The following is a 66,358-nucleotide window of genomic DNA, read 5'->3' on the forward strand; positions in this document are numbered from 1 at the left end:
CAGGATGGTCTCGAGGTCAGTACGGGAGTCCTCAGGGGAGTACAGGCGGGACAGGGCATCCGGCTTAACGTTCTGGGAGCCGGGACGATAAGTGAGGGTGAAGTTGAATCTACCGAAGTACAGTGCCCACCTGGCCTGGCGGGAGTTAAGTCTCCTTGCTGACTGGATGTAAGCTAAGTTGCGGTGGTCGGTCCAGACAATAAACGGATGCTCCGCGCCCTCCAACCAATGCCTCCACTCCTCTAGAGCAAGTTTGACGGCTAAGAGTTCGCGGTTACCGACGTCATAATTCCGCTCAGGCGGAGAAAGCCTTCGGGAAAAGAAGGCACAGGGGTGAAGCTTGTGGTCGGAGGCTGAACGCTGGGAGAGCACCGCGCCCACACCGGTGTCCGAGGCGTCGACCTCCACCACAAACTGAAGAGAGGGGTCTAGTTGGATGAGAATGGGGGCGGAAATGAAGCGCCGTTTGAGGCTCTGGAAGGCGGTCTCGGCCTCCGGCGTCCACGCGAAGGTGGTCTTGGTGGAAGTCAGAGCCGTGAGGGGTACCGCAACCTGACTGTAGCCACGAATAAAGCGACGGTAAAAATTAGCGAACCCGAGGAACTGCGGTAGTCTCTTCCGTGTTGAGGGAGAGGGCCACTCGGCCACCGCAGAGACCTTGGAGGGGTCCATCTCTACCTGGTCCTGGCTAATAATGTAACCCAAAAAGGAGACGGTTGAGGCGTGAAACTCGCACTTCTCCGCCTTAACATATAATCTGTTTTCCAGCAGTCTCTGCAGAACCTGTCTGACGTGAACTCTGTGCTCCTCCACGGACTTCGAAAAAATTAGTATATCGTCAATGTAAACAAAGACGGTGTGATTCAACATGTCCCGAAGGACGTCATTCACCAGAGACTGGAAGACAGCGGGGGCGTTGGTGAGACCGAATGAGATGACTAGGTACTCGTAGTGGCCTAGTGGTGTGTTGAACGCGGTCTTCCACTCGTCTGCCTCCCGGATACGGACCAAGTGGTACGCGTTGCGCAGATCTAATTTAGTGAAGACAGAGGCACCGTGGAGGGGGACGAAGGCGGAACTGATGAGGGGCAAGGGGTACCTGTTCTTCACCGTAATGTCATTCAGGCCACGGTAGTCGATACAGGGACGTAGGGAGCCATCCCTCTTGCCGACGAAGAAGAAACCCGCCCCAACAGGAGAGGAGGATGGACGGATAATCCCAGCGGCGAGAGATTCCCCGATGTACTTCTCCATAGACTCCCGTTCAGGACGAGAGAGGTTAAACAAACGGCTGCCAGGGAGGGGAGCTCCGGGAAGAAGGTCTATAGCGCAATCATAAGGACGGTGGGGGGGCAAGGACAAGGCGTGGAGCTTACTAAACACAGCCCCAAGATCGTGGTATTCCTCCGGGACGGAGGACAGGTCAGGTGGTGCGGCAGCGGGCTCGAGTTCTGGCGAGCGAGGGGACTGAGCGGACCGCAAGCACTGGGAAAGGCAGTGTGTACTCCACGACGTGACTCGACCCGTTCTCCAATCGACCTGAGGGTTGTGCGTTTGGAACCAGGGGTAACCCAGGACTACAGGGGAGAAGGGACTGGTAATCACCAGAAGTGATATTGACTCGTGGTGATTTCCCGAAACGAGCAGGTTAACCGGAACGGTACGGTGCTCCACCCGTGTGAGCGTCCTCCCGTCCAGCGCCTGAGTCTCAATAGGAAAGTCAAGTGGAACGGTTTCGATCCCCCACCGATGAACCAACTCCCGATCAATAAAACTCTCATCCGCTCCGGAGTCCAGGAGAATTGAGAGCGGGAGGGTTTGATCCTTCCACAAGAGGACCGCCTCCAGGAGAGGACGAGAGACCGAGGGATTATGGGAGCGGCTCGCCAGGATCCCTCGGGTTACTGGCAAGCCCGTTCTTTTCCCGAGAGGGAGGGACATCCAGACCGGAGATGGCCCGATAGCCCACAGTAGAGGCAGGCTCCGGAACGCATACGGCGTTCCCTCTCCTCGGGAGAGAGGTGTGCGCGACCAATCTGCATGGGCTCGGGGGAGCGTGTCCGTTCGTTGCGGAGTGGCACGGGAAACGAAAGAGAACGGGAGGCTGCAGGCGCCTCGACAGAGGAAGTAGAGGCTGAGTGTTGACCCCTCTCTCTACGGCGTTCGCGTAAGCGATTGTCCACCCGTATAGCGAGAGAGATCAAATCGTCCAAATCCGAGGCCTCCTCCCGAGAGGTCAACTGGTCCTTAATGTCTCCGCTCAGAGCGTTCAGGAAAACGCCCTGCAGAGCCTCCTCATTCCACCCGCTCTCAGCCGCGAGGGTCCGGAACTCGACCGCAAAGGAGGCGACACTTCGGGAACCCTGGCGGAGATGCAGGAGACGTTGGGAGGCCTCCCTGCCCCGGACCGGGTGGTCGAAGACCCTTCGCATCTCCTCGGTGAAGGCGGAGTAGTCGGAGCAGACAGCGGAACCGCGTTCCCATACGGCCGCCGCCCAAGCGAGAGCCTCCCCTCGCAAAGACCCGATCAGGTAGGCGATCCGAGATTTCTCCGTTGGGTAGGTCTGGGGCTGCAAATCGAATACCAGGGAACACTGGAGCAGGAATGACCGACAGGATCCAAGGTCCCCCTCGTAGCGCTCGGGGGCTGGGTCCATGCTGGCCAGTTCGTACTGTTAGGGTTGTACAGAACGTTGGGACCCAAGCGCAGGCAGAGACAAAGACGGGGTAAAGGGAAACGGGGTTTATTGGAAGGCAGGCGGGTAGTCAGGCAGGCGGGGATCCGGCAACGGGCAGGCAATCGGGTAGACAGGGGCTCGGCGGTAGGCGGGTAGTCAGGCAGGCGGGGATCCGGCAACGGGCAGGCAATCAGGTAGACAGGGGCTCGGCGGTAGGCGGGAAGTCAGGCAGGCAGAAGCTCGGCAACAGGAGGTCAGGGTAACGAACGGAGAACTACAGACGGGGGGCAAAGGGTTACTAGAGGACAGAGGCAAAGGGCTAAGCAAGAGAGAATGCTGGTAGGTCTGATACTAACTGTATAGTGGTAAACAACGAACTGGCGCCGGCAGACTGGAGATCCCCGGCTTAAATAGAGGAAGTAGATCGAAGATCGCGAACAGCTGTGCAGAGGAGGTGAGACCCAGTGGCACCGGGCGGCCACTAGATGGGGGTGTTGGACCGAGTGACAGGCCGTGGCGTGACAGAGGAGCGTGTCACGTTAAAATTGTACCGGGGGCGAAAATTGTACCGGCCTACGTCATCGTTTGTTTACATCCTGACAACCTGCCCGGCAACAGACGACGCGATGCAGAAAACATGTTTCCAAACGATGAAATAACATAATACAGATAGCGGATCGCTATCTGTATTATGATAGATAGCGATAACACTTGTTTTTACTTTATATTTGTATTGTATTTGATTGTTTAATCGAAACAATAAAAAAAATTGCCCGCGAAACGGGCGATCGCGTCAAATGACAAATGTTTTGCCCGCGAAAAGGGCGATCGCGTCAAATGACGTAGGAGGGTTCTTGAAACATAATACAGATAACGGATCGCTAGATAACACTTGTTTTTACTTTATATTTGTATTGTATTGAATTGTTTAATCGAATTTAGCTAGTAAACTGAGTGTTTTAAGCAGGTTTCATAGTCTAGAATGCTCAAGAACCTTCCTACGTGATTTGACGCGTCATTTGACGCGATCGCCCGTATTGCGGGCAAATTTTTTGATTTTTTTCGAATAAACAATTAAATACAATACAAATATAAAGTAAAAACAAGTGTTATCGCTATCTATCATAATACAGATAGCGATCCGCTATCTGTATAATAATACAGATAGCGATCCGCTATCTGTATTATGTTATTTCGTCGTTTGGAAACATGTTTTCTGCATCGCGTCGTCTGTTGCCGGGCAGGTTGTCAGGATGTAAACAAACGATGACGTAGGCCGGTACAATTTTCGCCCCCGGTACAATTTTAACGTGACAGAGCGCTTTGAAGTAAAGCCACACTGGTCTGGATTCATTAATTTATTAAAAGCTAATTCTGTTCAGCCAGGGCCTTGGAAATTAATTTCTAATATGCGTTTAACAATGAAATTGGCCGATATGAAGAGCATTTCAATGGATCTCTAAATTACAGTAATTATGGCTGTGTAGAATGATTCAGGGAGTGTTTGGATCTTAGAAGCCAAGTTGATGACATCCATGAGTTGTCGGAGGAGTAAATCCTTAAATTCCCTGGAAAATTCTGGAGGAAACCCATCTTCTCCTGGAGATTTATTTGCTTGTAATGAACCAAGAGCTTTTTCAATTTATTTTTGTGTAAAGGGCAGATCAAGACTATTTTGATCTTCTTGGCCAAGTTTGGGCAGTTAAATCATGGACAAAAATTCATCAATGTTACTCAGATTTTCTGGTGGTTCGGATGTGTACAAATGTGTTCAAAACTGTTTGAATGCATCATTAATTACTGTAGGGTTATATGATGCAGAACCTGTTTCAGTTTGGATTGAATTAATCAGCTTTCTTATTTTCTCAGTTGCCAAGACAGAATTTTGTGCGCCTTCTCCCCCAATCCATGGTACATTTGCTTGCTTCTCAGAATGTTTTTCTCTATTTTATAAGTATGCAAAATATTGTATCTAAGCTTTTTATTTACCAATGTAAATACTGGTGTATACATACAAATAAATAAAGGTAATTAATAAATAAGCTTTTTGAAAGTAATAAATAAATACAGGTGTACTTCTCTAGACCTTGATTGTTGAAACTCCTTTTCCAATTTCAAAATGTCTGCTTTCAATGCTTCTATTTCTGCCATGTATTTATTTTTGATACCTTTGGTATAAGAGATTATGTGTCCCCTTAAAAAAGCTTTTAGTGTGTCCCATAATATAAAACTATTGGGAGAAGAGGCACAGTTCGTCTCACAGAATAGCCCAATCTGATCTCTTATGAATTTGCAGAAACCTGGCTTTTGAAGTAGAGTAGGGTTCAGACGCAACCTATACATATTAGTCGCTTTTTCGGGCCTATAAATGGACAGGGTCAGAGCCGAGTGATCTGATAGTGTTCTAGATAAGCACTCAGATTCTACTACTCTGTGAATCAGCTGTGTTGACAACAGGAAAAGGTCAATCCGAGTAAAAGAGTTGTGGCGTCCAGAATAGAAAGAATAATCTTGGGTTTGAGGGTGCATTTGTCCCCACACATCAGCTAAGTTTAATTCCCTCATGATTCTATGGTTATTTTGGCTGCTCTAGATTTGAATACTGATAGAGCTGACATATCTAGAACAGGATCCAGGCAGAAATTAAATTCACCCCCTATAAGAATGTTTTGCCATCCTCCTGACACCTTCAAGAATATGTCTTGAACAAATGACTCATGGTCATAATTGGGTGCATTACAATTTAAGAGAATCCAGGGTTCTAAGTAAATCTGACAATTCACTAAAACATACATCCCCAATGTATCAACAACGGTTTCTCCAATTGTTAAAGGGGTGTTCTTATTTATCAAAATGGCCACTCCCCTGGCTTTAGAGTTAAAGGATGATGATATTACATGCCCTATCCAATCCTTTTTCAATTGTCTATGTTCCAGGGGTATCAGATGGGTTTCCTGTATAAAGGGAATGTCTATTTTCAGTTTTTTCAAATGTGTTAAGACTCTCTTTCGTTTAACAGGTCCATTTAACGATTCACATTAAAGCTCACAAATTTCACGACTGTGTTCATCAATAGCAAATCATTTCATAGAAATATTGCCCCTTCCATAAGACAAATGTGTCGCTTACAACCAAGTCGTGTAAAGTAAAGCACTGACCACATGAAAAAACAACGACAAAACAACGAGACAAAACAAAAACAAAAAAGAGCAATAACATCCCCCCCTTCCCACCCCGCCTTATGCCTCCTCGAACCTGGCACATAGAATCCCGTATTTATCTCGTAAGGAGCTACTGGGAAAATAACTAGAATATGTTCCCACTAGCCCCCTCTCCGCTACATTATAGTAACAAGAACTATATGGAACCGCGATATAAAGCAATTAAAGCAGTGGAAATATGAACAGTATCAACGCCTCAGGCTGTGTGAACATGAATCAGTGTCACACTTGAAATATAACATTTAGTATTAAATATGGACATTGGACTGTGCTTGTTTACGTTCTGGTCTTTCCTCAGTGGAATGGTAAAGGAGGTCTGAAACAAACCCGGAGTCCTGGTGTGGATTTACAGTATATTGGGTGTGACTGTGGTCCTGCTGGTCAGCTGTCAATCCAACGGGCCGTGGCAGCCTGCCTGTGAGATTCCCACTGCAGAGCATCCAAGCTGTTGGTACAGAGGGGGGTCACAAACACACACGTGTTTGTGTGTGTGTCTGTGTTTGTAAGTGTTTGTGCATGTTTGTGACCGTGTGCACGTGTGTGTGCAAGGGAGGAGAATGGATTCACACAAAAGAGAAGAACAACTATCATTTTCTTAACTATACTAATGGTCTCCTGATATACATAAATATATATATATATATATATATATATATATATATATATATATACATATACACATATATATATAGGATGAGTTCTGTTCGGTATAAATTTGTCACCATCAACCACGGCAGTTGGCTGTACAGAGGCAAGCGTGTCTCGTCTCCACACGTTGACTTATTGAGTATCACACGGGACATTCTCTCCCGCTCCATCCCTCTATCAACTCTCTCTCTCTCTCACTCATCTCTATCCCTCCATCTCCCTCTGTCCATCCCTCCATCTCCAAACACTCCTCTATCTTCTTTGTGTATTTATGCCTCTCTCAACCCCCCCTCAAACACACACGGACGCACGCACGCACACACACACACACACACACACACACACACACACACACACACACACACACACACACACACACACACACACACACACACACACACACACACACACACACACACACACACACACACACACACACACACAAAAATAATAATTTCCTCCTTTGAATGTAGGGAATGAAGATAAACAGTTCCACCAAATATCTTGCTAAACACATAAACGGTATGAAGGATGGGCACTTATTCCTGACAAACTATTTAGCAAACTAAACTATTTAGCATTATTTGTCAAATATGTATTGAAATGTAGCAAAAACATGCATTATGTGGAGTAATTCATCAATGATATAGCAAATCATAAAATATAGGCTATCAATTATACTAGTATCATAGGTCAGGATTACTTATAAAGTCCCACAGAATCCATGCCCACCTACACTCACGGGGCAGCACAGTGTTTGGGAACCTCTCCTTCATTAGGGAACTGCTATCGGTGGTCTGCCGACCCTTACCCATCGTGACGTCAGCACAGACCAGTGGCGGAGGGAGAGTCGGGAGAATTCCTGGTGGGCCGTTAACGTTTTGAGGCCGGCCGCCGCACTGATTAGTGCCTCTCACTCACTGTCTCCCTCATACAAACACATGCAAGCAGTCACAAACTGTTAACGTCGCAACCAACTCCAAGTTTTCAGAGGGGAGTAAATTAGCAAGTTGTAATATTGCAGGAAATTACTGGGCAAATGTTATGATTACAACATTTAGAGAAATTTAGGAAAAGATATGCTATAATATGAAGACCTCAGAGACCTCTTTGGATTTTATTTAAGTTATTTTTTCTTTAGTTGATTTTTCAATTGTTTTTGATGTTTTGGAGGCAATACAGCTGTGTCAAGTACAGGGTTTCATTGTTCACGGGGAAAAAGCCCCCAGACCCGCTCCCCCCAATTGGGTTGGGCCTGTATCATGTAACTCCCGGTCTAAAAGTGCGTCCCACTCCGGCCCTGGCACAGACAGACCCACTGGAGCCCTGAAAGCGTCCCTCAGGGGCAGTTTTGGCCTTGTGTATTCTAGATGGGCGGAGGCTGTTCAGTTTCTTAGTAAGGTTGAGCAGTTGAAGAACAGCTTGTCGGCATGTTGAAGCCGCAGCAGAGGGTGTCTTTTTAAAACTTCCAGTGAAATCTCTCACACTTCTCATCCAGAATCAACAGCCCAACACTGTGATGATGTAACACTGCAATGCAAAATCCAAAGGGCGGCCGAGTGAACCAACAGTGAAAGCGTCCAAAATAACTCGTCAACAGAACCAAGATAAGTTTCTGTTTTGTACTGTTTACTGTCTGATGCACACCATCTGGATCCTCGGTTGTAGCCTGTTCTGTATTCTGTCACTGAAATGAAGACACGATCCACAGCCACACCTGATGGCCATGTACAGCTGACAACACAGCTCAAACTCTGCTATCAGTTGACACACTCTACTTACTACACACCCAGGAGCAGACACAGAGATGTATCTACCAGTCAGCAATAGGAAAGCATGTTTCCTTGATTTCAAACAAAAGTTAATAAATATTCCCCTTATTTATATTGCACAATAGGCCAAGTGTTTATTTTCATACTGTCAAACTTGTTCCTCCTAGTGCCGATGGGCTTCTGACAACCTCCCCAGCCGCCGCTGGCTTGTGACTGAGTAGGAATAGGTGAACGGGAGACCTTCACTCTAAAGTGCTTTGAGTGGCCGCTGAGGCTAGAAAAGCAATATATATGTAATCCAAATTCCATTATAGCCAGATATGTTAGATATGCATACTGCTGACTCACAGTCAGTGAAGGAAAAATCATAATAAATTCCCAACACAATTCAACAAGAACGTTTTTTTCCTTTAAGAAATCTTTGGCGCATATGTGCATTTTGCCTCTGAATGCTTCTGGGATAATACATGGTTTGCTAATAAATTAATCCTTTTCGAAGACACAGTGCCAACGCCTTACATGCACATGTATTTTTATAGTAGCTATACCCATACATTACTACCTGAAGAGCATTCACAATATGCCATTTGAATATACTACTTGCTACTGCATATGAGCCGTAATGTCACATTGATCTATGAGTTTGCCTTACGTTTTCATAAATACTATTCATTACAAAGTATTCACTCCATACATTGATATTCAACATGGTATCCGAAGGGGAAGAACGTGGATGAAGGACCTAGGCGCCATCACTTGGATAATACCAACTGGATTGGTATCCTTCATGGTGGCAACAAACAAAAAGCTACATTGACCCCAGGGATCTCAACACAGCATTAATGCGTCTCTGACACCCTATGCGTACTGTCGTGACTCGTGGGGGTTGCATCTCAAATGTCCAATGCAACTGTGTTTTCAGTTTTAGACACCAAGAGCTCTTCCTGGCAGATTTCCTTGGACAGTTAGTCATCACTGCTAACAACTTTCAGCACACCCTTTGGCCGTTAGATACCTCATAATGCCATTTGGAGTAACTGCAGCCAGCGAGGTGTTCAAGTACTCAATGGAGCAGATATTGTTCATGTGATTGTCGTCTGAGGCCGCGATGCAGAATAGCACGACGTAAACCTGATGGTTTGGTGCTTGACCGCTAAATTGAGTTAGTTAGCACTGCCAGCCCCTGAGGATGTCAAAGCACTCCAGTACTTCCTTGGCATGGTCAATTATCTTGGGAAGATAATTTATAATTTCAGTGAACTTTGAGCTTTGCTTAAATGCCAAGAAACAGTGTGAAGCCATGCTGAAGTTACACCAGGACGATGACACCTTGAAAAAACACTCATCAAGCCCACCTGTCTTGTCATTCTACAACGCCCATCGCCCGTCACATTCACCTGCGATGCTTCGCAACACAGACATGGTGCAGCATGCTTGCAAGAAGACCAAATGCCTACTCATCACGAACGCTGACACAGACTGCAGAACAAGAGCACAACTAGAGAGAGAACTCCTTGAGTTTTTGTGTTCAAAATTGAACGACTATTTGTACCGAAAGCCTGACTGAAGAAACTGATCACCAACCCTGAGTCACAGTCATCAGAAGGCGAGCTCCGCAGAAACAGCACGACGCCAACATCTGATGCTACAGTTGCAGAGACAACAACGACCTGATCTAGAAGAAAGAGATACATGTACCTGGCCGACACACCTGTCACAAGTGAGAAAAAACTATTTTGACAAGATGGAGGTCCGCCACATAACATCCCCCTGCCTGGAGGAACACGGCACATGATGCAATGCTGCAGAATTTCACCTCCCGTATCAAATATGGTTGGCCTACCAGTCCTTTCCATCAGCCATCAGTTCTTTCTTCCCCTTCCGAGATGAGCTAATTATTGAGTGAAGGAATCATCATGAAAGGTCACCAAACAGATATCCCCCTGTTGCTACAGAGTGTGCATACACTATGCAGATATTATGCACAGAGGTCACCCAGTTGCAGGGTCGACCAAACGCAGAGCCGAGGCATAGAGTTCAAACCCACCATGAGCAAAGTCATTGATAATGCAGCAATCAGTGTGCTCTGTGTGTGACAGCACAAAACCATGTCAACAGAAAGAACCTCTCCAGCTATACCCTGTTCCAGACCTACCTTTTTCTACAGTGGCAATCCTGGAATGGAACGGTAAACACTATTGTTCATTGTTCCATTCAGGTTGTTCAGGTTGGTATGAGATGGACCAACTAATGGGCATCACAACAACATCATCAACGGGGGGGCGCTAGTGCGCATGCGAAGGATGTAGACGTGTTTAGTCAGTGCTCCTCTCTGCTACTTACAAAATCATCTTATGCCGCTTTCTTTTTGCCCATTAACCGCAAGTGTGTGTGTGTGTATATGCCTCCCTAAGAAACCTATCAAACTGAAAATCCAAAATGCCGAAGCCAAACGTCTCCAGCAAAGCCAAATCCACCAACAGCCAAGCTACCGGAGCTGGAGTTAGTACCATCGATAGCTGCATCCCTGCTAGCGATTCTCCCACCAGGTCGAACATGCCTCCAGATAAAACTTACGATATGTGTAAGGAACTGTGCAAAGAGGTGTCAGAGTCAGTCCTGCCTCTGTGTGTGTGGGTTAATAAAAAAATAATACTAATCTTGAAAATAGTCCCAGAAGTTGCCTTTGAGGCCAAGTTTCAATCACTCGCAGCTTTGCAGGCCGAACTGCAAGCACGTGTGGCTAACCAGGAGCTAGCTACTAGCGATCTTGACGCCCGCATGATAGCGCTTGAAGCTAAATGCACTGAGCTGGTGGGACGCAACAGTTAGCTTCATACCAAGGTGCTTGACCTGGAGGCCCGCTCCCGGAGGCACAACATCAAAATTAGTTGGGTTACAAGAGGGTGAGGAGGAAGGTAAACCCACTGAATTAATCTCCAGATTAATCCCCAAACTGCTCGGTGACGAACACTTTCCGCATCCAGTCAAAATTGACCGGGCGCACCGCTCTCCAGCTGAGGCCAGCCGCCTGCGCCAGACCGCATACCATCCTGGCGCGCATCCATCACTTTCAGGAGAAGGAGTTGATTCTTCGCCTCTGCAGACAACAGTCCATGGAGTACAAGGGAGGCAAGGTCCTTATCTTCCCGGATTACACCAGCGAGGTCATGGCTCAGAGCCGTGCCTTCAGAGAAGTGCAACAGGCCCTGCGCGATGAAGGAATAAAACACTCACTGCGATACCCGGCCAGGCTCTATGTTTACCCCCGAGACGGCAGAACGCCCAAGATCTTCGCGGACCCGAAGGTGGTGGCGAAGTCCCTGGAAAGGAATATGTACCATATACTGACATGCTTCATTTAATTCACGGTTGCGCCGAGGTGAGGCAACTATTTGTTCAAAGCAACTAACTAGCTGCTCGCATCACGGGGGCCACTCTGCATTCTGTTCTATATACACTATATTACAATGGCCCACTTTGAACTGCTCATGGATAATTAATGTATTGGGATCAGTGATTGAGTTTGCTTCGATAAATTATCAATCGGTACGGTAGTACTACTTGTTGGTTAGTTTCGCTCTCTATACAAAATCATCTGAATTTTATTATAGAAATACATATATTCTTTCAATTATTAATAATGCTTTCTCAGCTTGCTCTTTTTCTTAGACAGGGATCTCTGATGAGCAAAGCATAACTGCTAATTATTACACACATGGCCTGGACTGGACAGTCAACGCTACCAGAGAATAGCTGCAATTTGCCATACAGCATAGGTGAATCGAGGAAATAACGCCAGGAGGCCTCTAGTCATATAGTAAGCACAACAGCCTCTTTGTGTCTAGATTGGGTATTATGAGGTGTGATCTGTCTGCCCATCCTGAGACCAGATTGATTGTCACAAGTACTGTAGCAGCATTCAAATGATTCTACTTCTAACATTTAACACGGCAAGATGGATAGAAAAAAGAGAAAAAATGGTGGAGCAGAGAGGGAGAGATCACAGAGTAGAATAGCCCTGGCTACTTGCGCAGCTAAATATGGAACAATAAGCTACATGTTCTCCAGCAAAGCACCAGTTCGGACAATCGTGATCAAGACTTTAAACACTAAACTCAAACACAGAGCATGGCTGACAGCAGATTACTTTTATCAACTACGGTCAGCTAGTATGCCATGTTTGCATGTCCTGAAAAAAAATACAGAATATCTGAAGAGAATGTTTATGTATGTTGTAATGTCAGTCATTGCTTTCGTCTATATTAAAAGAAACATATGGTCAAAAGGCCACCTATACCGTCTTAAAATAGAAACGGCCTCTGCGGGATGTTTTCCTGTACATCTGTAGGTTCCAAGCTTGGGCAAGGTTACGAACACAAAACACAGGTAACACGGAACCGTGGACAACTGCTACAGGAGCATATGGACAAAGCAGGTTGTGACGAGATGAGACCCAACAGCCTATGACATCTCTGGAACTCCACCTGTGAAGGGGTCAGCCAATAGGAACAGGGACATCTGTGGACACAACGAAAAGCCAAGAGTCAGCTTATATCTCTTGGTCCCATACTGACTGGGCTCTTGATTCCAACGTTTAATGTAGTGACTTATAATTGTGGTTGCTATTACAGCAGGCTGTGCCAAGTCCAAATGAGGAAAGACGATATTAGATGGTGAATGTCGTAATCATTTGAAAATATCAAAAGGTTATTTCGAAAATGACACATTCAGCCTACAGCTGGGTTACGCTGTCCTCAAAATCTGCACACATTGAAATGAGCTGAGTCAGAGTGTGTGAGCATGCGGCGGGGACCAGCTATTGGCGGTTCATTGGATCCCTTCCTTGAGCAAGATGCCAGAAAGCCGACACCTGCTCCTGATGACCCATATCGTTACTCATTGTCAGTTTAATACAAGCCTCCCCTTGAATAGTCACATGTTTAGGGCTTCAGGAGATGGGTTCAATCATCCTCTATCTTTCCCTTGCTGGGTAGTTGCTTCCCATGAAATGCTGGCGGGTAAACCCGGGCCTCTCCAGAAATTGAAAGGTTCGTTAATGTTTAGGATTCTATACCTGCAAATCCTCCCACGCAGTCTCACTGAGAGGGTTTCTTATCTGACATGTATTCTGCTACGACCCTGCGGGGAGATTCTGAACTGGTAGAAGTCCTCAAGGGTCGTGATTGATTCATATTTTGAATGAAGTCCTGTTTCCATGACTTACTCTTGAATTTTGTTTAGCACCGATAGCAGCTCCATTGTTTTACTAGTACATTCGGAAATGTTACTAACTGTAATATTGGTGATTTTTTTTTTTATTTAGCCTTGACATTATGACTAATGACACATAGAGGTCCTTAGGCTGGACGAGATTAGGAACAATGATCAGGATCAATATGAGCTAGGGAAACAGATAATGCAGTGGTCAGACACACCAGAAGCAACAACACAGGAACCAATACATTCCCTTAAAGATTCACTCCAGTGTACATTTGAGCATCTGTGATGGATCATGGGGTGTTTCGTGTGTGTGTGTGTGTGTGTGTGTGTGTGTGTGTGTGTGTGTGTGTGTGTGTGTGTGTGTGTGTGTGTGTGTGTGTGTGTGTGTGTGTGTGTGTGTGTGTGTGTGTGTGTCTGTGCGTGTGTGCTTATGTGTCAGTGTGTGTGTGTGTGTGTGTGTGTGTGTGTGTGTGTGTGTGTGTGTGTGTGTGTGTGTGTGTGTGTGTGTGTGTGTGTGTGTGTGTGTGTGTGTGTGTGTGTGTGTGTGTGTGTGTGTGTGCGTGCATACCCGGTGCGTGCGTGTGTGTGTGTGTGTGTGTGTGTGTGTGTGGGTGGGTGGGTGAAGGGAAGAAAGGAAGCAATTTGAGGCGATGACTCATCCCTTGATTGCCAACCACTGTGCAAAAAGAGAAAATATTTCCATGCAGGGCAGTGGGTTCAGAAGTACAGATTGGATTTGTTGGGTTGGGATAAAGTTAAAGCTGCACTATGGAACCTTTTCTATAGCAGCCATCGTCACTTTTGTGTGATTGACAAACGGCCATGCATCGCAATTTCCTACCATGGTGCTCAACACACAGGTTGAATCTCAAGGTTGATTATTGTGTGAATAGGTTTTATCCTCCAGATATTCTCCTGACATGATGAAGGCTGCTGTCAAGTACAGCAGTACGTACAAAGTACAAAATACAGAAACAAAGTTACAATGGAAAAGGGATTTTAAAAATAAAAGCTATAATAATAATGTGGAAAGAACCCTTCAATAATAAAAATGTGCATAAGGAATAAATAAATATGATAATAATTACCCAAAGAAAAATCTTCAACAAAGGAAAGGAAAATGTTCTTCTTCCTGTGACGATGGTTGAAGCAGTCCCGGCGCCACAAGAGGGCCAAAGGGTGGCAAAAGGGAGGGGATTTTGCCACATCTGTCACGGTCACCTGATTGGTTTTGTCTGAGTGCTTCATTAAGGCAACTCTATTGCAAGCATTAAAAGACATTAGGCATATTACCAGCTGGAAGAATATATATTATTGGTCTTCCCATTAGAATGGCTGGTTAAATTTACCTTGTAGGTTTAATTTCAAAGTTATGTACCACGACAACAAAGAAAATTCACTGAGCAGCTGAATGCCATTTCTGAATCACTTATTATTAATTATTTGGTATCTGTGTAAGGAGAGGCAGCCTGGTTGGGCTTGTATTATTTGGTAGCTTTTTGGAAATGCGTGGGAATCATAAGCGTAGATATTATTTATCATTGGTATTGCTGCCAAGAAGGGGATGTGATGTTAATGTTGTTTTTTATGGTAGAATAGTTTCTTGCTTTGCATTACATTGATGGGGCAGCAATCGTATCCCAAGTCCCATCCCAAAATAGACAATTATTACAGTGTGTATTACAGCACTCTTGTGGCAAGACAGCTTGGTAGTGGATTGTCCATGTTTTTAAGGTGCAGTAGCCTGTATTATTGCAGCAAGACAACTGTGAGTGGCTGCAAATACATTGTGTGTAATTGTACTATAGATGATTATCCCTCCTGAGTCCTGTGTTTTCAGCAATTGAAAAATAGTTTTGCCCCCTCATTCAATTCTGATGCCCTCTTGCCCGGTTAATCCAGCTACTGGGTCTGGGAGAAGTTGGGGAAGGGGGATTTGTGTTGATGACTCAACTGATCTGTGGTATCACCAGCCCTTTGAAAGAATCCCACTATCCATTAAGATCCCACTAAGATCCATTCTGAAGGAAACAAACCTACGAAAACCTCAGTGATCTGATCCCGGGTCAGGCAGCACACTACAACACCCTGAAGCTGGAATACGTTTATACATTCATGCATTTATATTAAGATTAATGTACTGTCGCGGAGCGCCCTGAACATATAAATATGGATAAGCCTAGCAGTGGCAGTTAAGTTTGTAAAACATTAAATTGTACAATGAAAAATAATATTGTGTTTTGGCAGTCACACAATCCAGTGTGTGTGTGTGTGTGTGTGTGTGTGTGTGTGTGTGTGTGTGTGTGTGTGTGTGTGTTTTTGTGTGTATTTAGCTTATTGCTTATGTTTCTGTCAATTCATCGCTGTCTTCTTGTAATTTTAAATTCTAATTCATTTCGATTAATTAGTATTTAAATTACCTCTCTTTATTTGCACCCCTTATTTCTCGAATGTTCTAGAATCCAGGACTGTGGTGTGTAAAATCAGGGGGATATTATTGGACACTAGATGGCATTAGAAACCTTGATCTGCAATATATTGGTATGGAAATTATTTGAGATTTTTATCATTAGGTATGTGGCGTAGATAATGCAAGCGCCACATTGCTGAAGTCATTACATTAAAAGTTAGCCTATACTAAATGTTTATTTAGTGTACTGGATGACGCATTCAGTACGCACTGAATGAAATTAAATGAATCAATAGGAAACAGTGGCAAACAGTCTTTACATTCAATCTTACATCAAAATGGGATTCTTTAAGCTCTAGCTGGCCTATTTTTGGCCCAACCTGTCCCAAGCCTTCACTTTGCTGGCGAGCCTTCAAAATTCTATAATCCGACGCGTTGCGTAAATCCACTGTGTGTAATGTCCGTCATCGGCCACTGGATGGTAGCATTACTTACTCAAATTACTATTTGGCATAGAAACACCCTTTGGGATTACTGTCATCATCAATCATCGCTATAAGTATGAGAGTATGTGTGTGTGCATGCCTGTGTGTGTGATGATTGTTGTCTGACCTTCTTTCTCATGGCCATTCCTGACACTTTTTTCCCCGTTCTCCTATTCTCCTTACAAGTATGGGACCTGTAAGTGTAGTGTGTGTCCTTGTTGGACCTTACATGTCCCACAAGGACACAACCTCTCAGTCATTTATAAACACAGTGGCCATCAGCCACCCAGCACAAGGTAAAAAGGCCTTTCGTTAGTTTATCCCTTGGCCTTGCAATTTATTATATATCATGCTTTATTTATTCAATACTATGTATGTGTGTGTGTGTATGTGATGTGATCCGTGTCAAATTTTTTAATAGCTTTTTTTTCTATTTGGATTTCCGCAAGCAGTTCTCAAAGTAATGCCATAGGTGAATAAAGGTTACTCTCACACAATATATGAGTTTTTCACGGCTGTCAGGTAACCAATCAATGGTAGGCCTTGCAATCCACTCACGTTACAACACCAGCTGACTTTTACTACATCACAAGGTATATTTGGTGGTTGGGGACCTAAAGATAGCCATCCTCACACTACACAAGGACCCTTCTTTCTCCTTGATGTAATATTGTATTATTACATTAATAATATTGATGACTAATATTAATCAATGTCAATATTAGTAATAATAAAAAGTAATATTTACATCCAAAGTATTATTTGTGTTAGCCATCTCATTATAGCTCTTACTAGTAGCCATGGCATATTTTATGCATTTCAATTTCATTATGTTTACCTTGCTTGAAATAACTGATTTCTACTTTATGGAACTATTCTTTCACTAGTATATCTTCTGTCATAGCCCTGAATGACCGATGGCTCCCATTCATGCTATATTCACAAACACACACGCGCACACACACACAAAGCTGGCAACCACAGCTGTCATTTTAACACATGCCACTGCTAATTATATTACTCTACAGGGAAACCCTCTTACACTTACCATTGGCTATGTATGTGTTTATGTGGGCCTCCCATCTCCCCGTCAAGCTAAGCATTTGACAGTTTTATGATCATATATATATATAGCATAACGATTGTATTTCTATTTATTCAACATGTGCAACAGAAAGTACCCTCTTTGTCCACCGGTTGTCCCCACCTAACAAGTTTAGTGACGCTGCTCTAAAGGACAGAGCGAGCCACAGCAGTCAGCTGATGCGCTGCTGACGATTATTTGATAAGCCTGCACTTATGCTATCAAGTGGACTTTGGTCAGAGTGAGATACACGTGGTAAAATACATAACCAGCCGCCGAGACGTCATAGAACATTCTATCATGACGCTATGTATCAGGACGGTGTATTCTAGGCAGAGCAGACCTATGTCACACTGTTACACCACACAAGAGCAAGTAGAACCATTCCAATGTCCCTCGGTGTTGAATTTCCAGAACCAGGTGGTTTTAGGCATCTGCAGGTTGATCAAAATGAATTAGACTCTAATTAGGGAGTTAAATGTTTACCTTATGAGATAGAGAAAAAATTTAACATTTAGGAAAAATAAAATACAGAATAGCCTAGATCATGGTAGCCAGCATTTTTATTCAATCTTTTGTTTTGTAACCATCGATTTCACATTTGACTATTTCACATGTGCATTCCCATTAAAATATACTTCAGACAGCCAGAGTACAGTAAAATAAGTTAAAACGGTCCACTTTCAGACCTGTGAAACCAGGTAAATATTTATAACATTGGTCTTTCATCAGTACCATTGATATCGTTTGTTATGTCCATTGGCAACCAGTTCCTGGCCATTAACTTGGCCAGGCATTACAGGAGATAGTATCAGGTGGAAGAGCAGTGTTGCCTGTTCTGACCGAACATCAATGGCTTTGGGAGAGGAGGGGTAGAGTGAGTATGGGGGTTAAATCCAGCACCTAATTAGAGCAAGTTGTAGAGGGGGTCATTGAAAAAAGCCATAAGCATGAAACAGGCCACATTGAAAAAGACGACATTCAACCCGTTATCGGTGAATATAATCTGCATTCATGACACGCCACCGATCTCTAAAGATACAACTCCACAGATGTAACCGGGAGCCCGGATTTGCCCCCCCCCCCCCCCCCTCCAATTTTAATATCTGAGTTCTGGTGTTGTTAAAAACCTGTTAGCTGCCGAAATAATTCTACATTCCCACATCCTTCATTTCTCCAACACTAAAAAATCATATTTCTTCCTATTAGAGGACTTGGTGAGTATTATGTTTTCGTGAAAAGGCTGATGGCTCTAGAAGCCCAAGCTACTGGACGTATGGATGCAGACCATCTGAAAGGTCCAAAACATGATAGTTAACTCTCTCTCCCTTCTCTAATGTGATTAAGGTTAGCCATTGTTAAGGTACAGATGCTCGCACACACACACACACACAAAATATACAGTTTGGTTTGTGTTAGGTCATTTTGACAATAAATCACTTTTAAGCTTTACAAATTAAGTTAGGTTATGTCAAAAAAGTGACCCATTACTCAAAATCAACCTAGCTAACCATTTGTTTTTTTAGCAAATGAAAGACTAAAAACCACAGCGATATGAAATCGTTTTTTCTTCTGAGCCTCTTATGACGTGGCCGACTTCAGGTATGCGATGAGGTCTGTGCGTTCTCCCTTCTTCTTGATGCCAGCGAAGATCATCTTGGTTCCGGGAATGTACTTCTTGGGGTTTTCCAAGTACTCCATCAGAGTGTCATCCCCCCATGTAATACCTGAAGACGGTGAGCACAGTTTGATTCAAAACGCATCGTATACCAGTCATTTACATCCAAAGAAGGTCTTAAGACAACGACAAAGAGTCTGATAAACATTGGCGTGGATTCTATGTCTACATGAGCACCAATAAAACCTCTGCGACTGACCTTTGCTCTTGTTGGCATCCGTGTACGAGTAGCCCTCTCCCTGGCCTGTCTTCCGCCCGAACAGACCCCAGAGGTTGGGGCCCACTTTGTGCTTGCCCCCCTCCTCAACAGTGTGGCACTGGGCACACTTCTGGACGAAGGCCTTCTTTCCCTTTGCAATGTCTCCCATAGCTAGAGGAAATAATGAAAACAAAAAGAAAGATCAGGATTGCTTTATGAGTAGACCTGCTTTTTAAATGTACTGCAGCAAAGGAAATGCATTCGCTCTTATCTCCATATCTATATAACTGCCGGCCGGTGAAGGTCGTTTGAGGTAACAGATAAGCATCATCAGCGCATAATCGGAAGTATATTATATCATTGATGGATAAGATGAACAGAAAACTCCCCAGACTTATTGGTACATCTACGTGTCTTACGTCACTATAATTGACAGTTGTGATCAGCCCCCCCCCACCCCCCGGTTTAAGTGTGTCGCCAAAAGAAGAAAGTCCTTACTCTAGATGGGAAAGTCTACCTGGGTTAAATAACTGACCCTGTGGGTCTGTCGGGGAACTGCACTCAAGGACGAACTAGGCTCTTGATTTGACCTAGAGCCATGCCGGCCGCTTGCCATGACCCCACATTATGATGGTGCTGGCTCTAATGTGCAGAGAATCCATTGAGGGGTCCCGCTCAGGCTGAACCCCCCGACCTCCAAGACAGCCCAAAACGTGGCGGGATTTGTGAGGCCGACCATCGCCCCAGACCTCATCACCAAGGGCACGGACCACACAGTGCGGCTGCCTTGAATGATTCGCTAATAGATGTTGGCGAACCGATATATGATTCCACGGCTCCCAAGTCAAAGCCTAATCTAACACCGAGGGAGAGAATACGGCTTTTCCACTAGTAGCGGCTACGGTGGCCGTGTAGCTCCGCGGTTATCGTGGCCTAGCTGCTCTGCTAACGGGACAGGCTCCCCACAAGGATTACGTTGGCTTTGATGGAGCATGAACGTTGATTTATTAACATATGAGCAGTCTATGAAAATGAACGCTCCTCGTACGTCTGGTGGGCGCCCCAACATCTGCTACGTTTCGATATTACCGCATACACTATCGCCCTTGAATAAACCCCTAAGAGGTTGAACTGGCCGCTACGTTACGTAGAAGCCGCATCCTAGCTATTCTCCAAGAGGGCTACGTAACCGACAGACACGTAACCGGCGAGCCCGGCGAGCCCGGCGGGCGTTCTTCTACTTCTTCTAATTGTAACGGAAAATGTATGTGACTATACTATCGTTTAGATTGGTAATGGTAACACAGCAAACGCACCTTTGATCGAGTTGGTTCTTGTGGTCGCTGTGCCCAGGCGGCTGTAATCTGCTGTAGGTGCGGCGGCGGTTCTGTTATAGCGGACTTCGCTGAGGTCACTTTACTATGGAGGCGCGTGGTGCGTCACTGGGTCACGTGTCACTGCTGTCGACGTCGTTTCCTTCTCTGGCGTCATCCGTTACACAAACGGGCAACATCTCGTGACAAGTTCAACTCGCCCTTTACCTGTCGTCGTTACAGAATTAAACCCGTTTTATAGTTTACTTTAAACATGTTATATTTGAGGATGGTTTCGGGTAGAGAGTTCAGTCCTTGGTTTCAGCAAGGCACCTGCTGCCAGACACCAGACAAATAAACGCCTTAAAAGGAGACATTCCTCCCGTCATAGTAAAAAATGATAATGTCAATTTCATTGCGTTTACCTTCACCTGATTAACCTTTATATAATAATATCATCCATTGTCGTTCCTCCCTGAGCCTACTCTCTGGTGTTGCTATGCAAACGTTTAGGCTGGCTAGTCATACAACACATATGTAACACTGGACGTTATAGAATATTTGCTTATTTTAAAAAGTAGAATATTTACTTAAGGAATTATCTGTAGGGAAATGCATAGCATTACAGTATTATGTAGTGTGAAAAGTTATCTGATACCAATACCCGGTGTGTCCACTAGGGGGCACTGTGAGGTATAATGCCTCCCTGTAAATTAGCGCTCGAGGAAGAGTGAAACAGGCCACTATCACAGCATTATTAAGTTCCCAAGGGAAATAGATGTAGCACAAAGAATCTAGTTTTTGTTTGTTTTGTTTTATTTCATTATTTATTTTATTATTTTATTTTTCCTGCAATATCTCTCGTTCACACTCCAGTCCAGTCGGTGGCAGTAATGCACCTACAAGTTGGTTTTGTCAACCGCCAATAATCCCTAAAAAAAAGTAGAAGAAGAAGCAGAAGAAGAAGGACAAGAAGAAGCATTTATAGATTATGGGAGTGTGGTATATGGGGCAGCAGCAGAGACACATATGAAGAAACTGGAAGGTATACAGAATCAGGCATTGCGTTTATGTACAGGCGGTTTTAAAACAACACCTATAGCTGCGCTGCAGGTAGAAATGGGGGTCATGCCTATTGATTTGAGAAGGCTGCAATTGTCACTGACATACTGGGTGCATTTACAAGGACATAGCAAGGACCATCCAGCGCAAGACACGTTGAAACCTAGTTGGGAAAAAGAGAAAAAGGAAGTTAGGAATTTTGGTTGGACAGCAGGGCAGAGGGCAAAAGAAATTGGAATTGAAAAGATACAGTTTAGTCCAACAGTACCAATATCAGCACTCCCACCCTGGATTCTTCCAGATGCTACAGTAGATCTGACAATTCTAGAAAGGAAAAATAAAGATAGAGAGTTTGTTTGTAATGCCATAAGTGTGCAAGAGTATATTGATAAATTCTATGGTTATGTAAAGATATATACAGATGGATCAAAGAGTGCAGAAAGTAAAGTAGGAGTAGCATTTTGGGTCCCAGAATTTCAGGTGCGGGTGGGTAAAAGGGTCAATGATGAAGTATCGGTGTATACAGCAGAAATGATTGCAATATTATTGGCAACACGATTGGGTAGAGGAAACTAGACCAGTAAGAGTAACAATATGTTCGGACTCAAGTTCAGTTCTAACCAGTCTACAGAGCAGTAAGTCAGATAGCAGGCCGGACATTCTAATAGAGATAAAACAGATTTTGTATAGAATAGAGATGATGGGTCTAACAGTGGTGTTTGTGTGGGTACCGGCACATATTGGAGTGAGAGGGAATGAGGTGGTAGATAAGGTTTCAAAAGAGGCAATAAAATGTGAAGAAATTGAATTACGCATAAATATCAGCAAGATGGAGGGTAAAAACATAATTAAAAGGAAAATGAAGGAGAAATGGCAGAAGAGGTGGAAGGAGGAGAGGAAGGGAAGGTGGTTTTATAAAATTCAGAGGAAAGTAGGAGAGGCCAGGGGAACAGGAAGGAGCAGAAGGGAAGAAACCGTAATAGAGTGGCGAAGTCACGCCCCTTCCGGTAGGGCTCATGGGACCTATGAGATCGAAAAATATGAATGGGTGTCAATGGAGAGAAAATAATTATTTTCTGGTCCCGGTCTTTATATGCCCTGGATTACACATATGTTGTTTGTGGATTTAAAGGATAATTTTTCATGCAAAGAGTTCGACCGTTTATTGTGCAATTGTTCAGATAAAGGCTGTAGAGAAAACACAACGAGAAAGACTACACGGCTCGTATGTGACGTCACGCTCCCTGCGACTGGCGTGGAGAAGACCGACAATCTTCCCATCGGCATAACTGAAACTCTGCACGTGCCCCGACTTATAATGGTTTTCACCTCTTTCGATGCTTTTATCCTCCCCTTGGAAAAAGCGGTGAAGTGGGGCAGAGAGATCGCCATCTCTGTGCCGAGTTCCAAGGGTGGGTGTGGTGACGTATATCATATGCGTCGAGAGCAGCGAAGAGCTGTAGTTCACAAAGCGGCCTCACATAAAACCTAAAATTATCAAACTTCTTCACGAACATTTTTAGTTTTCTTTGCATGAAAAATTATCATTTAAATCCACAAACAACATATGTGTAATCCAGGGCATATAAAGACTGGGACCAGAAAATAATTATTTTCTCTCCATTGACACCCATTCATATTTTTCGATCTCATAGGTCCCATGAGCCCTACCGGAAGGGGCGTGACTTCGCCACTCTATTACGGTTTCTTCCCTTCTGCTCCTTCCTGTTCCCCTGGCCTCTCCTACTTTCCTCTGAATTTTATAAAACCACCTTCCCTTCCTCTCCTCCTCCCACCTCTTCTGCCATTTCTCCTTCATTTTCCTTTTAATTATGTTTTTACCCTCCATCTTGCTGATATTTATGCGCAATTCAATTTCTTCACATTTTATTGCCTCTTTTGAAACCTTATCTACCACCTCATTCCCTCTCACTCCAATATGTGCCGGTACCCACACAAACACCACTGTTATACCCATCATGGGGCGTGACTTCGCCACTCTATAGGAGAGAAAATAATTATTTTCTGGTCCCGGTCTTTATATGCCCTGGATTACACATATGTTGTTTGTGGATTTAAAGGATAATTTTTCATGCAAAGAAAACTAAAAATGTTCGTGAAGAAGTTTGATAATTTTAGGTTTTATGTGAGGCCGCTTTGTGAACTACAGCTCTTCGCTGCTCTCGACGCATATGATATACGTCCCCACACCCGCCCTTGGAACTCGGCACAGAGATGGCGATCTCTCTACCCTATGGCGACACATTAGTGCCATAATTCACTGATGTGATAAAAGATGCATTCGGGCGTATTATATTATTCCACACGCGTAGATATTAACTGCGAGCGCGCAAATGATCTCTGCGCGCGCGCAAATTACCTCTGCGCGCGCAAAACAGCCTCTCGCGCGCGCAAATTACCTCAGCGCGCGCAAAACAGCCTCTCGCGCGTAACAGCCTCTCGCGAAAGATCTTTTTACGCTCGCTCGAATTTAATTTTGGCACTATGGGGGAGGGAACCAAGGCAGGGCGGGCTTTCCTATGATTGGCCGTTTCTGAAGCGCGATATTTCATTGACAGCCCTCCTCAGCCTTCCTCTCATTCAATTCCAATCTGAATTGTACAGTAAATGGCTGAAACGATAGTTACGTATTGTAACTTTAGATTCTATGAGTATAGGCACAGCCTTTTAAGGCTATTGCTATTGGGTTATCCCTAGGCGTGAGCCGTAGCACTGAAAAATGTGTAATCCCCGACCACCAACAGCGTGGGCCTCAATTACGTCCGCGTGCGGCGTGCCTCAACGACGTCCGCATTTCGCAGATATAGTCGGGCGCCGGCGGACGTTCTGCTCCCAATAAACAGCTTTTCTTCAGCTATTTAAAGGACAATGAGGCCGACACTTAAAAGGCTGCGCCTATACTCATAGAATCTGGAGTTACAATACGTAACTCGTTTCAGCCATTTACTGAACAATTCAGAATTGAATGAGAGGAGGGCTGAGGAGGGCTGTCAATCAAATATCGCGCTTCAGAAACGGCCATTCATAGGAAAGCCCGCCCTGCCTTGGTTCCCTCCCCCATAGTGCCAAAATTAAATTCGAGCGAGCGTAAAAACATCTTTCGCGAGAGGCTGTTACGCGCGAGAGGCTGTTTTGTATGGCAAGCCGAGTGTGCCACAATTCGACTTCAATTAAACGCGTTCTGAAACGCCAGCACGCGTGCCCAGAACGCGTTTTGGTTTTCCAGAACGCGTTCCGGCGTTTCAGCGCGCGCGCCCAGAACGCGTTCCGGCGTTTCAGCGCGCGCGCCCAGAACGCGTTCCGGCGTTTCAGCGCGCGCGCCCAGAACGCGTTCTGGCATTTCAGCGCGCGCGCCAAGAACGCGTTCCGGCATTTCTGCGCGCGCGCTCAGAACGCATGTTAGCATATTAACAGCACGCGTGCTGTTTTTTAATTATGTTATCATAGTTGCCACGGCACTTACCATACACAATGTTCGGTCAAGTAGCTTAGATAGTGTATAGTCAAAGTGTATGTACTTGTAGTGTTCACCACCTCCACATTAACCACCTAATTTGAAACATCTTAACATCTTTCGACTTTAAGAACGACACAACAGAAAAGATTCGCGAAAGAAGAGCTCTGGTCTCGACTGATGTTGTCTGTGTGTTTGCCCTAGCATATGATCAGGTGAAAACGGCTCAAATCTATTGGCTGAGAAAATTGAGGGGAGGAGCGCATTAGCATATTAACAGCACGCGTGCTGTTAATATGCGTTCTGAGCGCGCGCGCAGAAATGCCGGAACGCGTTCTTGGCGCGCGCGCTGAAATGCCAGAACGCGTTCTGGGCGCGCGCGCTGAAACGCCGGAACGCGTTCTGAAAAACCAAAACGCGTTCTGGGCACGCGTGCTGGCGTTTCAGAACGCGTTTAATTGAAGTCGAATTGTGGCACACTCGGCTTGCCATAGTTTTGCGCACGCTGAGGTAATTTGCGCGCGCGAGAGGCTGTTTTGCGCGCGCAGAGGTAATTTGCGCGCGCGCAGAGATCATTTGCGCGCTCGCAGTTAATATCTACGCGTGTGGAATAATATAATACGCCCGAATGCATCTTTTATCACATTAGTGAATTATGGCACTAATGTGTCGCCATACTGCCCCACTTCACCGCTTTTTCCAAGGGGAGGATAAAAGCATCGAAAGAGGTGAAAACCGTCGGGAAACGTGCAGAGTTTCAGTTATACCGATGGGAAGATTGTCGGTCTTCTCCACGCCAGTCCTCCACGCCAGAAAATAATTATTTTCTCTCCATTGACACCCATTCATATTTTTCGATCTCATAGGTCCCATGAGCCCTACCGGAAGAGGCGTGACTTCGCCACTCTATATCACGGTTAAGATTTGGACATACAGGGCTAAATGCATCGTTGTTTATGGTTGGAAAACATGACACAGGGAGGTGTGATCATTGTGAGGAGCAGGAAACTGTAGACCATGTAATGAACATTTGTAGAAAGTATGAAGTAGAGAGACGACAAATGCAGGATAATTTGGCAGGAATTAAAGAAAGATTTGAGTTAGAGAATATATTAAGGAAAATGTCAGGAGATAGATGCTATAGGCACGTATTTGGATATTTAAAAGAAACAAATTTGATAAAGAAAATATGAAATCCGGGTAACTCAGGGTTACAATAGTAAATAAAGATGCATAAAGAAACCAGTAGGTGGCGGTAATGCACATGTTTGTTGGCCAACCGCCAATAAAACCAAATAGAAGAAGAAGAAGAAGAAGGACAAGAAGAGAAACAGGCCGCAGAAATGGAGGACTTCGCTTCAAAGCAGGTGACTGAAAACCTCGATGAACCGCCCAACAGCCGACTGTTCATCGTCACATGTCGGTCCATGTCAGAGGATGTGATAAAGGACACATTCGCCGTGTTCGGGGACATCCAGGCGGTTTGGGTGGTGAAGGACAAGCAGACCAAGGAGTCGAAAGGCGTCTCCTATGTGAAGTTCGCCAAGTCCTCCCAGGCCTGCCTGGCCATGGAGGAAATGCACGGAAAAGTCGTGATCGAGGGAACTAAACCCATAAAGGTAATTATCGGGATTCATGATTGCGTAAGGATACTGGGCAGAAAGGTGCACATTGGGACCGTATACCCAGACTGCAGTGTGCCGGGTTAACGTGTACCCAGACTGCAGTATGCAGACAGGCCGAGCCCGCGTTAACGTGTACCCGTGTAACCAGACTGCAGTGTGCAGACAGGCTCTGTACCCGTGTAACCCAGACTGCATTCTCTACAATCTACTTGTTTTCCCTGGGAAAACGACCTGCAGTCATCTTGACTTATTGTTGTACGTTTTGTGTTTCAGGTGTTTATTGCCCAGTCCAGGTCATCTGGAAGACACCGGGACGTTGAGGATGAGGAGCTGACCAGGATCTTCGTCATGATCCCTAAAACCTTCACGGAAGATGACCTGAAGGAAACGTTTAAAGTAACTACACCTCAGCCTGAATCATGTTTTTCTCTATACCGTCAACACAGAGACGAGTTTCCCATGGTTAGAGTTACACATGATTATAATCATATCTCCCTGCCTCTCTGTCTCCTATTAGGAGTACGGCGATATTGAGTATTGTGTCATCATAAAGAATAAGTTCACTGGAGAAAGTAAAGGTCTGGGCTATGTCAGATACTACAAGCCATCCCAGGCGGCCATGGCCATAGAAAATTGTGACCGAGGTAAGAGGGTTTGAAAGAAGCACTATATGTTTCACCATGTTTATTCTTAACTATTGTAGTAAAGCTATTCAAATGTGGATAGTGATGAACATTAAGGTGTCTTTATTCCTAATGGAAAGCTTTTATTTAGCTTTTATTGGATTAGGCCTTACTTCAATGTTTTTCTAACAACCTTTAATAAACAGCCATTCACTGTTTAGACGGCCCGATTCAGAGATAAATTATGGTCAACGTTGGCTGTGTTCATGTTTGCAGGTTACAGGGCCATCCTGGCTGAACCCCGCAGCAAAACAAACTCTGCCGAAGGAGAGTACGCTGGAGGAGGAGGAGGAGGAGGAGGCGCCGGCGCCAGGTTTGACCAACACGGGGGCGACAACATGAACCCCTACCCATTCGCCCCCATGGGAGGTAAGCATCAGCGGGTTCCTTCTCGTTTGTTTGTGTTCTACAAACAAACTACATAAAATCTCAAGGTATCTGATATGTTGGGAAGTACACTACATACAGTATAAGGGGTGATAATATTTCAGTAACTTACTTTTAATTTTTGATTCTTGGGGTCATGATTCTATTTGAATTATGGGGGTCACGATTAGATTAAACAAAAATCGTACCCTATTCAAAATCGATTCTTGATTCAGTATATAGGGGGTGCCAATTTAAAGATCTACTCCAGTCTGCTGTGCACATAGAAAGGTGGTGCAGCCAATTATGGCATGTAGATTCAAATGTGTACACATTTATGTAGCTTTTGTGTTTTAAGAATGATCAACCAATTGCAATAGTGTGTGTGTGTCCTTTTGATAGGGTAAAAAAAATCTGAAAAAAAAAAAAAATCTGATTTTAAAATGTATTTAAACAATTGCCCATGTTATAGCTGACCCCGGCAACTACCAAATGGCAGACTACCGCTCCAGTGATGTCATGACCCGCTGCCTGATGCTGTCGTCGCGGGCGGCAGTCACCCAGGAGCAGGTGTACGCTCTGTTCGACATCATCCCCGGCATGGACTACTGCGAGCTGCAGAGAGACGCCTACGGCCTCAGCAAAGGTCGGTCCTCAGAATGCTTGACCTGACTCTCCAACCCCCCCTTTGGAAGTGGGGAAAAGCTCATCCAGTAGCAAAGTATTGGATGGGAAAGTCATTATGGAGTTATTAGCCTGACAAGCCAAAGTGCAGTGCTGTGTTCTCTTGTCATCGTATGACCTCAACGATATTATGTGTGACAGCCTAATGGACGGGAAGCACATGGATTGATTCATCTGCATGCAGAATGTTTGATAGCAATAATCCCAATGTAGCTTTTTTTTTTCTCTATGCTCATAGGTCACGCTGTTATTCGCTACAATAATCTTGGCTCGGCGGTCTATGCCAAAGAGAAACTCAGTGGATTTGAGTATCCCCCCGGCAACCGGCTGGCGTTGTCCTTCATCGATGATGGAGACGATCGTAACAGGTATGCATGGATGTGTGCTTTGCAAACAAATTGATTGTACCACACAACTTTTCTCACACCCTTTTTAGATCTGTCATGTTTATTATCTGTAGCCATTCATGTCTGTGTGTGTCTCTTCTATGTGAAGCCCTGTAGGCAGAATGGCCATGCAGTTTGTGGCTGCTCAGATGATGTCCACGCTCTGGAACGGTCCCTCTGGCAACCAGTTACTGAAAACCGCCACGGTAAGTAACGGTCCCACTGTTATTCACTATAGGTTCAAGGAATGGAGCTGCAAGTAAACCAAAGCCGCGGTTCCAGCGCAGGAACTTCCCCCTGTAACAAGACATTTTGGCCGGAACTAAGTGCATTCCTATCGCAGGAACCAGGGTCTAAATTAAGTTCCAGGGACATTATTTTACCCTAAAAAACCTCCCTGCTTGTGGAGTAGGACTTTCAAAAGGTTCAGCCTTGGGAGTGGGGCTGGCAGCACTGAACTATTGATTGGTCGAAGAATATGATCTTCATATGTGAATATGGTCTGCTGTGGTGGGAACTCGGACAACAAGGGGCTGAAGGAACCTTTAAGTCCCTTGCATTGTAGTTCATGGGACTAAATGTTCCTGGTAAATTTGGTGGAAACGCGGCTTATGTTGTTACGGGGTTCTGATACAGCAGATCTTATAAGATCGATAACAATGAAAACATTTTAGGTATTATTGACCACAAAGTATTTGAAGAAGTTTCAAAGAGACAATTGGTGTGTGTGATTATTGTGGGAAAAGTTCCCATCGTGGGCAGCAACAACAAATGGGTGGGAAGTGACCATCCTGAAGAGTGATAGATAGCCAGGGTAGAAGGCAGCCATGGCGGGAAAGGCCAAGCTAATTTGCTAAACAGTATGGGGTTAGTGCAGGGGTTCTCAAACTATATGGGGCCGGGGACCCCCCCATAGGGCAGAAATTATTTCAAGGACCCCCTCATAACCGCAACACAAATGTAATCATATAGGCTCATGTCTAATTTTTCTGTTAGATGCTTTTGAACTCTTTTATGCTTCAATCATTCAGTGCTAATACCACAATAGTGTTAAATAAGCATTTTATTGTATTTTGGCATAACTTTACAATATGTAAATAGATTTTACTTTTTTATAAATGTGTGTATAAAAATTACACACACACACACACACACACACACACACACACACACACACACACACACACACACACACACACACACACACACACACACACACCCCCCCCCCCCCCCCCAAACAAAACCAGCAAAAACATGACACGGCAACATTGCCCAATGTTGTCACAATGGACATGGGACAACGGCAGAGGACATGTTTATTTCCAAATGTCAGCAAGGATTGGTTTACAAGAGAGATAGTAAAGTGGTGCAAAACAGTTAAATTATTCACCCACGTAAACACGTTACCTACTGTTACCAATGGTCCATCGTAACAAATCGCCTGCTCGGCATGCCATGCATATGTGGATGAAGCTTTGAAGGGGACGCAAAACACAGCTTTGGCAACGCTATTGAACGCTGATTGGCTGTCATCACGCGTTTGCTGCTGAAAAGATGAAATATTTCAACTCGAGCAGCATTTGACGCGCCGCAAAATACGTGAACGCGCCTGCAGCGCGGACACGGGCGTGCTGCGCTGCAAATCAAATCTTGCCGGGCCGCAAATCAAATTTTGCTGCCGGTTTTCTCGGCAGCAAGTGGTCCGGCAGCAAACCCGCAACGCGTCTCTACATTCACTTTGAATGGGATCGTGCTGCGCGGCATCTTTTGGTGTGAACGCAGGGCAGACTCGAGGATGCGTTGACAGGTTGACGCAATGTTAACAGAGTTACGATTGGCCGAAAATGAAAGCAGGGGGAGGGCTGAACACAATGCGCCTGTTTAATTGGCTTTTATTTAGTTATTTAGGTGCGAGATGTGAAGGTAAAGCCTGAGGGAGTTTGACGAAATGTAAAAGCCGAGTGTTCATTGGTTTAATGTTACGCCGACGGGAGTAAATTTTTTCCATAAATACCGGTATGTTTATGTTGTAACAACAAGCTCTTCACGGACCCCCTGGCAACGCGCCGCGGACTCCCGGGGGTCCGGGGACCCCACTTTGAGAACCGAGGGGTTAGTGGATATGTATGCAAGACATCGAAAGGTATTGACACAATAAAGAAATCAGGAGATTGGCATTGCCTCAGTATCAGACTCAGTGGTTACAAAAGCAATGTGAATGCTAACTAACTTAACCCCTTTTATCTATCTTTAGGTGAAAGGAAAATGTATACATATGCCGTTTTAAATTGACTACCAACAATTGGAACGGTCACAACATTTGTATATAATTTGATTATTATTAATTGATGTATATATTGTAAGAATACATTTTTCCACAACACAAATTCAGTCAAAATACAGTTATTTGATTCATGGTTCAGTGGCTATAATGCTGATGGTTGAAAATCGGCACTTTTCACACTCAGTTCTGTAAAGTCCTTGTTAAACCACCCCACCCCTCCAGTCCTGCCATCTCAAACCCGGGATAGGTAACCCCTTAATTGTCCTTCAATGCAAAACCTACACTAATAGTTGGACAGTGTGTGTGTGGTTCCTTTCCACCTTTTGCTTTATGGATGTGGACATATTTTGATGTCTTTTGTGTTCTCTCCAGAGCTTCCCTGGAGCCCCTGCAGCGCCACGCATCCAGGCGGACCTCTCTTTGCCCGCCATAAAGAAACTGGCGCCCCAGGACAGCAAGGTGAAGGAGCGCTTGTTCGTGGTGTTCAGCCCCTCCCCTCTGTCCATGGACGTCCTCGAAGATGTCTTTTGGTAAATATTCCTTTGATTCTTTTGGCCTTTTTTAATGTAACAGATTAACAAAGTAAAGATTGTGCAGTTGAGCTGTGGTCTGACCTCCCTCATAGGACTTGTTTATTATATTTAATGCTCTAGTACAGGGGTCGGCAACTAAGTTTGGCATCGGGCCAATTTTTTTTCCAGCCAGTTGGTGGCGGGCCAGAACATTATCAAAGGCTTGTTCAAGGAATTGATTAATGAAAGTGTATCTGGAACTGCGACCAAGCCCGTCGGCTGGCTTATTCGTAGGGCTGGGCGATATATCGAATATATGCGATGTATCGCGAGATGTTCTCCAGGGGATGTATAAAATGCCCCTATCGCGAACATCGAATATAAATTGGCACGCAATGTTTCTTTTTGCCGCCGCCGGCATACTCGTTGTGCTTTCACGCGACGGGGCGACAAGATCTCATACAAAGTGAATGTAGAGACGCGTATCTGCCAATCAGCGTTCAACAGCGTGGCCACTGAGTGACATGTGTAACGTAACAGCCAACCAGCGTTCAACCGTCAAACTCGGTGCAGTGCAGTCCGGGGTGAACTGCAGCACGGAGGAGAAAGTGATTGTTGCCGTTTGCGACTCCCGGAGCTCTATATATAATTATATATAATAATATATAATATAATTGTTTATATAATATCACGGCCAAAAGCTCTGTGCGCCTCCTGATGGCCGTAGGGGGAGCTCTCATAGGGATTGGGCTTCTCGGGGTTTGTTTAACGCACAGCGTTCCCTTCTCTCGCTATTTCCGGTGGCTCTCTAAACACACTCACTCCCCCCGCCCATTGCGAGTCCACGAGATTCTCATGGACGCGCGTGTGTGACGTAGTCTGGAAGGCGCGCTGCTGTAGGTGTGTGTGTGTACCTCCGACCGGTGAGTGAGAACAGCCAGAGAGAGAAAAGGATGGAAACTGAGGATTTGGTTTCGAAAAAGAATAGCACTGGATCCTTCGTCTGGCAGTGTATATATAATAATTATTATTCAAACTGTTAATAAATAATTAACGGTTTGAATAAATGCTGTGTTGGTAAATCTAACTTGCTGTGATTTTCCTTTTCTTATGTGCAAGTTCTAAATTGTTCCAATAGAAAGCACTGAGTTTAAACAATATGTTGTTTCATGTAATCTACATGCAGACTTATGTTTCAGTAATACTAGAATTATTACTGACGTAACATTATGCCAGACATGGTTGAATCGAGCATTTATGATGTGCTCTAGAGGAGATTCAAAATATATTGAGATATATATCGTGTATCGAGATATAGTAAAAAAATATTGAGATATTCATTTTGGCCCATATCGCCCAGCCCTACTTATTCGTATGCCTACCAAGCACGAGATGACTCTTAAAAGACGTACATATAAACAAGTGTATGCCCTAATCACGTAAATGTCATGCCTGATCTCATTAGGTAGAGACACTGCAGCGATATCATCATGAGCAGTTGTAACTGGAGAGAAAGTGAAAGGTGATGCAGTCGTATTAAACAAAGACATTGAAAAATTGTGTGATCTACGAGAGAGACGCAGAGGAACTGTCCTTACGAGGCTTTTTGTCGGGGAAAAAAACCCTAACCCGTCCCCAACCCAAAAGTGGTCAGCAAAATAAAGAATATGTTGGCGTTTTTGCACTTGTAAATAGTTAATCCCGTTTGTAGCCTACACTCATTCTTGCATGCGGGTGTCTTCATTCATAAAAAATAAAAACATTCGGGAATATGCAAATGATTCTAAAGAGGTCTAGAATCCGTGCGCAGCCCCGCCTTCTCCAGTGAACCGAGAAAGCCCGCGCCGTGACGAACGGGGGATTTTACCCCCTAGGTTTTACACAGAAAACTTGAGATAAGGCTGTGAAATCGCTGGGCGTGCCAAGCCTCGACCGAACCGGCTTGGCAGTGTAGAAAGGCCTTATGCTGGGGAGAGGGCAGTAGTGCGCACCTAAAAAAAGCAGACACACACACACACACACACACACACACACACACACACACACACACACACACACACCCCCCCCCCCATGGCGGGTGCTGACTGACTGCGCACACACAAACCTCCGTTCCTAGCCTACTCACCGTGAGCAGAACTGTCGGTGAAGTAGCCTCATCAGAGAGTCTACTTGCGTTTAACAGCAAAGTCTCAGAGCTTGGCGTCTTAAATCTTTTGTGGACTTTTGTCAACAGCTCCTGCCATTCTCTACGTGCAGTATCACACACAAATGCATAGGGGTGTGAATCTTTGGCTTCAGACGATTCGATTAACGATTCAGTAGTTTGCGATTCGATTCAAGGACAATTTTTCTTTTTTTGGAACGATTCGATTCTGTAAACCACGATTTGATTCAGTAACTTTGAACCAAAATTCTATATCCGTGAAATAAACATGCAATAATGTGACACCCCATGTCAATTTTACCATTATTCTTTGCGAAGCCAAAATGCTTCCAGACTTTGGATTTCAAGTTTGCTGGTGCATTAACAATCTCGCGGCCGCTCTCTGCCATGTTTGAAATGCACCAGTAGAGGGTGAGGGAGAAAAAACTCTCTCGTGGGACTTCCTTGCAAGCTGACTAGCTGATGACAGAGTTACGGATTACCGAGCTGCACTTCACAAAATAAACGTGTAAACTAAGTCTTAAAACATTAATCATAATCGATTCATACGATTTAAAGCATTTATATCGATTATTGGTGAAGCCAAAGCGATTCATTCTATTTATTTATTTTAGCAGATCGATTTAGTTGAATCGGTAGGACTGACAATCGATTCATCGATGCATCGCATGAATCGTTACACCCCTACAAATACGTAATGTTGGGTCACCATAGTTGTTGCATTTAGGCCTAATATAGGGGAGTTCCGTTTCATTTAATATTGCATGGTTTCCAATAACTCCCGCTCAGCCCCTCACTGCTTACGCGTAACCGTGACGAGTGTGTCTCTAACCTTCCGGGAGTAGTAGCAGGATTTGATACAATAAAATTCAAAAACGGTTGTGAAAGAAAAAAAAGTTCACTGTATCCGGCCCTTTTGATTTAAGCTGACAGATAGAGATATTCTAAAAAATATATATATATATATAACTTCAGAATAATCTGGCGGGCCAGATATTATGTCTGGCGGGCCAGTTATGGTCCGCCAGTTGCCGACCCCTGCTCTAGTATCCACATCTTTTTCGATTTGTTTTGATTGAGGAACATGGCTTCCATTCAGTTGTCTAGATGAAATGAAATGGAAAATTAATATTTTAGCCTCTAGCTTGACATATCCTTAACAGACAAATATTATGATCTATTGGCTATTGCTTTTAAATGTAGGATAAATTATGCGGGTCAGGATAGTGTCCTTCTATAATGTTTGGAGCTGTATCTAGTGTGCTCCAGTAGCATTGTATTTTGGGTTTTCCTGAGCTCATCATGAATGAAATCATCACTCTCCCTCTGGGCTAAACAGTGAATGACAGGCAAGCACTCATTAAGCTAATTGCCTGTTAAGATATTTGGCAATCTGAAACCGGTATGCCTCAATTAACCACACTAATAGTCATGAGTTTTCTTTCCAACAACCAATCGGTTAGCCAAGAGGGAAGACTATCGAGTTAAATGTATATTTGCATAAATCATGCATTTCTTTATATTAAGAATCAAGCAGTTGGATTACAAAAGCATCGGTTAAGTTTCTGTTAAAAATCCCCATCCATATTTACAGACCAACTGTACACCTGACAAGTGCTGGGAGCAGCCAAGAATCCAACGATTATCTCATTATTTTTTCATTGCCTATATTGATTTTGTGAAGGTCTTAGAAGGCAAAACACGCAGAATGTGAATCCTTTCTTTAATTTTATTTGCAAAAGTAATTTGGGTAATATTTCTGAATTAAAATGCCTCTCTGCCTCTCTAGTCGATACGGCTCTCTAATCGAGGTTCATCTGGTCCCTGGGAGGAAGGTTGGATACATGAAGTATGCTGACAAACAGGTGAGGCCCTTACACAACCGCTTAGGGGGGGTACTGTGTAGACTTGAAGAAATATGTAATGCCCCTCTTTTATTGGCTTGTAACAAGCCCAAAGAATCAATAACCAGAGGCAATTCCTTCGGCATCATGTCCATGCAGTCTCGATGGGAGACAGTTGCACACCATTTTAATAATGTACTGGGTGTTCTACACAGTAAAACACTTCATCAAAGCAGCTGGTCGCTGCAGCTAGAGGGCATTGTTCTGGAAACGACTGAACCCTGACTGTGTTCCCAGTGTGCGGACGATGCCATGGCGGCGCTCCATGGCCACATGGTGAACGGCGTGAGGATGAAGGTGATGCTGGCCGACCCCCCCAGAGAGGAGTCGCACAAACGGCCCCGCACCTACTAGGACACTCTCCTGCTCCAGCTCATAGCCTGAGGTAAGTATCCAACACACTCCGGCCATCACCTCCTTGCACTCTACATAACTACGAATTTGCCTTTGTAATTAAGATTGGCAATAACCTTCAGTGAATCAGAAACTGTAATTGTGAATCCCTTCCTTTTGTTTCGGCCCATGTGGGTAAATAAATTCTCCAGTATACAGACCAAATGTGTGTACTCATTCATAAGCAGTTGAATGAAGTTTGAGGTCCTGATCAAATGCAACAAATAATCAATGCCAAATATCATCTAATATTGAGTGCCCTTTATACGGAGCTAACTACAAGGCTTTTACTTTTTTATTATTGCCTTCCAAAGTTGGTATGGCTTATGTTCATGTATGTCTTCTACTATTGAGTTGGTTGAATTTCTTTCCGGACCAGTTGTATATGTTGATAACTCTGTAGCTTCTTGTTTCCTAGGAGACTGTTGTCATGACACAGTGACACACCTGACCTGACAGACCGACACCTGGACCTTCTCCTGACCCGACCTTTGACCTCTGTCTGACCATTTCCAGTGACCTGTCATGTCATACCTAGGCTGTGACATATCTGTGACCAAAGCCAACGTTTTTTTGTGAGACGATTCACACGTTGTGCTCAAAGACTCATGTTTTTAGAACTAGAAGACAAGAGAACAGGGTCTCGACTTACCCCACTACCAGAGTAATTAATCCATAACAAATGTTCAGATCAAGTTAGCGGTGCACAGAACTACTTACTCATAAATTGCCGTATCTTTATTGGTAAAATAAAGTATTTCAAAAGAATGATTTTAAGTTTACAAACTTTGTTTGTAAAGGTGTAGTGTATATACACTAAATTACATCATTTTAGGAGTTTGAGTTGTGTTCAATTTTAGTTCAGATGAATGTTTTACAAGTCTTCTCGTTTAGTTTTGAAGGTATGTTCTTGCAAAATAAACAGATAACCCTTACCTGCTTGTCCGGTCATATTTTTTTGTTATACATACTTGAAAACGAACAATTCCATGCACAGACTTCCAGTATTCATTAAACAGCCACCCACATCAAATATTGAGAGCCCTGCTGTTTATTTACTGTGGCTTTCTCCAGTGAAGACCCATTACTGAACATGACAGTGATATGAATGATGATATACTTACCTTAATAAAATGCAAAAAAAATATTTATTTTTTAGATATGCAGTACAGAGTTGCACTAAATGGAATGAGCCAGGGTTGCATATCCGGACAGTAGATGCTGGTAGCTAGTCAAGCACAATTCCCGAATGAGAGTCATGGTTGAACGGTATTTGCACTTAATCTTCATGTGGGAAAAGGCTGACTTTCATAAGTAGAGCCAAATAATGCAGTTAAGGCACATTTCCTGTTAGAATACTTTTCCTTAAGTTTGAAAATTGACAGCCTTATCATCTTGTACTATATAAATATTCAACCCTGTAGATGTGTTCAGGTGATGTGCTGCATTTTGAATAAACCTCATCTATCCTACATATGTAGCGATTGGCTTGAGTAAAGCAAAGTCTTGAAACAGTTTGTCAAATACCAAATAAGAAACATGGGGAATTTGATTTGTGTAGGGAAAAGTCTTGTGCCAGAGCCAAAGATTGATCGTGTTGAAAGTCTTAAACTCGTTGATTAAGAAAACAAGGTTTGCCCAAAATTTAAAATAAAATTGAAATTAATCCCACACATTAAATGTACAATCTTTATTTTTTTTCTAGCTTGTAATTCATGAGCACGCTTATTTACAATGTTGGGCTGGTCAAAAGTGACATGTGATTTGTTCCACTACATGCCATGAATAACGTTTAGTTTCCAAAACTGCACTTCAATTAATCAAGGATTCGAAAAGAAATTAAATAGCAAACATTTTCAAGAATCAGTTTGACATTTCCAATTATTTTTAAAGCTTTATTCCTATTTTCAAAAATAGAATTCAAACCAAGTGTGTTCATTACATCCTGGGAGTGGCTTGTTAACAAGTAGCAAAGCACATCCACTACATAACTCAAGTCACCTTCAATTGTCCAATTAAAATCAATAAAAGCTACAGTCAAGAGCGATTATTTGATAAGCTGGCTGGCCTTTGTACACCCCAATCAGTCCAACTTTTGCAATAAAGCCAAGTTGTGTAATGGTTTGGGAGACATGGGTCAGGAGACCAGCTGCTGGGAAACAAAGACAGGGCCGAGACGGGATGTCATCATACAATCAGGCTTTATTGGAGTCTCTGAATTTAAAATTACTGGAACATTGTCAAGTGCATGTGGTGGCACTCCCTACTAACTTCCTGTTTGTACCCGGTCAGTCCAATTGTTATCCTCAATTAAGTCAGTCCGTCTAGTGATACAATGTGGTCGTTGTGCACCTGTCCCCGTCAGTCAGTCCCATGCGATCGGAACTTCTCCCTCCTCCTCCACCATGCATCCATCTCTTCTTCCCATGAGCCGACCCCCAAACATCTGTCCACACCTGTCCTGTTTCCCTTCCCCGTTAGTCTTCGAGCTCCAATGTGTTCAGCTCCTCGTCCAGATCTTCCAGGTCTTCCCCTGTGAACAGGTTCTCGTCCACGGGCACCTCCTCTTCCTCGTCGCACTCTTCCTCATCGTCGCCTTCAGCCAGCCCATTGGCCTCTGCTCCTCCACACGCGCCGTTCAGGTGGGCCTCTGTAGGCAGGGAGGGACACCAATGAGGACATTTTCACAGCCCTTTCAAACTGCATAATTCAATCAAACATACATACCCATACAATTCATGGGATCCAACCAAACCACAATAACAGCCCCTTTACGTGTTCTTGTGTATATTTCACTGTGAATAAATACCTTCCAAACATATCTGTTAATACTTGCAACAGTGGCAGTGGCTTCGGTAAGTGAACCACCGAATACATCTCCACCAGGAGGATGAACAGTGAGACAATAAATCAGAGGTCATTCGATTAGTCTCACCGTCGTCAGTGGCCGCAGGTTTAGTCTTATGCCTGGTTGTGAAGCGGTCCATGGTTGCCACGGTGATGCCAATACAGTTATCCACCTCAGTCGGAACGAAGCGGGATAGGTCTATGTCCTTGAATTCTGTAGCATCCACCTTGTATAGAACCCATTTTTATCAAAACAAATGTTACAAACACCTGACATCGCTATATGTGTTCAATGTTATGCATGTGGAATCAATGATAGTTTGAATTGCGATACAACTTTGCCCTCAGGTTCAGAATATATAAAGTTACAACTGGGCAACAGAAATTATCACATTTCATCAAAACCTTTGATAATAAAGTGATTATGCCCATTAGGAATTGTGTATTTGATTTGAAGTGTAATCCCATATTTCCTGTAAAAAGCCTTAATCATGCTTCTACTGTGTTGAAGAAAACTAAAGAACATTTGATCATATGTATAACACAAAGCATCCTCCAGAGCAGAAACGGATTACACGTGCAGTATGACCAGCAATCAAAACCAAAGTTGACCATCATACATTGGATACAACTAAAGCCCAGTCTTGGCCCTGAGATACACAGCAGAAGACAGCAATTGTGCAGAGTGCCTCTTCCATGGCTGACGGTTTTATAATTACCTGTCCCTCTTCCTCATTGTCATCGTCCTCTTCATCCTCACTGTCGTTGGCGTATCGGGTATCGTCTGCTTCCTCATCATCGTCATCAACCAGCTCGGGGCGGAATTCAAACACTTCACGTCCGCTCACCTGAAGCATAACATTATCATTATTAAATACTTTTTCGACCCTTTATCTGATTTGTATTGTTGTTCCTTATTGATCAGACGGTGTCGTACCCCTAGCGACCTCCCGGCCTTAAAGTCAGCCCTCTTCTTCTCCATGTCCTCCATGTCTCTCTCCACCTGTGAAGTCAAACAGAACACTAATGAGTCGGAACTCAAACATTACAATGTAGAAAACAATGTTTATTGAATCACACATTGACTTTGCATAGAATTTGTAATTATGACGGGAGAGGTTAGTGTGGATACAAGTTAGAAGCAACCCAATTCCAGAAATACATAACGGGGATGAAAGAAGCCTTCCAACCTTATCCTGCCTCTTCCTTTTCTTCCAGGCCAGGAACGTGTCCAAGGTGATACGGGTGACATTAGGACCCAGTGCTGCACGCTAGATCATGTTCAATTAGAATAATTGCATGTTTCCATTACCCATTGACATTAACTGATGACTTGTCTTCATTTGTGTTCTATGCTGAAGGCTACAAATAACCACTGGCCAGCCTCACCTCGTTCTCAATCAGCTCTTCCAGCGAGATCTTTTCCTCCTCCTCCTCGTCCTTCTTCTTGTCCTTCTTCAGCACAAAGCCAGCCGGCAGAGCGTGCCGGTATATACAGCTCTCCCCCCCTGGACACGACCAGAACCAGCCATACTTGTTGCCTTCTATGGCGTCCAGGAAGTGCTTGCAAACCTGCAAAGTAATAAGGGAACAAAAAATTAAGGTTTGTTTTATAAATGGCTAGACAGTAACTGCCAACTGTTTGATTTTTGTTTTGAAATTATTGGTCCTTTGATTTATTTTCATCCAGTCATGCATAGGGTTTGGTATTGTTTGGGTTTTATCCGATACTAGTGCCTACTTTTTAACTATTGCTGGTCGCTGCAGCTAGAGGGCATTGTTCTGGAAACGACTGAACCCTGACTGTGTTTTAAACTATTCCGGTGCTTAAATGGTTCTCGAACCGGTAATTAAAAAAATGAAAACCACACACACATGCATACAAGCACGACTTGTTACGAGTTTCACATTAAGCAGAAAGTCAGCGGACACAGAGTTGAAGTTTAGGACATAGCACACGTTGTCACACACACTTTTGAATGGCAATGGGGTTTGCTAGCCTACTTGATATACAAAATTTACGGTTGGCATTAAATTACTCGACTTGAAAGAGCAAAGGCTGCTGTGACTGTAAAAAATTTAAATAATTACAAATAATAATACTTACTCGCTGAAAGCAGGCAAGCACTCAGTTATGCTGCTCGCATTTACACTTGCGTGCATGGCGGGGTTTAAAACATTACTGCCAGTCATATTAAGTAATATAACGCAGGTGCGCAAGGCAGCCACAGGAGACGCGAACATTGTTTTCAACCGCTCGGAACCGCGCCGTATTAATTCCCATGTTTTGAAAAGAAAAGAAAGTATTTGAAGCGAATAAGCATCTGTTTTTGATTTGTTTATTTGGTTTTAAACAGATAGTTTTGGATGCATGCATCGGCTTTGAGTGTCCTTGTTTGTTACTTTGAAATCATGTACGCTCGCAACACACACACACGTTCCTTCATTCACGCACGCACCCACTACAACCTGCCGATCTTCAATCAAAACAACATTAAGTAAGTGATGCCGCAGCGTGTTTAAGTCCATCCCGAGGCGCCCATAGTCTTTATATGTTTGAAAGCCGTGACACTCTTTTACCAGTTGGCCTGAAATACCACGCCTCGCAGTCATGGACCTATGAAGAAAGTCGCAGTCGTACCATGCATGTTTAGAAGCGCAACATTGAAAAGGGTCCCGTCTGAAACAGTGTTGCGCCGCGTCCAAATGTTGTTTAATCAAATACACTGGTATGGCGGTATAGAAAAAAATTCATATCATAACGAAAATACACACCGTTATTCGGTGTGAACCGGTATACCGCACTAACGCAAGTTGACACGGCAACACTGACTGTAGAAACACTTCTGTGTTTCCCGTTCATAGGATTTATTGGATGAATCTGGATAAATATGCCCCCGCTTAAGTAGATTAGTTATATTTATATGCAAAGTACCTCAAAGTAACATGCAGCGGAGTGTGTCATTTCTAGGGCTGCAACAACAAATCGATAAAATCGATAAAAATCGATTACTAAAAGCGTTGCCAACAAATTTGGTCATCGATTCATTGAGTCGCGCGATTAATACGTCGCGCGATTAATACGTCACTCGTAGACGCGGCACTGTTTACGGACAGCCGCCGACAGGTTGGTTCATGGTTCATGCACGCCCACAGCGAGCTTTAGTGTGAGCGACCACAGCTTGTATTTTGGTCATATCTTAACACTGGACTGTTAGGCCTATATAAAAGGGTTGTACCTTCACTGGCTTTGGGTTAAAAGTACTGGGTTACTCAGTAACCCAGTACTATCAAAACGCTATAAACTTGGAACGATAGGTGCATGTGTTATGGTAAAAACGAAATCGCTATTTTAAACCACTTAAAAGGCTAGAAGTAGCCCGCCACTTCTAAGTGTACAGATTGTTTATTAAATAGGCCATTTTATACACACAATACCATTAGTAGTTCACCCATCGACGCCATCTTGTTTTTAAGACTCGATAAGTAGATTGTGACATCCGTCAACAGCACACAATTTCTGTGTTCGCCAATCTACTTATCGAGTCTTAAAAACAAGATGGCATTGACGGATGAACTACTGATCACTAGGGTTGGGTATCGTTTGGGTTTTATCCGATACCGGTGCCTACTCGGTACTTTTCAAACGGTTCCAGTGCTAAAACGGTTCTCGAACCGGTACTTAAAAAAACGAAACTGCACACACTTGCATACATGCACGACTTGTTATGAGTAATAATAATAATATTAATTACTTGCTGAAAGCAGGCAGGCACGCATCATGGCGCAACATTATTGCCAAAGTCATATTAAGTAACATAACTCAGGTGCGCAAGGCAGCCACAGGAGACGCCAACATTGTTTTCAACCGCTCGGTACCGCGCTGTATTAATTCCCAACTTTTGAAAAGAAAAAGTATTTGAAGCGAATAACGACCGTTTTTGATTTGTTTATTTGGTTTTGAACAGAAAGTTTTGGATGCATGCATCGGCTTTGAGTTTGTTACTTTAAAATTACATTCGCTCGCAACACACACACACACACACACACACACACACACGTTCATTCACGTTCACCCACTACAACCTGCCGATCTTCAATCAAAACAACATCAAGTAAGTGATGCCACAGCGCGTTGACAAGTCCGTCCCGAGTCTCGAGGAGCCCATAAGCTTTATGGTTTGTTTGAAAGCCGTGACACACTCTTTTACCAGTTGGCCTGAAATACCACGCCTCGCAGTCATGGACCTATAAAGAAAGTCGTAGTCGTACCATGCTTGTTTAGCGCAACATTGAAAAGGGTCCCGTCTGAAACAGTGTCGTGCAGCGCTGTGTTCCGAACGTTGTGTAATCAAATACACCGGTATGGCGGTATATAACAAAAGCATTTCCTAACGAAAATACACACCGTTATTCAGTCTGAACCGGTATAGCGCCCAGCACTAACGCAAGTTGACGCCGCAACACCATGGGGGCGGGGCAGGGGGCGTTAAAAAACGCCAGGCACCGTTATGAGGAACCAAAATGTGCGTTCTTATTCGATCTCGTTACAACCGTTTACGTCGGAACCGGTTCCCTACTGGAACCGAGTTTCGGTGCTCAACCCTACTGATCACATGCCCCCCATCGTTCCAAGTTTATAGCGTTTTGGTAGAATCGGCTAAAAAGAGCCAACTTAAGAATGCGTCTATACAAGCTTTTTTGCCCCCAAACGAACATTCCAACTCGTTATCATACTAAACATATCCCAGATGCATTTTACACCGGATTTCTCCTTTAACGCCACATTATTCTACCCCTACTGGGCCCACTTACGATCTGTGTCTTGGCAGAGTTCTTCTTCTCAGCCTCCCCGTGCTTTTTGTTGACCACCTCCTCCAGTTTGGTCTCATCCCATTTGTCCATGGTGTCTTAAGAGAGAGTAAATGTTATCAACACACTTAACTGGGAGAGCCTTTAAAATCCTGATGAATAACGAGAAAAGGATTATGAGTAGGATCTGCACTGACCTTTCTCGAGGTCATCGTCCCTCTCGTCGACGTAGAGACTCCTCTTTTCACACTTCCTCTCCAGCGTGAGGTCGTGGCTGAACTTACATTTATCCCCCTTGGTGCACTGGCCCTGCTTGAAGAACGCACAGAGCACCGACTTGGGGTCCACACCTGCAGAAAGCAACACAATGAGGAGGATCTTCTCACCTATCAAGCTACACCATGTCAACAGCGTTTCACAACGAAATGTCAATTTCAATTCTCTTGTTTGAGGATTCTGTGATGATGGCATGAGGCGCTACTACATGAGCTTGTGTTATCCAGAATTCTTCCTTCCTGTGGGGAAAATGTACTTTTGCAGCAGAGGGAAAAGGGTGTACTTTGATGACCACAGCTCCGTTGATGATTCAACACATTTAAAACATGATTAAATTCGTTGACCAGCATGGTAAAATGTATTTTAGCTCTATTACCCATTTATTAGACTATGTTTCATCTAAACAACACAAATACAATCATGTCTTTGCATCTGCAAAGCCCTTTTTCACTTTATAGTGTAGGAGTCAGACAGACAGATTACATTATATAGAGAGCACATTACTGTTACCTTTTGCGACTTTCTGTTGAGCGACCACTGGTTTGAAGAGCTCGTTCAGTTCATCAAGCTCTTTTTTCTTATCTGCCTTCTTACTGCCCTTTTCTCCTTCAGGCTTTTGAGACACACAAAGTACTTTAAAATCTGGCATTTTACTTAATTTAGGTCATGATCAGAAAGTCCAATTATCTACTACTGTGGACTTGTGGACAAATAATCTGCACAAATATACGGTAAATGTGTTTGGAGCCCAAGAATTAACTTAATAAAATTTGCTTGCTCAACCAGAAGGGAACCTCTTGTACTCACCTTGAGACCTGTCGGTCCAGATTTGACCTGATGTACGACAGTCTTGATGAACTTCTGCTGTTTTGCACCCTTCTTGTTCTTTAAACCAAATGTCTTGTCCTGTAATAAAAAATAATAATAATTAAAAGTCCAGATTTTAGCACCAAACAAGATCCCCCTTTATCCTAAATTCTGTCAGACAAATAAGTTCTTATCAATGTACCAAGGTGATCCCATAAAATGGATAACTTGACCTTGGCAGTTTGGCTACAATAATTTAATACGTCTTCTCAAACAGGCCTATAGGCTTTATTGCGAAGTCACATCACAATGTCTGCTTAAATTTTGAAGTATAGAAGCATTCGAATGTTAGTTATAATATTAACTATATACTAATAGCTTTTTTGGTCATGGTTTACTCAATCATGACGATATTTGCCATTAGTGGAGGATTGTGGTTTAAAACTGCCACAGAGCTCCCCGTGAGAGACGTAGCAAAATAAAATTTTCAGTCGCCTCGGTTATAGTAGCCTCGGAACCAGACCAAGCTCATGCTTTATTTTCTCTGGCATATGCGTCTGACCCCCTTACGATTTGAATGAATGAGATCCGAAGATTTGAGTCCGAAAAAGATCAGAACTTTGCGTCACTAATATCCACACGTTATGTGTTTCTTTTAATAGGTAAAGTAACCCTGCAATCAACACGTTGTCTGCGCGTAGACAATGCAGAGTTCAGCAAAATCAGGTCTTCTTTTCACTGTTTGGCTTTTGCCTGCATTACATTGATGCTCTGCCATAACCGAATCGGGCTCGGGTGATATTCAGGCTACCAGGTAGAGTGCACTGTAGCCCATTCAAATAATTTAGAGATAACGTGCAGATTTCATTTACACATTCCATCTACTGGTCAAATTATACCTATATTTTCTTTCGTTGACTACAGTTGTGTCAACCGTTTTAATGCTCGAATCGGTTTAAGGTCTATCCAACTCTTATCCAGATGCATATTGGTCTGTGCCCATTGAAAAATCGAAGATTGTCTCACAGGTGTCAATTAACGAATAGTTAGACTAAGGTAACAATATAAATATGTTTATTTTGGAACTTAAACTAGTAGAAATCTCTTCAGTCCTATTAAAATGTGTTTTTTGAGTATTGCCAAACAAGGACCAAAGATGCATTCTGATGAGCAGGCCATTTTCGCCAGGGTAGAGGGTTGGGGGTAGGGGGGGATACATGAAAAACGAAATATCTACAGGTGTCCCATCAATGACCTGGCCTGGTCATTGTTAGTAGACATGATTATTGTGGCTATTAATTCCATCCGAATTTTTTTTCTCAGGGATTTATTTCACACAAAAGGTTCTCCTTGCTTTACCTGCCTTTCGTCTAATTTAACTTATTAATGAGTTGTCAAGTTTACGTTGTGACAGGCTTATGAGTGCACGGATTTATTTAGCCGTTTACATCAATGTATACCGTTGTGGTTGACCCAACAGAGAGGAATGCTTATCAAATAGGTAGGCATCGGTAGAAGAGAATAAATAAGATCGAAACTTAACTTAAGATCAAACTATCACGGTATGATAAAATGCTGAACCAGCAACCGTGAAAAGTTGTGAAGCATCATCGATCGCCTTTGCGAAGCACAACAAAGTAACGGTAGCCGTTGCCATTATTTTACGATAGCTTTAGGGGATTGGATTTAAATCAGAATCCACGACACCGGTGCTGATCAAACCCAGTAAGGCCCTTGAAGCCACCTGGCCCGGCTGTTTATAGCACTCAGGCCTACATAGTAACACATGACGCCATATAACCAACACAATGTAATTTGGCCTGCTTACTTCCCCTCACCGGTGTCTTAGAGTGTTAGGTTAGTTAACACACACATTACTGGGCCCTGCAATCAACCGGGCCAGCGTCCGGAGAGCCACGAGCTAACGGCTAAAGTTAGCTCACTTAATTGACCATGGCCATAGAGAGGGCTTTCACATCTTAACACGGAACACAACCGAATGATGGGCCTGGAGATTAACAAGACATGTAAAGGACGGACAGACGGCTGTTAAAACATGTGCGAGTGAGTCCATTAGCTGTAATGCTAGCAGCCCATATGGGGAGCGGGATAGCTCCAGCCCGTCCTGTACCCTCTCCACCGCTGCTAGCAGCAACGTGCTACACACTGGGCTTTACCTCGATTATCTTTTCCTTTTTCTTCTCTTGGGTCTTTTTATTCGCGCCCGCCGGGGCGGGTTTCTTTGGGGGCATGGTTGACCAGAGGGGCTGATTAGAAGGCTAAGCTATATGTGATATTTTAATCAATGTGTCGTTTATTTTCTGTGAAGCCAGCTCCACTCGGCAGGGCCAATTCGCTAGCACCACCACTCGTCGTCCGGGACCGCCGAGGCCACATGTGACTACAGTAAGCCTGCTGCTGTTGTGTGACGTCATCACGTTTTTTTTTTAGCTGCCGCCGCCTAGTCTCACGGACGTCATATTTAGCGGTCTTCGTGCGGTGTGATCCAGATGCCAGCCTTCCGAGTTGTAATTGTGTCATTTCCGGTCTCGGAGCACTAGCGTTCCCGTTCGACTTTGTGATTTTGTCATGAAATTGGCTAGTCGTTGTTTATTGTTAGCTACATTAGCCTCTTTAGCAAACCAGCTCGAAAACAAACAACATACTACAAACTACATTGTATTGCACGCACAGCAAGACCTGCAATGCATAAATTGGTGACCGGAATAAAGTAGCAATCTAATCAAGTATGTAAGAGCCTTTAAGAACGACATTAAAATGACGTGGTACAAATACAAAGAAAATAAATCTCTTCACGGGCGCAGACATTTTTTGAGAGCGTCATCACTGCTCTCGGTACAGAATTTCCAGAGATGAAGAGAAAAAGGGGGCGTGCCTCCGTGAAATGCCTCAAGAAAACTGGGAGATTAACCGACTTCCAACCCGGAGGGTTGGCGTCCGAGGAATCTGGAACACACCATATTTATCGGTCGACAATATTGATCCGTGCTGTAGTAGTGGTGTAAAATACACACAATGTACCCCTGAAATATACAATAAAAACTTTAAAATACAGTATCAAAATATGCTCCACATTTTCTTATGGGGACATGGAGTGAACATGGAGCAGGCCTAGTGGTGTAAAATAACGTGATTCTGTGGGGGCAGCATCGCTTGATAGAGGCTGGTTGATTGGTCCGCAGATCAAATACGCTACCCAACACATGAGGTAGCATTTTTTGATAGGGTAAAAATAAAAATGCTACTTTATGGGTTTGGTAGCGTGTGGTACAGTATGGGTATTATACACCACGTTGCTGCATGCGCATGCGCAGAACCACTAGGTAGCACGATTTGACTGAGGATTGGCAGAACACCGGTGCGACGCACGAGGTTACACTATACCGATATAGCCCCTATTAGATTAGATAGTTTAACATCAACTCTACACTGGGACAATATGAAACCAAGAAGTCTTACTTTAGAGACCATGGTCACCCAATTAACCTCCCACAACGGGAATAGTTCAATCTTTTCTGAAAGAATTTGCAGCCCCTCTGGGTTTTGTGTTGTAGTAGAACTGAATCTCCACCAGGTCGCACTAAGTGCAAGTAGAGCTGAGGAAAGCTGACGATACCGTTTGAGCACCTTTATTACTACAGGTTTATTTATTACTACATATTACTACAGGTGCCATTACTGGTAATAGCTTTGTGGTATAATTCGCATTGCTGGATGTTTAAATAATGATAACACCAATAAGAACCCAATAATTATACATTGTGACAAATATTAATGAATAATAACATAAACATGCATATAAATTCTTATCTAGTTATGTATTATTCATTTATTATGAACAATAACAAAAATAATAGTAGTAATGAAGATATTAGTAATAATAATAACGATGATATAGTATACGTGAATATTTATAAACTCATACGATACCAATATCCATATATAGTCAGAAAATATCTGCTTTGACTTCGGACTGGATAAAAACTCTGTAAAAGCTTTTATCCAAACCTCAGTGCTTTTATTTGTTATCTGGTCATGAACTGTTGGATGTGTGTGTTGCACAGTAACCCTGCAGCTCAGGAAAACACAAAATGGGTGCGACGCCTGTCTCTATTGGGTGCTCACTTGCACTCACTTGACTTCAGTATAAATTTGCTGTTATGAGCCTTGATTCTAAGGGCAATAGACAGCATTTACCCGCTTTGTAACAAAAATATCGCTGTCATTGTCAATCCTGCAATTTCCCCCCTAAGTAGCATTAACATTAACGGTGCCACAATTATTAACGCTGCCTATCGGTCTGTTTAATTTTCTTGTTGCATTTGACAAATTGTGACACGTTCGTCATGCATTGCACCCACTGCCTAACCTAGCTGCTTTCTGTTTGGACGTTGTGTCCATAGCAACCCAGCTGGATGACTGTAGACAATGTTTAAAAACTATAAAAAGGGTTGCTGTTGCCAAGTGAGATAAAAAAGAAAACTTTTTGGCTGTCTCAGTTTCTCTCTAATGTCTCCTCTCCATTCTTCTACTGCACTTCACTTCTGTGTGTGTGTGTGTGTGTGTGTGTGTGTGTGTGTGTGTGTGTGTGTGTGTGTGTGTGTGTGTGTGTGTGTGTGTGTGTGTGTGTGTGTGTGTGTGTGTGTGTGCGTGCGTGCGTGCGTGCGTGTGCATGTGTGTGTATGTGTGGTTGTGTGCATGACTGTGTGTGTGCCTGTGTGGGTGAGTGTGTGTCTGTGTGTGTGCTTGCCTTGGTTTGTATGTGTGTGTGTGCATGCAGTGTTTGTGCATTCCTGTGTGTGTATGCCTGTGTGGGTATGTGTGTGCGTGAGCGTGTGTGTGTGTGTGTGTTTTTTGTGTGTGCCTGCCTGGGTTTGTATGTGTGTGTGTCGGTGTGTGTGTGCATGCAGAGTGTGTTTGTGTGTTTGCAAGCCTGTTTGTTTATGCCTGTTTGTGTGTTTGCATGCGTGTGTCTGTGTGCGTGTGTTTGTGTGCAAGCCTATGTGTGTATGCATGTGTGGGTGTGTGTGTGCGCGTGATTGTGTGTGTGTGCCTGCCTGTGTGTGTGTGTGTGTGTGTCTGCATGCGGTGTGTGTGTGTAAGAAAGCAGTGTAATAAATCATTGTATTATTCTATAGCAGGCGAAACCCTTTATTCCAGTAACAACCTTCTTCATATTCATGCAAACATCGATCTGCTCGCTGCCCTGCCACACATAGAGGGCATCAATGTCACGCACATAAAGAATGCACACACACAAACACACACACACATCAAAACACACACGCCAACACATGCACATATAACGCACATTTAAGATGACTGCTATATCTATACCTACATGAAGATAGGTACACACACATACAGAGAGACCTACACACGCCTACCCCCACACACAGGCACATATAAACACTAGCTATACCTATGTCTATATATGATATATAGATATAGCTAGTGTTAAATTAGACACATCTCCCAAAGCACACACGCCAACCCACATGCACTCGCACACAAACACACACAAACACGCCAACCCACATTCACGCACACACACACACAGACACACACAGACACACGCACATCCACACACACACACACACACACACACACACACACACACACACACACACACACACACACACACACGCGCGCGCAGACACACACACACACAGATACAGGTATGCACCAACACACAGATACAAATCTTCCAAAACATTCTTCCACCTATACCACTCACACGGACACTCAGATGGAGTAGAAACAGTTCAACACACTCTAATGGCTGCCTCAACCTCACATATGTGAGCAGTTCTTGTCCAGATGCTATCTGCTAACAACGGTCCGAAACCATCCCTAGGCTGTCTGGCATTGGCCCTGGCTCACTCCGATCCAAGGACAAACTCCAGAATGTTGTCAGCACAGCTGACTGCTGAGTAGGTCATTGGCTGTCAGCTGGGCCTATCAAGCGGCTGCATGAGATCAGGATAAAGAAAAGGGCACAGACAATCCCCCACCAGGGAGCTATATGTTCCAGGAGCTGTCCTATACAGAACCATTAGCAGGCACGTGGCCCACGAGGCCAGCCCCCCTCACACTGGATGTAAACACATGTTAGCCTGCCTGTCTGTCTGTCTGTCCATCTGTGTCTCTGTCTGTCTGTCCGTGTGTCTTTCTGTCCGTCAGTCTGTCTGTTTGTCTCTCTGTCTCTCCGTCTGTGTGACTGTCTTTCTTTCTTTTTGTCTGTCAGTCTGTCTGTCTGTTTATTGGACTGTCAGTCCGTAATAAGACATAATCTGATGTCCTTTTGCATGGGGATCCTTGGAAGTATAAGAGCATTTGTTCATTGGGTAAAGTGTGACATTCTTGGATGCAGAGTATCCTATTGAATGAATCAGTCTAACTGTCTGTTGACTCTAGCGGGATCATTATCAGATGGAGAGATAGAGACACGTAGTCAATAGAAAAAGTTTCTTGCAAATATCTTTCTTCGTATAGATATGTTTTGTCAAATCATATCTTTAAATTATGTCAAATCATCATTAACCAAGATGTAATTGTTAGTGTGATTTTACAATAATATACATTTTGTAGATATTTCATAAAAAAAATGGGATTACTTACTTTTAACTCAAATGCACAAAATGTTTAGGCCTACATTGAGTATTTAAATAATATTTTGTTGTCAAATTGTTATCATATGATCATACATAAACAACATTCAGCCTACAACAAGCTTGAGCATTGTTGCATCGCTTTTGTTTTTTTATGGCGGCATACCTCTGTCAAAAAGGTTCACCGTCATCCGGGAAGATTAGGCTAAAATCACCTTTAAAAATTAGCACTAGATACTTGATATCTATTGCTCATCATATCCAGGTTTTAACCCACCCTTATGAATTGGAGGTCACATCATGAATGAAAAATGCAAGCTGATTATGCCAATGATTTAAAGTAGGACACCAAAAGATCACAGTTTTCAAAATGTTGGAAGCCAAATAATTAAGTTTTGAAAGGAAATAAAAAATGCTTGTAGATGTTGCAAGGAAGATGGATGGGTTGAATTTTAAGAAGGTTAATTCTGAATGGAGCTTAGTGTTCATTCAGAGGGTTCTGTTATCGTAGACATGTGAGCCTATTTGATCTCAGAGTTAAAAATACACTCCTGGTGGTTCAAGAAGATCACAGCCATAAGCACAAACACAATCACACAAATACATAACTATGCTTAGACACACATGGACAAGAGCACAAACAGACGAACACACACCAGATCTACAATAACCGTCTCAGCTATTATACTTCTATAAACTCTCTCTCATACAAAAACGATGTCACAGTCTCCATCAAAATGTTCACTCCCTCTTACACACACACACACACACACACACACACACACACACACACACACACACACACACACACACACACACACACACACACACACACACACACACACACACACACACACAAACACTCCTACACACACACACACATGCCACACATAAACAGGCCCACATGAGCACACAGGCCACACACACACATGCGACACATGAACAGGCCCACATGAGCACACAGACACACAAATACACACACACACACACACACACACAGACACACACACACACACACGCACACACACACACACACACACACACACACACACACACACAAACACACACACACACACACAAACTCAAACATACTAACAAATAACACAATGATGTAAAATATAAAAAACAAATGTATAGGCCAAGTGTCTCTCTCTCTCTCTCTCTCTCTCTCTCTCTCTCTCTCTCTCTCTCTCTCTCTCTCTCTCTCTCTCTCTCTCTCTCTCTCTCTCTCTCTATCTCTGTCTTACTCTGTCTCTCGCTCTGTCTCTCGCTTATCCTCCCTTTCTCTCTCTCTCCACCCTTCTCTCATGAATTAAAGAGCAGAGCAGGTCCAGGGGGAAGAAATTATTCAGGCAGATCTTCTCCCTGACAGGGAAGAAGGAGGGGAAGAGAGGAGGAGTGTGAAAGAGAGCAGGGGAGGGGAATAGAAGAGAAGCAGGGTGGGGGAGATGAGAGAGGGGAATGATGAGAGAGGAAAAGATGAATGGGACAAAGAGTGAAAAAATGGCATGGAGAGACGAGAGAAAGATGGGGTGAGAGGAAAGAAAAGAGAGAGAGGAGGAGAGAAAATAAGAAAGTCGGTCAATAAGGAATATACTAGTTTGACATAGAGAGACGATCAAAACCCATTGAACACAGCCTGACCGTGTGTGTGTGTGTGTGTGTGTGTGTGTGTGCGTGTGTTTGTGCGTGTGTGTGTGCGTGTGTGTGCGTGTGTTTGTGTGTTTGTGTGTGTGTGCGTGTGCGTGTGTGTGTGTGTGTGTGTGTGTGTGTGTGTGTGTGTGTGTGTGTGTGTGGGTGTGGGTGGGTGTGCATGCCTGCATGCGTGGGTGCATGCCTGTATGTATCTATGCATGCATGTTTGTCTGTTTTTCCTTTGAACAAAAAGAATTGGGTGAACCTGCACACATGTGCTGCCCCAAAATAACAACTCTGCTCCACATCAGAGGTAGCGGCTGTGATCTGGTAGGCAGTATAGAATGCACCATACAATCTACAATGTTACTGTTTCATTCAGTAAAAGTAAAGTCAATGTTACAGGGCTGAACCCAAATGATTGGGATAGCATCAGAGTGGGGTCACAAGAGAGAAAGCATCCGAAGCCATTCTTACAATCCCCTCTCGACGGGTTGAAAAGCAGCACGCCTCAGTCTCCAGCTGTCAATTACCAGCCTATACGTTGCCTCTTGCAACTTTCTCTGTGAAACTTCCAGGTTACCTGTGTGTGCACGATAAGGGGCAGCACAGCGGGGAGGGGGTATGGAGGGTGAAGAAAGGGTCTGCAGGGCTTGTTGGTTCTCACCTGTTTTCCCCCAGTGGGTTTAATCTCTCCGTTACCTTGGACGTTCCCTCACAGCGTCATTAGCACAGGACTGATAGCATGCACTTCATTGGTTGATTCCGTGCTTAATCGCTTCTGCTTTAATGATTTTTTTTTAAGAAAGGTTGCTCTGTATGTTTGAGTTATAAATATGGTTTATGGTACATGAACCAACATGTATGTCTGCAGGTGTTATCAGTATTGCAATGTGTCAGGTGTGCTCCTAAAGTCGCTTTTGTCTAATACAGACAAGACTCTGGTATCTTATTACTTATCTTTCTGTTCTCATCCCCTATCTCATTACCTGCAGTATTATTCAGTAGTGCCCCCCAACCCCAACACACAAACACATACAAATTTTCTGACAGCCCCCCCCCCCCCTTCCAACACTTACACACATGTGTACTGGCCAACAAAAGCACACACACTGAAAGGTAGTATCTTCATGGTCCCTAAGTAGTCCGTGAAGTGTTAGTGTTTGTGTGTGTTTGTTTGTATGTGAGTGTGTGTGTGTGTGTGTGTGTGTGTGTGTGTGTGTGTGTGTGTGTGTGTGTGTGTGTGTGTGTGTGTGTGTGTGTGTGTGTGTGTGTGTGTGTGTGTGTGTGTGTGTGTGTGTGTGTGTGTGTGTGTGACAAGTGCTGACAGTCCAGGAGCCTGGCCTCGTACAAGGTCAGCATCTGTGAGCTTTATCAGCGCCTGGAAGTCTGTGTATACACCTGTGTGTGTGTGTGTGTGTGTGTGTGTGTGTGTGTGTGTGTGTGTGTGTGTGTGTGTGTGTGTGTGTGTGTGTGTGTGTGTGTGTGTGTGTGTGTGTGTGTGTGTGTGTGTGTGTGTGTGTGTGTGTGTGTGTGTGTGTTCATGTGTCTATGTGTGTGGGGATGTGTGCATGTCCATGTGCACGTGTGAGTATGAGAGAGAGAGAGAGAGAGAGAGAGAGAGAGAGAGAGAGAGAGAGAGAGAGAGAGAGAGAGAGAGAGAGAGAGAGAGAGAGAGAGAGAGAGAGAGAGAGAGAGAGAGAGAGAGAGAGAGAGAGAGAGAGAGAGAGAGAGAGAGAGAGAGAGAGAGAGAGAGAGAGAGAGACAGAGAGAGAGAGAGAGAGCGTAGTGTGTGGGGTTACAAACAATATACCACCTGTGCCCCCCCGCCATGTCGGCACCCAGCAGATGCTCTGAAAGTCAAAGTCAATCTCAGAAACACACTCACACACACACACACACACACACATACACGCACACTCATGCAAACACACATGCAAACGCACACGCACACACATACACACACATACACACACACACACTGACAAACACACACACGCACACGCACACACACTGGCACACACATACTTGCACTCATGAGCGTCATGCAGAGTTTAACAAAGTCGGCAGAGGTTAGCTGTAGTGGTATGAGTGGGATAAATATGATAGAATATGGGCCATAAATTCAGTTCATACAGAAAGGTGACAGCACCTAAAGGCTTACTGACACGGTTATGGCAGCATCCCAAAACACACACACACACACACACACACACACACACACACACACACACACACACACACACACACACACACACACACACACACACACACACACACACACACACACACACGCATACAGACACACACACACACACACTTGCGTGCACACACACGCACGTATAACAATATCTTAATCGCTTAGTTATAGTGTTTGAATAGAATCCAATGTTCATCTTATATATATATTGATGTGATTATAATCACCATCAAGTTACATTTGCCTTTCCTAATAGTTTGCTCACATATCGCTATTTTACTGTTGATTAATCTATTTTAATTTCCTCTAGTAGACATAAAGCTAAGAGTTCTGCTATTTATAGAAACACTTCCTGGCTTTAGGTCTTTTATTACAACCAATAACATTTTATTGCAAGTATAATCATTTTATTATACCAAGTCCTTTAATTTCATTACAAGTGATCACATTGATTGATCACATCTTTTAACATTTAAGGGCTTTTAGAAAGAGGTTAAGAAAGACAAACACATGTAAGCCAACAAACACACATACAAACACAATTATATGCATACATAAATACATAAAGGCAGACGTGTGTAGATCTAAACATATGAAGACACACACACACACACACACACACACACACACACACACACACACACACACACACACACACACACACACACACACACACACACACACACACACACACACACACACACACACACACACACACATAAACACTGGAATAAACATTCTTTACATTCTGTCAACTCCCACAAACTCATCCATTAATGTGGGGTAGGCTGCTTGCAGGAAAAGTCTAGCAAATACAAATATTGATTTGATTTTTATAACACGTTCAGTACAACACTAGACATGTAGAGGGAGTGTTCAGATCAGGCGTGAAAAGCCACAGCCTAAGGAGTATGTGTGTGCGTATGTATGTGTGTGTGTGTGTGTGTGTGTGTGTGTGTGTGTGTGTGTGTGTGTGTGTGTGTGTGTGTGTGTGTGTGTGTGTGTGTGTGTGTGTAAGGAGTATGTGTGTGCGTATGTATGTGTGTGTGTGTGTGTGTGTGTGTGTGTGTGTGTGTGTGTGTGTGTGTGTGTGTGTGTGTGTGTGTGTGTGTGTGTGTGTGTGTTTGTGTGTGTGTGTGTGTGTGTGTGTGTGTGTTTGTCTGTTAGGGTTGGGTTAGGGGAGGAGAGGCATTGGGGGGGATACTCTGACAGTAACTGCTGACAGCTAGGAGGCTATAATATAATTGACTCCCTCGGTGGAGTCCGCACTCCCACCCCCCCTCTCCCCTACCCCAGAAGGGTGGCTTTGGCTATTACGGGGCAATGTTCAGGGAAAAAAAGCAAAAAAACACAATCACATTAAATGCTCTCGCAGAGAAAACAGAAACTAGGAGGAGGAGGCGATGGAGGAAGTGGAGGAGATGGGAGGGGGGTTTATATTCCAAACGGCAGCGGCTTTAAGACATCTTGGCCCATGTGTCACAGTGACTGGATGATTTATGCCTCGTCTCCGGTGGTGTGTGTGTGTGTGTGGTGCAGCACCCCCCCCCACTCCCCCCCTGCTCTATCATCTCTCTACAACTGCCACTCAGTGTTAGGGAGTGAGAGGGGCTGCGTGTGACGGCAGGATAAATGAGTTAAATCAATGGTGCCATGGTGCATTTAGGATCTTTAAGACTTTCTGGAGTCGTAAAGGCTTGAACTCTCTCTCTCTCTCTCTCTCTCTCTCTCTCTCTCTCTCTCTCTCCCTCTCCCTCTCTCTCTCATCGATTTGGCCTGAGTGCGCCGTGCTGGCTTCGGTTTGCTGCCTTTTTGGAGTTGGCCGTGCGGTGAGTTTGCTCTGTTCTTGGATGGGAGGCGGGGGGGTTATTGTCAGACTAGCCGCTCTGTAAGTATAAGGAGTCCGACGGACGACAGGATGCTAAATGTGATGCAAATGACCTGACGTGATGTCTGATTTCACAACTTTGAAAAGTTTTTCCCTTAAATGGCTGCATCCATTTTATTGATGTCAGGGACAAGATTGTGTGTTTGTGTGTGTGTGTGTGTGTGTGTGTGTGTGTGTGTGTGTGTGTGTGTGTGTGTGTGTGTGTGTGTGTGTGTGTGTGTGTGTGTGTGTGTGTGTGTGTTTGTGTGCGTGTGTGTGTGTGGTGTGTGTGTGTGTGTGTGTGTGTGTGTGTGTGTGTGTGTGTGTGTGTGTGTGTGTGTGTGTGTGCGTGTGTGTGTTTGTGTGTGTGTGTGTGTGTGTGTGTGTGTGTGTCTGTGTGTGTGTGTGTGTTTGTGCGTGTGTTTGTATGCATGTGTGGGTGTGTGTCTGGGGGTGTGTGCGTTTGTGCTTGTGTGTTTGTGTTGTGGTGTACTGTAAATAGATTATGTAAAATTGAATCCCAAAACATTTGTTTAAATTCAATCCATTATTCCAATAAAATTTCCCCAACACCGATGTTAGTGTTACAAGCTGCTGAAATTGTCCTAATGTGACTCAATTCCTAGTAAACCGTGCAGCATTTTAACAAGGCATTGTTGATGTAGCTCTATGAAACTTATGGAATCAATGTTACCTCATGAATCTTCAATTAAACAGCAACCAGACCGCAGGTGCTGAGGTCATGACCCTGTGCTCCACAAATGTGAATTGGCTTCAACTGCTTGTGGCCTGTGGAGGTTATTGTTTTGTCAATAACCGTATTATCATCATTAAACATCTCCAATAATTGACTCAGTTGATCTTCTGTGTTATCATCTATTTTCAGATGTATTTTAAATACACAAACTTCTAAATAAATGTCGCCTTGAAATGTATAGTTAGCCGCTTTTACTTCCCCTACAAGTCACAGTAAACCATTATTGTAAGTTGAATAAAAGGGCTTTTTAATATAATCAATTAAAATAAGTAATAAGAAGGGTACTTGGAGCATAATGTTGTTTGGGATGGAGCCATTAACGTGCAGCACGCCTTTAATTGTGCACTTAGACTTCATGAAAGTCAATGTTCTTGCAGGAAAAGAAGAGCTCATAAATTATAGCAGATCAAAAAAACAAAATCAAATTAAATTCCTCACCCCGTAGCTAGAGAATTTGGTTAATGTATATGGTCTGAAGCGGAGGACATGCCCTACTGGAGGCAAAGCTAAATTAATTTGAAAAGATGTGACGGATCAACACAAAACTTAATAATAATAAACCCAAAAGAAAACTACATAAAGCTGTGGAGCAGGCTCCTGGCAACAGAGTGTGGTGTGGAGAACACAGAGAGACTCCAGGTAGCGTGACTGATGGTTTCCTGAATGTACTACATTAGGTGAGATTAATTTATCTTTCTCTACCCTTGTGGGGCTGCATTTTGTTTACATGTAAACTGGTGTACTATTTCTTTGCCTCTTTTGCATTCTTGTGAAAACAGACATGATGTTGGACTTAATGGCTGGAGGGTGACCGGGACCTTCGAGTGGGTGTTTGTTTGAGTTCTTTTGTCCGAGGGCTCCTGATAGAAGCCGTCTGCGATGGTCCATTGTCATCGGATAACGTTCCTCAAACACTATTTTCTTTTGTAAAAGAGTAAAGGGTAATGTCACCGCAAATAATGCAGCTGGTTCTCCCTCTCCTCTCTCTCACGCAGCATGCCCACTCCATCTGTCCGTCAAAGGACGACGGAAGGCGTGTCTGACGGTTGGGGGAGTGGCATTTGCCGACGGAGCCACGATCTGATTGGCTGAAGGATCCGTTGCAGCCTGAGAAGTCTTCTTCTTCTTCTTTCGTGCAATTTCCTTTGGAACTATCACACAGGGATTGCTACATTCAGCAGCCAGTTCAGTGTCTCTCCGTCCAGCTGTACCAGGCCTCTACGGCCATGTTGGGCGCCAAAGGTCGGGCACTCGTTGATTATGTGTGAGACCGTCTGGGTAGCCCCACATTGGCAGGTGTCTGAGGGGCTTGATCCGGTCATTTTCTGGAAGGACTGGGTTCTCCCCCAGCCTGTTCGGAGGCGGTTGAGCCGAACCCATGCCTTCCGCGGGAGAGTATGTCCAGGTGGTGTTGGTGAAGGGGTGGCGACAAAGGCGTGCAGGTTGGTGTTTGCGTCCTTCCTTTCATCTTGCCACCTCATGTCCATCCATGTCTCAGAGACAGGGCCAGACCTTAAGAGATCCGCAGCTCTAGTGGCGAAGTGTTGCCTCGTGATCCTTTGGGGTGTGTTCTGCGGTGCTGGGATGATGTTATTTCCAGGCTGGAGTGCCTTCTCCGCAAGCTTGAGGATCTGGAAGTCGCGCCTTACTTTAGGTGGAAGGACTCCGGATAGTACAGGTAGCATCTCTCTTGGAGTTGGTTTCATGGTGCCTGAGATGATGTGCATAGCTTTGTTGAGGACAACATCGACTGATTTGATGTGGACACTGTGAGACCAGGCCGCTGCGGCATACTCAGCAGTGGAATACACAAGTGCGAGGACTGATGTGCGCAGTGTTGTAAAACTGGCTCCCCAGTCTAGGCCGCAGAGTTTCCTTATTAGGTTGACGCGCTTGGATGTTTTGTTTGCAGCGTTCTTCAGGTGAGGCCCAAAGGTTAAGCTGCGATCAAGGGTGACGCCCAGGTAGACAGGTGCAGGGTCGAATCTTAACTTCTTGCCCTCCATTCTCACTTCTAGCTCCTTTTTGGCGGGTTGACAGCTGGTCGACCGAACAGACAGTCTTTGACTCGCTTACTTTCAGGTGCCAGAGGCGGAAGTAGTTGCAGAGAGTAGAGATGTCAGCCTCTAGGATGCTCTGGATCTCCTCGTATGTTTTGGCTTGGGCTGCAATTGCGCTGTCGTCCGCATAGAGGTACTTTAGTGAAGAGGTGGCGGGATAGTCCGCAGTGTAGATGTTAAAGAGAATGGGAGCAAGCACAGATCCCTGTGGTAAGCCATTTCGGAGCTGGCGATTTCTACTTTGCTCAGCGCTTGAGGTCGTAACATCGGTTCTGGAGCATAAGCATAATAAACTTCACAAGCTTCACGTCAGGGATCATTTGTAGTAGCTTAAAATAAAGACCACGGTGCCACACGGTGTCATAGGCAGCTGTGAGGTCGATGTAGGCAACTCCAACCTTCGCTTTCTTCTGAAACGCTCCTTCTATGTAATTGACTAATCAGACTATTTGATCTGTCGTTGATCTTCCTTTGCGGAATCCTGCCTGGGCTTGTGGGAGGTTTGCCTCCACGATGTCATTGATACGCGCCAGGATTATTGAGAAGTGAAAATGTTCTCAACTTCTGAACGCAAGAGACGGAGCCAAAAGGAACGGACGGTCCCACAATGCATTTCGGGATCACCCCATGCAAAGTCAATAAGATCTGTCAACGGACGGATGCAGTGGGCAAGGAGTGTCATTCTCTCTCTCCAACCCGGTATCACGCCAAGGCGTGAAATATACGTTGGTCCAAATCCAGTGACGGACTGGGATTAAAAAACGGCCCTGACATTTTCACCCCCCAGTGGCCCACACGGGGACGCGCACGCACGCGCATGCCCGCAACACACAGATATAACTTCACATGCACGGAAATAACACGCACTTGTAGCCCCATTGGTGATGAACTCTAACTTTAATATGCATAAAGATTGACTGTCCTCACTGTTCATCACTGTCCTCCTGTCTTACTCCCTGCCCCTGGTCTGTTTTTTCAGTGTCTTGAACATTAGTGCTAGCGCTGGTGCTACTAGCTGAAGCTGCACTTGGCGGCTTAAAAAACGAATCGGTCAGTTTCGCGCATTTTTCACTCTCAGCCAACAGTAATTTCCTGGATTTTTTTCTCCGCTCCTCCCTTCTGTCGCTTGATTCCTCGATTCATCGTTCATACTCATAGTAACCTCAGCAGACTCTGGTATCTTCCAACTTTCAACTTCCAACAACCCCCTATAGGAAGACGCGGTGTGATTCGGTTTTGAAATTCCCAGAAGTCATTGCTTCATATACATTTTGTAAACCAATAATACAATTAAAAATACAGGGAGATTTGTTGCATTTCAATTTCAAACAATTCACTTTTTAAACATCTGATTGAATAAGGCTACAAAATAAGGTAGACCGATGTAAATATTAAGGGCAACCATGACTGTAGCAAAGTGGTAGATATAACATATCTCTCTCTATAGCACTGGACTGTAGTATATAGACACTCCTAACTGGTATAAATACTGATTCGGTTCCTATTATATAGCATGAATAGGGATTTAGAGACAAATGGCTAATTTATATCTTCTAACACTATAGATGCCTGAAAGTGTGGCCGCGTTGCGACGAAGCGGCCGCGCGAACCCGACAAGCATGCAGACCCGTGATTGGCCGGCCCACGAGAGGCCGCGGCCTCTCTGGCATCTGCCCGAATGCCAGACCATCCAGTCCGTCACTGTCCACATCGCAAGGCGTGTTCAGGGTCACGCTTTGCCTGACCAAAGCGTGACCCTGAACACGCTTTCTTCTCCATTCGAAATGAATGGAGGAATAGCACCAACAGGGGGCTAGACGTTCTCCTAGCATTTGGTGAAATTGTTACGTAGCCTTTATTAATCTTTATTATCTGAATGGGAAATGCAATATTTTAGGACAGATACACTATTAAACGTGTTTCTAATAACATTTCTAACGAGCAATATACCTTTTCCTTGCATAATCTCCAGTAAGTGAATGTGTATGATCTTTATTAATCTTTATTATCTGAATGGGAAATGCAATATTTTAGGACAGAATCACCATTAAACGTGTTTCTAATGACATTTCTAGCGAGAAATGTGCTTTTTCCTTGAATAATCTTCAGTCAGTGAATGTGTATGATCTTTATTAAACTTTATTATCTGAATGGGAAATGCAATATTTTAGGACCGATTCACCGTTAAACGTGTTGCTTATAACATTTCTAGCGAGAAATATACTTTTTACTTCAGTGATTGTCGTGGAAATATCAATCATAACTATAGATATACAATCACATACAAATTATATGTGATTGTGGTTTTCCCGCGGGAAAACCAAGTAGGATGAATTGAGTGACCTCATGTTGTTTGAACCTGAATGAAATGTACATAAAATAGAGGAGCCTCCCAACCTAAAGACACCAACGACGGCGAAAAATTTGATTTAACCACTGTTCAACTTTTCTTGTCATGTTACTAAACTTATTTTTTTTCAGAAAAGTGGACAAGTGGTAAAACTAAATATAATAGAAAAATAACGTCCGGCTTTTACAGACGCAAACAGTGCCAGCAGGTAAGTATGGCACTGAAACAACTGAGGGAATAGGCCCCCCTCGGTTGTGAAAAGAAAAAATATATAAAGAACATCGTTGTGTCTCATCCCAATTGTTATGTTATGTACTTTTCGCGCCGTATTTCTATCCTTTCTTTCCATGCTTTGCTTTCATGTTGTCTACAACCTCTTGTAGACCCTTCTTCTCTCCACAGCGCTGGAGAAGCAGTTTTACGCCGTCCCGAAATTCTAAATGTATTTGAATGCGATTGTAATAGATTTACTGCTGAGTTGTATTAATATGATCTGAGAGATCGTATAGATTTTTTTCAGATAAATAGCAATGTCCAAGGAACGAATGCCCGCAAATCGTAGCAGTTCAGGACACTGATCCAGAGCCAGAGGACAATTCAACAAAAGTTTATTCTTCAAACAGGTTTGATTGACAAACCACGAGTGAGTACCCTGAAACCAACATAGAAATAAATAAATCGGGCTCCTTTGAGACATTGACTTTACTCTGATTTACAAATTTGTGCAAAATATATTAATATCATTCAGTTAGGTAACATTTCTTTGTTTCTTTATCAAACAGATCTGTGGTCTCCATTTGCGTTGAGTTCCACAAGTTTTAAAAGTATTAAATAACATTAACATAGCCTACTTTTAGCATTAAAGAATTCTTGACGTAAAACTCTAACAAAAGCGATTGTATTTTGTTTCGTATATCCCTATCTGTTGTATCAGCTGTGTGTGTATTCCTTTATTTGTATTAATTTGTTTGTGTCTTCATTTCAAAAGAACGTCTGACTCAATCATAAGGAAGAGTAAAATGGACGCCCATTCATCAAAACGGGACGCTAAGGTGACAATAACGGTATCTAAGCAAATTAAAAAAAGAGCGGACCTGGTAAGAACCCGCTATAAAAAAAAAAAAAAACGATCCTATAGTGCCACCAAGATCCCCCGCAGATATAGTCTTGAGAGAAGAAGCAGGCATATACTCGGTCTTTCCATTTACTTATGATGTGTACGAATGGACAGATGGCTGTTGGCCAATAGGTGGTTCTTTTGATTCTTGCAAACTACAAGAATTAAAAGAAACAATAACGTCTGGACCAGATCCGAATTGGGATTTTAATTACACACAGAATTGTTTAGATGCATGGATTCGCACGGCAAAAACGACACCCAATATCGAAACCAGTTAAACAAGAAGTAACTCCAGAAATCGCGTCTAACATTTTCAAAATAACGATGCAAATCAACCCAGATTGGACAGAAGTGTATAGAACAGCTCTGTTGAACAAAACAGCAACTAGTAATGCAGAACATGTTGATAAATTAATGACTGAAATAGAGTTAACAGCCGCAGAAGTAGACGCTATTAAAACAGCCCAAAACAACATAAAAGACAAAACCGCCCTCGCTACACTTTGTGTATGGAGCCAACGTCAACGCGTTAAAGAACCCTCCAGATGTTTTTACTGCAAAAAGATAGGTCATCGGGAGAAATATTGCAGAAAGAAACACAACGACGAGACCAAACCGTCGGCCCCGCCCACGGAACCAGTCCGCGCCCCCCACACCATGAAGAACCCGCTACAACGCCCAGGTGAGTATAATCATTACTAGGACCCCTTGGAGAAGGAAACAACGATCCAGGCAACGCTTCTTCAACTGTCTTCCACCCCCACCGAAAATCCAAAATGCTCCGTGCAGATGGCAAGGACCAACCCAGGTGTTACTGACCACGAGGACTGCAGTCAAACTCCAAGGAAAACCAGAATGGATCCATGCAAGCCGATGCCGCCCAGCACCTCCAGAAGAGGAAAGCACCAACGCCTCGAATGGACCACCTCTACCGTGATCTGCATAATACTCCTGATGAGCCCAGCAGACCAATGCAACGCAACCACCAGCAACAACGACCGACTCCCGACCATAGCGGAACCCCAGCTAACCACATCATCACACAACCAGTTTGCAAGCCTACTTGCTACAGCTCAAACCCACTTCAACACCACCAAGAATGGGCCCCTTACTCAAATGAAGAGTTACCAAATGGAAAATGAGTGACCTAACATGCTAGACATAAATTGTACTAATGTACATATTGATCATTTACTTTTACTAATTTCTTTGAATTTGCAAATTTTACAAATGTACATATTGATTACTTTATTAATGATTGATTTTTACTAATTTCTTTGAATTTTGTTCCTATTATTCTGTGTTTTAACTTGTTTCACCATCATTTGTAATCCTGTGCCATAATATACTACCTGTAATAAGTGTTCCTCAAAAAGGGAGGAACTGTCGTGGAAATATCAATCATAACTATAGATATACAATCACATACAAATTATATTGACCTTGTTTATATAATTATTACATTAGAAGGAACTGTATACATTCTCCCTGTAACTTAAAACAAATCCCTTCCTCTCTTAACTGAGAGAGGTTAAGTTCATTCGTATTCAAGTTCCCACTGGAGCCAGTAAGTCTGGTTTTGTGACCAGGCCAATCGACTGACTTCTTTGTTGTGTAAACTCGTTTAGAGCCAAACCTGCAGACATGTCCAATACCCACCCATTGTATTACAAATTTACTTGGCCTAAGGTCACTCCCACTCCCTTCCCACAATGTTAATGTTCCCTATAAGAATCTTGTGAATCTATTGTCTCGTCGAATGTGTTCTTGGTAACTTTTGCTGCCAGTACTTTTCCCATGATCATGCCTTAAGATTAAATCAAATATTTCGCTGTCCGACGTGTCCGTGAGAGAACTTTCTCTTCATCAGTGATTGTGTCTGATCTTTAGTTTTATAGTTATTAGGAAGATTTTATCGGCTCGCTCGCATGTTTCAACGATGTCAGGTTGCTAGGGACGCTGCTTTCGCTAAACTAACAGCTCACGTGTTTCCTGCGTTTGTGTTATTAAACCGTTACTTTATGTAACTTTTAATGATATCATCTTGTTAGATGATATCATCTAACAATGATATGTGTTAGTTGTCGTTTTTGAAGTCTGGGGTCAAAAGGTCAAAAGGAGCCGGCACCATGCCGCTTATGAGACAACTAAAAGTTAATGTGTGTTTCTCTCATAACTTTTTGTCATTATTAAAGAGAGGCCTGATTCTCAGATATGCATGTTGGATGGCTAGGGTGTAGGTCTGGGAAGAACTTCCGGCCAAAATCTTGCAAGCGAGCCGCTGGGTGAGGTGCAACGAGATGGAGCACTTGCAGAGTCATTTCCTGTAGGGCTGGTTGAAGCATATGCGTCCTTTGAGACCCCCTTTGATATATAAGAGACCCCAAGGTACAGCTTAATTAAAGGTTCTCGACTCAGTCACCTATTGCATCACTTCCTTTAGGGCTTCGGCCTCCTAATTGATCATTGTAGTATAATTGAATGCCCTCTTTCATATACATGATACCTCCACCACTGGGACGTGGCAACAATTCTCCAAATCCATATGGGGAGGGGGATGCTTGTGGACAGTAGGGGTGTACACTAGATATAAATAGGAAGCAAACTCAGGAGAAGGAATGACCTCTCACAAATATTTATTTAATAAATTGTTTCAAATAACCCTGCCTCGTAAAATCAATGAGCTTGGTGTTTTGCTTTCAAAAATAGGTTACAGAAGAAGTCTAAACTGCAGAAAATAAAAACA

The 66,358-nt window shown here is 43.8% G+C and overlaps 3 protein-coding genes across 3 annotated transcripts; 1 reads left to right on the plus strand and 2 right to left on the minus strand.

The window, feature by feature from the left end:
- Positions 1-18,068: 18,068 nt before the first annotated feature.
- Positions 18,069-20,864, minus strand: LOC132473042 (cytochrome c). Its single transcript, XM_060072968.1, has 3 exons — positions 20,711-20,864; positions 19,399-19,569; positions 18,069-19,248 (listed from the first exon to the last, which is right to left on the minus strand). Exons 2-3 carry the CDS (start codon positions 19,565-19,567, stop codon positions 19,103-19,105), a joined length of 315 nt encoding a protein of 104 aa, XP_059928951.1. The 5' UTR covers positions 19,568-19,569; positions 20,711-20,864; the 3' UTR covers positions 18,069-19,102.
- Positions 20,865-26,533: 5,669 nt separating this feature from the next.
- On the plus strand, positions 26,534-37,184 carry rbm45 (RNA binding motif protein 45). The gene is made up of 11 exons (XM_060072555.1): positions 26,534-26,867; positions 27,147-27,269; positions 27,391-27,517; positions 27,773-27,925; positions 28,395-28,568; positions 28,845-28,974; positions 29,102-29,198; positions 31,649-31,806; positions 35,742-35,817; positions 36,094-36,241; positions 36,668-37,184. The coding sequence occupies exons 1-10, from the start codon at positions 26,592-26,594 to the stop codon at positions 36,208-36,210; spliced, it is 1,431 nt and encodes a 476-aa protein (XP_059928538.1). The 5' UTR covers positions 26,534-26,591; the 3' UTR covers positions 36,211-36,241; positions 36,668-37,184.
- A 1,249-nt stretch (positions 37,185-38,433) lies between these two features.
- zc3h15 (zinc finger CCCH-type containing 15) lies at positions 38,434-47,423 on the minus strand. Its single transcript, XM_060072556.1, has 11 exons — positions 47,169-47,423; positions 44,992-45,090; positions 44,695-44,797; positions 44,106-44,258; positions 43,912-44,006; positions 40,486-40,668; positions 40,287-40,367; positions 40,034-40,099; positions 39,816-39,944; positions 39,185-39,323; positions 38,434-38,899 (listed from the first exon to the last, which is right to left on the minus strand). Exons 1-11 carry the CDS (start codon positions 47,241-47,243, stop codon positions 38,727-38,729), a joined length of 1,296 nt encoding a protein of 431 aa, XP_059928539.1. The 5' UTR covers positions 47,244-47,423; the 3' UTR covers positions 38,434-38,726.
- Positions 47,424-66,358: the final 18,935 nt, after the last annotated feature.

Source organism: Gadus macrocephalus, chromosome 15, assembly GCF_031168955.1.
Source record: "Gadus macrocephalus chromosome 15, ASM3116895v1".
Classification (NCBI taxonomy): domain Eukaryota; kingdom Metazoa; phylum Chordata; class Actinopteri; order Gadiformes; family Gadidae; genus Gadus; species Gadus macrocephalus.

Excerpts from the sequence above, each read along its gene's own strand:
- zc3h15 (XM_060072556.1), bottom strand. The coding sequence starts at position 47,243 with ATGCCCCCAAAGAAACCCGCCCCGGCGGGCGCGAATAAAAAGACCCAA. Across the intron at positions 40,100-40,286 it reads AAAGGAAGAGGCAGGATAAG|GTGGAGAGAGACATGGAGGA; the intron begins GTTGGAAGGCTT and ends TTGACTTCACAG. Across the intron at positions 39,945-40,033 it reads AGGCCGGGAGGTCGCTAGGG|GTGAGCGGACGTGAAGTGTT; the intron begins GTACGACACCGT and ends GTTATGCTTCAG.
- rbm45 (XM_060072555.1), top strand. The coding sequence starts at position 26,592 with ATGGAGGACTTCGCTTCAAAGCAGGTGACTGAAAACCTCGATGAACCG. Across the intron at positions 27,518-27,772 it reads CATAGAAAATTGTGACCGAG|GTTACAGGGCCATCCTGGCT; the intron begins GTAAGAGGGTTT and ends TCATGTTTGCAG. Across the intron at positions 35,818-36,093 it reads TGAAGTATGCTGACAAACAG|TGTGCGGACGATGCCATGGC; the intron begins GTGAGGCCCTTA and ends CTGTGTTCCCAG.
- LOC132473042 (XM_060072968.1), bottom strand. The coding sequence starts at position 19,567 with ATGGGAGACATTGCAAAGGGAAAGAAGGCCTTCGTCCAGAAGTGTGCC. Across the intron at positions 19,249-19,398 it reads GGATGCCAACAAGAGCAAAG|GTATTACATGGGGGGATGAC; the intron begins GTCAGTCGCAGA and ends CACCGTCTTCAG.